Genomic DNA, 72,089 nt, shown 5'->3' with positions numbered 1-72,089 from the left:
CACTTGGGACGAGTTTAGCAAGAGCCCAACATTCAAGATGAGGCTTGAAGGATGAAGATCCAATTTTGATTCATTTGATCAGCTATGGAAGATGGCAACAACAAGACTTAAAGGCTTTGGGCTCTTGAAGGGTTACAACTTATTTAATTCATTTAAAAAACTTATTTTATTAGTTTAGAATAAATGAGTTTATTATGGGAAGCACTTAAGGGGGCCTATGCAAGGGTATGTTGGGAAAGTTATTATTTTATTGAACTAGGGTTAGGGTTACTGTAGCCGAGTTACTGTAGCACCGTACTGTAGCGCGGCACTGTTCACTCAGGGGTATTTTTGGAAGATGGGGTTTTATTTTATCTAGGGTTTTAATTAGGTTTTGCTTTAAATACTCTATGTAGCCTCATTCTAATCAGATTATGAAGTTTATGAAATTTGATGAATTTATTCATTGTGAGTTGAGTTTTACTCCTCTTGTTCTTAATTGAACTTTTGAACTTATCAAAGGTAAATCACAACCTTTGTGGCGTTCCTCCTTTGTAATCTGGGTTCTTGAGACGGGTTCTTCAACGGGTCTAGATTTTAATATAATCTAGGTTCTTGAAACGAGTTCTCATCGGGTCTAGATTCTCCATCCATAGACTTGATTTTGACTTTCTTGGGAAGTTTTCAAATTGACTGTGGGTTCAAGGGATTTCATTCCCGTGGGTTCATATCAGTAACCTTGTGTTGCATGTCCCAACATTTAACAGTCCGTCTGATCCCAAGCGGAATCTAGGGGCATGTCACAAGGTGGTATCAGAGCCATACGACTCTGGGTTAAACCCACATGTCCCTAGGAATTGTACCAGATTATAGGATTGAAAATTTAGTCTTTCTTTAGGCTTGAATTTCCTAAGTGTAAGTGTCAGTGTAACACCCCACTTCCCATAGTAAAGAAAGACGTCATTTTTCTTTTAGAAAATCACGGGAGCTAAAGTGCTACTACTCAACTTGACTTAAAATATATATATATATATATATTTATTATAAAAGAAGTGCCAAGCAAAAAGATTCATTCTAATAAATAGAGTTGTTTTGTATTAAAATACTGAAATCATAAATGAGAGTGTGAGCATAAGCATTTATTAAAATTTCTCAAATCTTGTGCCGTAAAAATTTTAACTTAAAATCTATGTACATGATCTAGGCCACTATCACGCCTCCCTGAACCAAGTCTCGTTCTGCAGCTCTTACCTTTATAAATATTTTGATATGGAGTGGTTTAAAAATATAAAAATAAATTAAAATGAGTCGATAACTCAATAAGACACATATCATAACGTAAACATACTTAACATAAATTTTTTCATAAAATATTTCATATTGAGAACTTAAAATCATGATTGTTCATACGTATACTATGACAACATGACTTGTTTTGAATTATCTTACTTATTTGACTTATCATACTTATCTTACTGGTCCACACACTTAATCATGTGTATAAGGTTGTGCATCAACTCCACATCATGCGGCCGCAATGGGAGCCGTTAATAGTATTCTAGCATAGTATGGTGGACCACGCTTAGATCCTTGGATTGCACATCCACCCTTAAATCTCATTGGTATCATGTATCGAAATGGTCATTTGATTAACTATTTTGAGCTTATCTTAAACTGGATCTTATCAAAACTTACATGTCTTATGCAACGTAAAATGCATGAGATGCATAATATATACATAACTATAATATGCGGAATGAAACATGATGAATGACGTACTTGCAAATATCATGATATACATGGTACATAAACACTGGCTTCCAAGGAACTGGTTTTAATAATAATATATATAACTAGCTAACGTGTACTAATTCTAATTTATGATCAAGCTACTTACCTCACAGCGTTAATCTAATATTTTCGGTATGAAATCAATCACGTGTACTAGAATGAGAGAAACAACGTGAAGGATGTTGTGAGAGGAATGAGGCAGTCGACTATTGGCGTGGTGAATGTGGGACACGCACGGTACTAGGCTGGATATCTTGGGTTTAGCCACTACACTTACGGAGGTTTATGATTTTTTCCAAATAACACAGAAGGGAGATATGTATAGAGAGATTTGGGAGAAGGTGCCAATGAGTTCAAGTTGGACTCGGTCGCGATCATTTAATAAGAGAGTTTGAATTTAAAAACATGATCTAATAATTCATTCAATGTAGGATTGGCAATGACTGAGACTGCGTAGGGGACTTCAATTAGTGATGATTTTAAATTGAAATAAATCTCCACTAGCCAATCTTTAAATTCTAAAAGGAGTCTAATTCGCTCAATAAATAATAAATGAGATTTAACCTAGTTATTAAGCCTAATTAAAACTTCTAATCAACCTTAATAATTTATTATTTGTGGGCTTATCCAATATGGTCCATTAAATATAATCTAGACCCAATAAAAATTATCAATATTTCGACCTTAGAATTATTGGGTCGGGTTGTTACAATAAGAGTTAGTACATGTATTTGAAACGCATACACGTGTTTTAGGAAGTAACACATGACGCGTGAGTACCTAGGAACCCTGGTAGAGATGACAACTAGGGAGATCAGAATCCTCCAATGGATGGAGGGCAAGGATTAGTTGAAGTTGTACGTCTGCTAACTGACGTGATTAAACATCAGCAACAATAGAAATTGCACACACCTAGACTCGAAGTCAGGGGTTGTTTCTATAAGAAGTTTTTGATCCACTGTTACTCGAACTTTTCCTTTAATGATGAGCCTCAAAAGGCAGAGAAGTGAATTATTGATCTCAAAAGGACATACGAGATATGCGGATGTACTGAAGATAAGAAGGCTTTATATGCTAGATACTTATTCAAATGAGAAACTGGAATTTGGCGGGATACTCGAAGGTAGCTTCTAATTAGGGAACTAGGAAACATCGTTGCATTGACATGGGGAAGGTTTAAAAGAAGAGTTTAACAACAGATTCTTTTTAGATTCTGTCAAACAATAGAAGGCGCAGGAGTTCACGTCTTTGACTTAGGGTAGTCTGACTGTGGAGTAGTATGTTGTCAAGTTTATGACTTTGGGGAGGTTCGCACCTCACCTAATTTCTATGGAGAAGATGCAAATATAGAAATTCCAGGGAAGACTTCAGCCAAGTGGCATGTCTTAGGATTGAGAACTACTAGGAGTTGGTAAACATCGTTGCCACAACAGAGGCAGAGCATAAGGGTTTAACCATCCAAATCATTTTGGAATGAAAGAGGACTTCACCATATGCTACTAAAGAAAGTTCAGAAAATAGGAAAGTGTTTTCTGGATCTAACAAGGGAAAATGCATCGTGATTGGGGAACAAGTACCGATCACATTTCTGCTTTGTGGAGAGTGTGGTAAACACCATGGAGGCAAGTGCATAATCTCATTGGGAACTGGTTTAAAGTGTGGCCGACTGGGTCATATGATCAAAGACTACCCTAGTGTTACTTTAAGAAAGGAAAGAAAAGGGGTTTGCCCCAACGGAGACTACAAGCCAAAGCCAAGGCACCTCGTACCCGTTAGAGTATATGCTGTCACTCAGGGAGATGCAGATGTTGACACCCTAGGAAATGAAGGAGTTGGTATCATCACTGGTATTTTTCTAAGACCTATGTATTGTTAAGCTTAGTTAAGGTTGATTGGATTGCAATTGATAGTATTATTACATTATTATTATTTTGAGACAATGCCAAGCCATCGTGGTTTGTAGCTTGTACAATGTTGGTTTCAAGCGAGTCACTATATTTAGATATTGTGCTTTCGTACAAGTATTCAGTTTACAAGCTGAATTGTTACTCGGGAGGTAAGACTGACAATTCTCATTAAGAGTATTATTGTTCATACTAGTGTAGATATAGAATACCATTTAGTAGTACGAGGAAGGATATTGAGGGTCGATGAATTAGTATTTCGCGTAATGGAGTTTGTTTTTATTCCGAAGATGCAATAGAGTTTGTGTTTGGAAAAGTAAGGTGATTGGGAGAAGGATCGACCTTAGTAGGATTCATTTAAGACAACAGATTTACCTGGCCGCCAGTAAATGGTCTCTAGCGAAGCACTGTATAGGTGGAAACATAGGTCGCCATTATATTGGAGACAATTATGGGGAGAATAAATTTTTTTTCTTGAGGATTTATGTGAATAGTAGGAACATATCCTTTTGTTTAGAGTCAAAATTAGAAATAAATTTTGATAAATAGAAGAGCTATGCCAACCATAAGAGAGAAAACCTTGAGTTTAGATTAGTGACAAAATGACTATCAAGGTACCACCTACGAAGAGGAATGATTCGTTTTGGTTATAAAAGAGTAAGCTAGTCATTGGCTGATATAATTCCATGAGGAAATAGAGAAAATGGATTTAGTCTATCTTGGTATGACTCAATCTATCTTGTAGAAGCATCCCATAGCTACTTGTTGAATTTAGAAAGAGAGAAAATTAAGGAATGGAAGAATCTCGGTGATAGAAATATATGTGGTGAATAACTTTTTGAGTAGTAAGGAAAGTAGTGACTCCACTTAGGCAAGGATTCACTGTCCTAGACGGTTAGCCTAGAACTTGTCTAGGGCATCCTTTTGAGTCTTTAGACTTGAAATCTCAACTTCAGAAATTTTGAGTACTTCGGAGAGATTATTCTTTTCGTGTTCTATTGCTGTGAGTTTATTGCACAGTTTCTTGTTGAGCTTTATTAGTTTGACAACTTCTTCAAAAAAATCGTTATAGGCATCTTGTATGCTTAGCTCATGATCAACATCTACAACTACTACCTCTGAGTCATCATCATTAAATCCACTTTCAAATTTAGCTAGTACAATCTCTAGGAATTCTTCAACAATAGTGGTGAATCCTAGAACAAACTTTCATCATCAAACGATGAAACAAAATTTTTATATTCTAAACTGTCATTAAGTGTGACATTCAATACTTTTCTCTTGTTTTTCTTAATGTTTGGACATTCTACTCTAATGTGACCATAGTCGGAGCACACATGACACTTTACTATATCCTTCTTATCTGATTTTTCTTTATTCTTCTTTTCAGCTTCGCCTTTCAACTTTGATTGCATCTAAGTTCTTGCTTTCCTCGATTGATGTGACTTTAGGGCAATATCTTCAGATAAAGACCTTAAGATCTTTTTCATGACCCTTGAATCTTCCATCTTCTCTCCAAGATTAAACTAGTAATTCACAATATCATTAAGTTTAGCATAAAAGTCATTAAAAGTTTCATCTTCCAACATTTTGATCTTTTCAAATTTTGAGGTTAGCATTTGAAGTTTTGAATTTTTGACAATTTTTATGCCTTCATGCATAACCTCCAAAATATCTCAAACTTCTTTGGCGATTCACACATGGAGATGCTTTTGAATGTTTCGGGAGAGAGTCATGAAAATGGTATTAAGCCATTTTCTATTCCAATTGTAATTGTTGATCTCATCTCTAAACCAAGTGTCCAGGCTTGTCTCAGGCTTAGTCCACCAATTTCCCACTTAATACTACACATGTGGCGCCCCCGACTCCCATGTAAGGAAAACACGGGAATCGAGAAGCCGGGATGATGACAACACGGTCACACATCCCAATGAAAGTGCCAAGTGTGTGTACATGCAACAGTGTACAATAACAACGCAGCGGATTAGTCAACTAAGTACCAGAATTCAAATACACTCTAAATATCAGTGAAGTTTAAAAGTAGTTATACAGTCATCCAAAATAAAGTTTAACACATGTCCCAAATTACAAACGAGTAAAATAAAATAACAAAGCTAGTGATCCCATATCACTCCTCGGGCAGAGCCGTCTCCTCAGGCTCGCCCTCCTCCTCCTCATCTGCAACAAAATCTGCGTTACCACAGAATGGTACCGCAGGTAAGTATAACCCAAATAATTCTCAGGAATAAAATGCATTTAATGCAACCAACATGCATGCATATGATAAAAATATGCATTTATCTCAAAACATCATTTTCCCCGAAAATGACAATTTTCCAACACACGCCAAAATCCCATTGGCCCAAATAACCGTAAAATATTTTCCCAGAAAATGATTTACACAAAATCCAACTCACACTATTTTCCCAGAAAATAGCCAATTAATCCGTTATTAACCTATGCACCATGGCCTCCCCTAGGGACCATCTGCACGTCCTGGCTTCGTAGCGATGCTCGGTTCCGTGCCCAGCGCGTACGTAGCCAAGCACCCACTACGCAACGAGCGATGCCCAGTTCCGTGCCCAGCGCGTACGTAGCTAAGCATCCTCTAGTCCCTGCCAACAGAAGGACCACGGAGTCGGCACGAATCTCTCGTCCGATCCCATTGTCGCCCAGCGACAATTCAGGGGACATTACTCAGTTTATTCCGCTCCTGAGTAACCAGAGGAGCTCCACCGAGATAATGCCCCATCTCGGCTTGGGGTCGTGATACACACGCACCCAAAAATATTCTCACATAAAATCATAACTTTCCAAATCACACATGAGCATGAATGCAATACATGAAAACCCAGTTTTCTTTACAAACATAATCATGCATGAAATAATGATATGCACATGTACAACACAAATCCACATTCCTCAATAACCATTAACCAATCCAATCAACCAACCCAAACAACTTCAATCATAAATCCATCCGACCCTCGAACTCCTCGGACTCAGTCCGGCATGTCAAACAAATACAGTGAAATGCGTTAGTGCAAAAATACATTAAATTCACAAGAATGCTTTGGAAAATACTTACAGCGCTATATAACAATTTCCGAATGATCACGAAGCTGCCAGAAGTGGAAAAACAGCTACAGGACAGTATAAAATACATTGTGGTCGTGGGTCACAGATACCCACTTTTCAACGGAGACAAACGAAGACCCAAAAATGGTAGGGTAGGGCCTAGAGAGATCGGTGAAGCCAATGGTGGTGGCGGTTTGCCATGGGTGGCGGCGCAAGGGGTGGTTTTAGGCCAAAAATGCCGAAATCGGAGATGGGCTTGGTTGTGCTTCACCGGTGACGGATCGGAGCCGGGGTTGGGTCCATTGGGTTGCCAAGAGGTCGGGGATGAAGTGGTAGGAAGATGGTGGCCAGAGGTGGTGCGACGGAGGCGCTGGAGCGAAAGTAACGCCGCGGCTTGAAGGGCTGCGTGGAGGAGAACGGTGGCGTTGATGGAGGTGAGGTTGGTAGGGTGAAGTCGCCGGCGGCAAGGGAACCGAATGGAGTAGGCAGTGTCGACCACGGCAGCTCGACGGCGGCGGGCTGGGGGAGTGGACGGACGCACGGGGAGGGAGAGAGGGAGGGGGCTCGCGCGGGGAAGGAGACCGAAGGAGAAATAAGGGGAAAAAGAAAAGAAAGGGAAAATAAAAATAGAGGGAAAAGAAATGAGGTCCAATCCTCATAACTTGGGTCACGAAAATGATCCAACGGAAACGATTTTAAAACCACAAGTTAAATAAAATAATTTAAACGTAATGGTAAAGTGAAATTAAGATAATTAAATCCCACAGTAATTAATTAAATATGAAAAACAATTTAAATGAATAACAATAAATAAATATCAAGAAATCACATAAAAATAATTTTCACCAAATTAAAATCATAAAAATAACCTAATTAAAAATCCAATAATTTTAAAACACGAGAATAATTTTTTTTTTGAATAAATAAAAATAATCCTTCAGTAAAAGTACACTAAAATACGGGGTGTTACATCCTCCCGCCCTTAAATAAAATTTCGTCCTCGAAATTGGCAAGGTCAACATTAAGACTAAGACAAGAATAAGATTCAACTAAGAGCAGACTATGAACATACCACCAAAATAGTCCGGCAAGGCCACTCTATAAGCAACAAACCCAACCTTCTCTACGATCTGAAAATGGCCAACATATCTTGGACTAAGCTTTCCTTTCTTACCAAAGCGCTTAACGCCTTTCATAAGAGAGACTTTAAGATAAACCCAATCACTTACTTCAAAGGATAAGTCTCTTCTGCTTATCTGCGTAACTCTTCTAGCGACTTTGCTCTTCCGCCATTTTAGTCCTTATAAACTGAACTTGATCCTTCATTTCTTGAATTATCTCAGGTCCAAACAATTTACTCTCGCCGACTTCATCTCAACACAAGGGCGATCTACACTTCCTTCCATACAAAGCTTCATACGGGGCCATCTGAATGGAGGAATGAAAACTGTTATTATAAGAGAACTCGATAAGCGGCAAATGATTCTCCCAACTTCCTTGAAATTCCATGACAAGACCGCAACATATCCTCCAAAGTCTAAATAGTACGCTCTGTTTGACCGTCCGTCTGGAGGTGATACGCAGAATTAAACTTCAACTTAGTGCCTAAAGCTGCTTGCAAACTCTTCCAAAAAATGGGACATGAACTGCGGGTCCCGATCCGACATAATGCTCTTGGGTACTCCATACAAACGCACTATCTCCTTGACATATAACCGAGTCAACTTACCCAACGAGTCAGCATTATTAATAGGCAAGAAATGGGCACTCTTACTCAACCGAACAATCACCCAAATTGAGTTCTTTCCACTAAGAGTCCTCGGCAAACCCACAACAAAATCCATAGAAATATCATCCCACTTCCACTCAGGAATAGGGAGAGGTTGAAGTCTACCTTGATGCTCAGCCTTAACTTGACAGAACGTGGCACATTCCTCAATAAACATGGCGATATCCAACATACTCGTATTAGTCTCCCAGTGGCACATCACAACCAGTATTCCCAGGGTGACTATACTATCCAAAATCTCATTTCCTCGAGAACCTTAATACCACATCCAAAAAATTTTAATGATCAATAGCCCTTACAATACTATGTGCCAACCTCAATCAACACCTATGCTACAACTTCTAAACCTCCATTGAATTCTACTTTTGGTAACCTAATAGCCACTTCCAAAATTAACCATCAATAACAAATTGCACAACCAATTGATTAATCTTCAATTACAAGTATCTTCTCAAAATTCAAGTCACCACTAATTCTCCAAAATCAGCACAATCTGAACTCCTGACTACAACCAAAAATACCACGCTTCTGCTGCACACTCTGATATTCGCCACATGCATAAAGCTTATGTCCTCATACAACTAACACCATCGACTACAAGGTGGCTCCATTCTTATTAACCAAAAACTCTTATCACATTTTGGTAGAAAAATACTCCATTTCCAAAAACCACGAGTTATAACTCAAATTCCTCAATTGACTCCCGCAGCCTTAATCAAAATCAAATTCCATAAAATACATCCATTATCATTGACAGAAACCCAATCTCAAACAACCTCAGCATCCCAAATTGAAAATAGCAACCTCAACCCAAAATACATTCATCTCACCTATGATAAGGAGCATACCTTAAAAGGCTTGATTCCAACTTGGCGAATCAATAAGAGCGCTTAGAGACTTCTACCTGACAACCTAAACCCAAAAGCTCAGCACCTACATTCTGAACAACATCTAATCTAACGGTGACTAAACTCACTACGAACCACCTAAGACTACACCAAAACATTATCAAAACCTTCTTGGTAACTCGCCCACCTATTTCTACTCCAATAAGCTAGCATTAACACAACTAGTTCCTCCAATAGTACATCACTATTAAACCTCAAAGTAAGCCATACTGTTCAAATCTTCAATCCACCAAAAGTCATTGCAAAGCACCCAAGGATCCTAATGTTTTATTAACTCACATACTTGATCATATTATCCACTATTAATGCCTAAGCTTCAACTTCGAAAATCTTATCATACACCATACATGATGTCCCAACAATCTCTCTTCCAGTTAAATAACAATGTCCTTAATTCAACCAACTGGATGCTCAATCTCCAAAAGAAAGTATAGCCTCAAAAATTTAAATTCCTAAGTAACCTCAAGTGACAATTAATTCCTGAAGATAATCACAATAACTATTCCCAACCATGATTCATCGAGTAACCCACTTCAACTGCACACTTCGATCAACTCACCAAAAACTCCAAGCCAAGGTCTCTTGAATTACTACTAGTGTCGACTCCTCTTCAACACCTACCAAAGTCACTTCTTCCAAACCAAAATGAGACTAGGACCTATACTCTCCGAAATGCATAAACACTCACCACTACTACGCATCAATCTCATGCACTCTTAGCCAAAACCAATTGTGCAAGTGATCATCATTACCATTTCCATCACTAGACCTATATCCTCGAAATCAACAAGAATTATTTCCTACATCCGCACCATCTATTATCCTCAAAATTGATATGGATTAAATCCTTAACCTGTCACTGTAACATTGAGCTACAAACAATCATTAACCGAACTAGATCAACATCTTCAATCCCCAGAAAATACATGAACTAGATTATTACCTTCAATCTCCAAAGAAATTCTTTCTTAAAAAAAAATTCTCATATCAGTAACTCAACTCTCATCAATCCTATTTTAATTCAGCCCTTCAACTCTGCAATTCTAAAACCTTAAACAAGATAAAAATCATTCCCCGAAATCCTTAAGATCGATGACCTCAAATCTAAAACATTCACCCTATAAAACTTGTAAATTCTAAAACTCCAAATGTTATCAAATTGCTTACAAGGTCAACAAGATCAAAAACTTCTAATCTAAGTAATCCCCCAATTGCTTGTTGAACCTACCAGCTTAAATCTCGTAACTTATTTTCTAAAAACTATGGGGCCTCAAACCTTAGATGAACTTCTCATAAATCTAACCTTGAAATTCGTTGAACTTACAACCTCCTACCCCAAAGACTCATTACCTAAATTCTACGGAACCTAAAACCTCAATTATCCTAGGCAATTCAAAACTATTCCCCTCCTTAGCAGCAACTTGAGTTCTTACTCCAAAGAGTTCACCCAGATCCTGATGTTCAAGCCTCGATATTAAAAAAAACCAATCATCAAAAGTTCAGGCCTACTACACCAAATGTTCAAGCCTAACAATGGCCTTCTCAGTCGTACCATCTTCCTGTCATAGCACAACCCATAACCCGCCTTTCAATTCTGAACAAAACAAAACAAAATAAAACAAAATAAAATGAAATTCCATAAATAAATAACATACAACAAAATGAATAAAACCAATGAAGTAGCTCACAATAAAATAATTAAAACAATAAAATAACTTACCATAAAATAAAGCAATAAAATACATAACAAACAATTAGTATACAATAAACTAATTAAAACCAATAAAAACCACATACTTTAAATTAAATAATTTCAAATCACAACTTTTAAAGCTTTCTGGTACTGCACCTATGGGACATGTGGTTTTACCCAGAGCCGAACTGCTCTGATACCACCTGTGGCGCCCCCGACCCCCATGTAAGGAAAATACGAGAATCGAGACGTCAGGATGATGACAACACGGTCACACATCCCAACGAAAGTGCCAAGTGTGTGTACATGCAACAGTGTACAATAACAACGCAGCGGATTAGTCAACTAAGTACCAGAATTTAAATACACTCTAAACATCAGTGAAGTTTAAAAGTAGTTATACAATCATCCAAAATAAATTTTAACACATGTCCCAAATTACAAACGAGTAAAATAAAATAACAAAGCTAGTGATCCCAGATCACTCCTCGGGCAGAGCCGTCTCCTCAGGCTCGCCCTCCTCCTCCTCATCTGCAACAAAATCTGCGTTACCACAGAATGGTACCGCAGGTAAGTATAACCCAAATAATTCTCAGGAATAAAATGCATTTAATGCAACCAACATACATGCATATGATAAAAATATGCATTTATCTCAAAACATCATTTTTCCCGAAAATGACAATTTTCCAACACACGCCAAAATCCCATTGGCCCAAATAACCGTAAAACATTTTCCCAGAAAATGATTTACAGAAAATCCAACTCACACTATTTTCCCAGAAAATAGCCAATTAATCCGTTACTAACCTATGCACCACGGCCTCCCCTAGGGACCATCCGCACGTCCTGGCTTCGTAGCGATGCTCGGTTCCGCGCCCAGTGCGTACGTAGCCAAGCACCCACTACGCAACGAGCGATGCCCAGTTCCGCGCCCAGCGCGTACGTAGCCAAGCATCCTCTAGTCCTCGCCAGCAGAAGGACCACGGAGTTGGCACGAATCTCTCGTCCGATCCCATTGTCGCCCAGCGACAATCCAGTGGACGTTACTCAGTTTATTCTGCTCCCGAGTAACCAGAGGAGCTCCACCGAGATAATGCCCCATCTCGGTTTGGGGTCATGATACACACGCACCCAAAAATATTCTCACATAAAATCATAACTTTCCAAATCACACATGAGCATAAATGCAATACATGAAAACCCAGTTTTCTTTACAAACATGATCATGCATGAAATAATGATATGCACATGTACCAACACAAATCCACATTCCTCAATAACCATTAACCAATCCAATCAACCAACCCAAACAACTCCAATCATAAATCCATCCGACCCCCGAACTCCTCGGACTCAGTCCGGGATGTCAAACAAATACAGTGAAATGCGTTAGTGCAAAAATACATTAAATTCACAAGAATTCTTTGGAAAATACTTACAGCTCTATATAACAATTTCCGAAAGATCACGAAACTGCCAGAAGTGGAAAAACAGCTGCAGGACAGTGTAAAATACACTGTGGTCGTGGGTCACAGATACCCACTTTTCAACGGAGACAAACGAAGACCCAAAAATGGTAGGGTAGGGCCTAGAGAGGTCGGTGAAGCCAATGGTGGTGGCGGTTTGCCGTGGGTGGCGGCGCAAGGGGTGGTTTTAGGCCAAAAATGCCGAAATCGGAGATGGGCTTGGTTGTACTTCACCGGTGACGGATCGGAGCTGGGGTTGGGTCCATTGGGTTGCCAAGAGGTCGGGGATGAAGTGGTAGGAAGATGGTGGCCAGAGGTGGTGCGACGGCGGCGCTGGAGCGAAAGTAACGCAGCGGCTTGAAGGGCTGTGTGGAGGAGAACGGTGGCGCGGATGGAGGTGAGGTTGGTAGGGTGAAGTCGCCGGCAGCAGGGGAACCGAATGGAGTGGGCAGTGTCGACCACGGCGGCTCGACGGCCGCGGGCTGGGGGAGTGGACGGATGCACGGGGAGAGAGAGAGGGAGGGGGCTCGCGCGGGGAAGAAGGGGACCGAAGGAGAAATAAGGGGAAAAAGAAAAGAAAGGGAAAAGAAAAGGAGGAAAAGAAAAATAGAGGGAAAAGAAATGAGGTCCAATCCTCATAACTTGGGTCACGAAAATGATCCAACGGAAACGATTTTAAAACCACAAGTTAAATAAAATAATTTAAACGTAATGGTAAAGTGAAATTAAGATAATTAAATCCCACATTAATTAATTAAATATGAAAAGTAATTTAAATGAATAACAATAAATAAATATCAAGAAATCACATAAAAATAATTTTCACCAAATTAAAATCATAAAAATAACCCAATTAAAAATCCAATAATTTTAAAACACGAGAATAATTTTTTTTGAATAAATAAAAATAATCCTTCAGTAAAAGTACACTAAAATACGGGGTGTTACAACACACGTTCATCTTGAGATTTGAGAAAGGCCCTCATTTGAACTTTCCATTAAGCGTAGTTGTCTCTATCAAAATGTGGAGGAGCTGATAATGATGATGACATGATCTATAGGGATACGAATCACACTCAAGTGAGTAAATCGTGCTCTGATGCCAATTGAAATTTCCCAAATATCCCTATATAGTAAAACTTCTGAAGGTCTACCAGTTCTATCAATCAATTTATTAATCAATATTCATGCAATTATTCAATAAGAATTGGTAACGAAGGAAAACCCTTTAAAGAACTCTTTAGAGGTAAAACCCTACAAGACATCCTACCCAGAAATGGCAATCCACTATTTGAAAATCTTTTACAATCAAGTGTTTCAATTATAAAACATTTGTCAATTGAGAGTCTTACTTGACAAGACAAACCACCCGTTTGTCTCTACCACAGTAGCAGTCAAAATCTCTAGCAATTTTCAAATATTGACTTCTCTACTGAAACTCCAATGACTGAAACAATCACACTATCTAAACCTTGGACCACGATTACACTTTTTGAGAGAAATAATATGAAAATTTCTCAATGGATTTTTCTCACCAAAATAAGCACTAGAAGTGCTCTCAAAATCTCTAGAATTGAATCTCCATTGTTCCTAATTAGTATGATAGTTTAAAGATATTTCTGGAAGTAGTTTCCAAATCCTAGTGAAATTCTGCTAACAGTTTGCTAACAGTAGGAAACTATCTCCACAACCTTGTAGCATTTTCAAATTCAGACTCTTCAATGGATAAGATAAGAATATTGAGACTTGGAATTACATGTTTTGACTTATCTAAAATAGTTAATTACAAACTCGAAATATTTTACATTCAATAACTCACATAATTTAAACTCAAGATGATATCTATCATTTTCGTCACCCAATGCTAGCCAAACTCTTAAAATTCACATTTTCAATTAGTATGTTATCTTTGGGTGAAGTGAAGGTACTTGGAAAACAGAGAATTGGATAGATGGTGTTTGCTAAATTTGGGTAATAGGTGAATGAGTACTGCTATTCCAAAACCTCTACACACACTGCTTACATGACATAATTTGAGATTCAAATGATAATATTTGATTTGTAAAATTTAAATTTTAAAATTTATCTTTTAAATCAAATTATACCATACAAACAGTGTGTGGTGTAGAGACTTGAGAATAGAATATCTCTAGGTGAATTGGCCTTTAAATGTAATCCAAGTGATTGGAGATTCTGATGGGAGTTTAGGCATGATCTGTTTTATTTCTTAAAAACAGTGTTCAACTCTGTTAATTCAGGATCATGGTAATTATGTTTAGGTGATGATCAATATTCACTTGGTACTATTGTGAGGAAATTCAGAGATGCTAAAAAGTTCAGGTAAGCGTGCTCCTATGCTAGACTTTGCCTAAAAACTAACTGAAGTTGATTTTGTGAAAAACTTGCATATTTTGTCATGAAAATAACCTCGGTCATTTTGTGTCATGACTTATGTAGACATGTGCAAAGTTTTGGTACTCTGTTCTCGATTGCATAATAAGTGAATATGAAGTCTGAAATCTTTATAAGATTTTATGATATTTATTTGCTTAGTACTCTATTATGATATGATATTGCATTTAAAAAGTCTCTGGCATTATATTCGATTTATGCTTCTATTCTATTCTTACCACGGATGTAAAACGGTGACCTCTATTATTATGTTGATACTAGCATTTCTGTTTTTGAGTGCACTTACTTTCGAGATAAAATGGTTTTTGTGTGGATCTTTTTTGTGTGCATACTCGAAACACAGAGTTTACAAGAGGGATATTTCACTTCTGTTGCTACTTGATTGGCCGTCAGGATTTGCACAACCTTGCTATGATGGTAAACATGACCTCTTTTATGTTATATTGTTTCAGTTATGCTTATGGCACATGTCTTTTGTCTATATTATTGTTGTAATGAAATGTTTGTGAAAATATCACTTCTATTTTTTTGAGACTGTTTATGTATTTTGCAAGGAACTCATGTTTACCTACTAATTAAGTTTGCTGCTTATTGAGTTGGTATTCCTGGTGGCATAAGTGGATTAGTATGAGTTAAGAAGAATTTTGTCAATGTTTAATTTATTTTCCCTCCAGAATTTTTGAGACATTTGATTTTAAAAGATTTTTATATATAAGCTCTTAATTAGTATGGGTTTCATGTCAAAGGAGTCAAGCTTGGGTGCGAATTACGAGGCGTAACATAGTTGGCGTAGAAGGACTTCTATTAAGATGTTCGGTCCACAGGTAGGGGTGTAAAAAAATTGAAAAACTGGTTGGACTCGATCGGATCGGACTGAACCGAACTGATGGTATCGCCCTAAATCAGTTTGTAAACAGTCTGGTGCGATACCGGTTCTTAAGAACCAAAATCGGTCCTAAACCAATACGGTACCAATTTTCATATTTTATAAATCGGTTTAAACCAAATCGGACCGGTATATTTATTTATAGTTTTTATATTATATATAATAAAAAAATATTATATTATATATATTATATGCTAAATTGTTAATTAATATAATATGAAATTCTAATCTTATTATTCAAGTCTAGTAATCTTTTAACATAAAATTAATATAACATGTGATATAACAAAAAATTAATCTTATAATTTTTAATATATAATCTGATATAACATATAAATTTTAATTTATAATATAAAGTTAATATAATATAAAATTTTAATCTTAAATATAAACATTAATATTAAATTATTAATATAAATTTACTTTCGATAATATATATATCAATGATAGATATATTTTTGACATAATAAATTATAATATATATTTGTTCTTTTTGTAAAAATATTTGTACACATTTGATTATATATACTCATATAAAAAGTCTAGAACTTATATAGATTATAGTTAAATTCAATACTATACTAGTATGTGTTAATTATTATAATTTAATATATTTATAGTATAATATAAATAGACTACTATTTTAGTATATGTAAATATTATATTATTATTAATATAGATAATTTGTAAAACCAAAAAAATTGAAAGTTCTAGTTTCGTTATTGAATAGGTCTGGTATCGATTATTAAATTTTCAAAATTGGTGTATATCGGTTCGATTCTAAGAGCTTGTTTGTGAAAAGTTTTCATTTCAAAATTCTCATTTCATCTCATTCTGTCTCTTTTCCACATCACTTAAATGCAAATATTTTCAAACTAATCATTGCAACTTTTCCAAACTCTCAAATCAAAAATAAAAATAATTTAATTTTTTCAAATCTCTAAATAAAAACAATATTAAAAAAATTATATTTTAACAATATTTTAACTTTATAATATTTTTTATTCAATTTCTTCTCTCTTCTTTTCCAAAATTCCGTAAAACATTAGACCCATTTTGGATACAAAAATAGTTTCATCTTATCTCATTTTTTAATTACAACTTTTTTAAATTTTCACACAAAATATAATAACAATTCAACTTTTTTAATTCCTAAAATAATAATAATATTAAAAAATAATATTCTAACAATACTTCATTTAATTTTTAATTTTTATTTAAAATTATCTCATCTCATCTCATTATTTTACTATTATTTATAAATTATTTTATTATTATTTACAAAATTCTCTCACTCTCTAAACTTGTTTTAAAGGATAATCAAACTAAGCCGGACCGATACTCCGAATCTCATGTTCTCGACCGCATTTCCTAGACAATAGCGACGACAGTTTGTGGCGTAGTTCCGATGGAGGAAATCCTAAGCCTGGAAGGAGAAACCAATTCAATACCACCAAATTCTGAACAACATCAGGAAACAATTGTTAACGGAAACCCACCCATGCCGGGGACGGCCCAAAACCCTACCTCTCCTGGTTCAGATGAGCCTGACTCCGAGTGCGATTCGGGGTCCGATTCTGACTCCGAAGACGAAGCCGAACAGAACCTTCAGCTTCAAACTTTGGAGGCGGAGCTTTCCTCCAACCCTTGCAACTACGAAGCTCATGTACAGGTATAAATGATCTGTTTTGTTGCTTAGAAAACGCACCGAAAGAAAGCGATTATGTATATTATCTAATTTTGGTTCTTCTCAGTACATAAGGCTTCTGCGGAAAATGGGTGCCATTGAGAAGCTGAGACTAGCAAGGGAAGCTATGAGCGAGCTCTTTCCATTGACACCTACTATGTGGCAGGATTGGGCTAGAGATGAAGCATCTATTGGCACTGGGTATCATTTCTATACGTTTTATTTTGGGAATTACTGTTGCTTTTAGTCCATCTTCAAGTGTACCATGGCTTGGAAGAAGAAGTGAGGAAAAGAACCATATATGCAGTATCAAATGCTGGCTTTTGAAGTATTCCGCGTGTCTTTGGGCGAACAAGTATTAACAATGTCATTGAGCGTTAGTTTAGAGGAAATCATGAAATTAGATTAGTTTGGTTTCCTTCTTATTTACAATTTCACACGATTTTTCTTTTTAGTATAACTCTTGGTTGAATTTGTTGCAATTCTTTATACTGACTTTGCAGGCCGGAGGCTGTTCATGCAATTGAGAAGCTTTACCAGCGAGGGGTGCTCGATTATCTGGTTTGTTTTGGATTTTATTAACACAGTTTTTTCTACGCTTATTTTGTTCCGCGTCATTACCCGTACATACTATTTACAGGTCTTGCGACACAGTGAGCCCAGTTTCTCATTGGCTTCCTTTTACTATTTCCCTGTTTACATTTTTTTCTTTGATATTATAAAAAACTTATCACGGCCCATGCATGTGGGCTTCACCTATTGTTATTATTAATAAATTCTTTATTTACTCCAAAAAAGAAAAACTTACCAAAAATTTTGTTATGCATCATTCATAGGTTAAAAGCATAGTGGCCTCATGATAATGCACTTGTTATATCCTATTATGTTCATATCCCCATAGGTGCAAACTGCTCTCAGTGAGAGAAAAGTTGACTGTAACATCATATGCCATAAGTTTTCTTAGTTAAATTAAGCTGTATTACATAGGAACATGTAGCACATTTGTAATGTTGCTCTGATGGCTTGAAATTGTTTCCTGGGATGTTAGTTGTCTTTTGAAAACTCTGATACTCTTATTTCTGAACTGTATAAAAACTTGTTCACTTCCCATGATGGGAAAAGAATCAAAGATGGGGAAAAGAAAACTCAATTATCTGAAACGACAAGAGCATGATATTGGATAGCAATTTATGTTTGTAGTCTGATGCATTTACCTTTCTTTTGTCTGTATGGTCATGAGCCAATGTACAACTAAAATTTTCCATGCTAGTATCAGGGCTTTGGCACTTCTCCATTTTAATTGAATAAATTTGAAAATAACCCCTAGGTGTTGAGTCAATTAGCAAGGGCTTTGGTCTTGGCAGTATGCTGCCTCCACTAAGGTTTGAAACTTTGGGTGCAAACAATTTCTAAGACAATGTTCCATTGGTGAAAAATCGATGATTGACCTGATCCGTGTGGTGAGGACGCATTTACACGGGTCCGGGGTTTAACCGCATAAAATACATAATGTGTTTGCATGGTCTTCGAGATTCCTTGTCATAAAAAAAAAAAATTTAATAAGTTTGAAAATGATCATTTTTTGTTGAAAAAATTACTTTAAGATTTTACATGTGAAAATTTAGATCAATGATTCTGTTGTGGCAGTTTCCCTAGATTTTGATAGTGGAAACCCGGAAGAATTATTGACCCAATGTTTTGCATCCATGTGGATGGAGGTATTGCTTGAAGATTGAGACAAATGCCTATAATGTTTTCTTATGCAGTCTGTCTCTCTATGGTGTGAGTACTTGAGTTTTGTTCTCAAATCTGAGGAAATGGTGCGTGACTGCTCGTCTACTGATATTTCAAAGGCAAGAAATCTGTTTGAGTGTGCTCTCACAGCAGCTGGTTTGCATGTTGCTGAAGGCATTAAAATATGGGAGGCATATAGGGAATTTGAGCAAACTATTTTTCAAACTATTGATCCGTCTGAAATTCAGGTCAGAACTTGTTAAGTAACCTGTTTTATGTTGTTGGTTTATATTCTTATTGAGCAGAACAATCTAATGAGCATTTTAAATATGTTGTTCAATATCTGAGTGGCAATGCCCCAAACCTTCATTTTAAATATGTTGTTCAATATCCGAGTGGCAATGTTCCAGCCCTTCATCTTCAGTTCTTTTACACTTTTTGGAGTTTTTATGTTACGTGTTATCCTTGCTTATAGAAGTGGGAGAACCGAAAATGTATTACAACCTGGTGGTATTTTCTCGTGACACAACCATTACACGTCTGAAGAAATATTATCCTTGGAAGCAAAAATTTAAAAATTAAAAAACTGAAGCTTATATATATTTTTTTTACTTATAAAAAAAATGTTTTCTGAGAGATGGTTGGCTAGTTGAAAAAGGATGTATCCATCTAAAGGTGGGAAGGGTTACTTTGATCAAAATTACTTTTTCCGACTTACCTACCTACTTTGATCAAAACAAACAACCAAATCAGCATAACATACATATATTTTTTTTTTTGACGTTGGGGAACCTCTCCAAGGCAGGGCTCTTCGGACCCACCCATGCAGTGTAAACCCTGGTCTCGTGCACCGCACCCTCGGAAGTTTTCCTACACGGAACTGGTTAAATCGTTGGCTTACCATACATAATTGATTGGCATTAAATCTTACTTATCACTCACGTGTAACACCCCGTTTCCCTAGGGTTATGAATAAAGTCATTTTTAGAAATATCGAGGAACCAGTGTGCTACTAACCTTGACTAAAAAATTTCTCTTCTTAACGAAGCGCCATATACAAAAGATTCCATAAAATAAGCAAAGTCATTCTTGATTAAAATACTTACAATTTAAAGAGAGTTTGCAGAAGACTTATTAAAATCCATCAAGTTTCATGTGCTTAACAAAATAACTTATTAAAACTGAAAATGATAAAACTGAGCATGTCATAAACTGTCTAGGTCTCTATCTCGTCTCCCCGGGTTAAGTCCTATTCTGCAACTTCCTCCTTGTATAGATCTAAAGATCCTCACATGGGGAGGTTAAAACATAAAAACATACAAGAATGAGTTTAATACTCAATAAGTAACACATCATACAGTAAACATAATACTAACATAGGGTTTCTTGGAAAACGTGCATACTCATAGTTACAAACGTAATTAATATGAACGTGAATCTAAACTTTGCATGAAATGCCTTAACTTGTCTTTCACTTGTTATAGGCCGGTACTCACTGTTGATCCTGGTGAGTTAGGGTTAGCGAATCTTAATAGATTTTGATTCTGCCTGTGGTCGTGGGTTGTTGAATCCATATATAAGGAAGACACATTGGGTGCACTACCAGTGTGTACATCCTGACAATGCAATATGCCCCTTAAACATATGGTGCTGTCTTCATATCATAACATAAGTTGTTACATATCTTAACAACCATACCTCATCATAATCATACATGTATATTTTCTTGTCATATCTTGTCTTATCATATCATAGTCATAGATTTAAAATGAAATCGTGATCTTTCATAAAATATCGTGATACATGTTTCTTCACATAAAATCATGAATTTTCATAAATATTTTGATGCATGTGTCATGTAACTAACTTGAAATTTATACATAAATCATGACATATCATGGCTGTTAATGTCATGTTTCGTATGCTTGGGCAAGGTTCTGGCAACCTGGGTCAAGGTCTTCCTTCCTGCAGACACGGAGATGAAGATGGCTCAGTGGCGGTCTGGGGAACCTCTGATGCCAAAGTTAGTCTTCTTGTGTTAGGGAGTTGTGGGAGAATAATAGAGTTTAGAGAGCCTTATTTGTACCTTGAGCGTGGCTTTTATACTTCGGGGGAACATTCTTGTACCTAGTGTCAGGGGTCTGTGTCACATTCATAGTTGCCCCAGTTTTGGCCTTTAATGTGGCGCGGTGCTTGTGGTGGCGCCATGAATGCGATGTAGCTTCCCAGGTGGTGTTTCGACGGTTGGTGATCGGTGTAGTCACTTCTCACTCCCATCGTCAGGGAATCGAGGGCTGCCTAGGTTTCCCGTTCACTTGCCAGGGTCCTTTAATGCTGATTATGGCAGGCTAGTGTCAAGGAGTCACGTTCCGCCTGTCCCCTTGCACCCATTTCCTATGCGATGTATTCCTTTTCTGCTAGCATGATTTATGGGTTGGGCCCTTTTACCGAATGCCTTGCTGTTGTGAAGAGAGGACCTAGCCCCTCCTGGGGCTTTAGCATTTGACCCAGGTCCAACCCAATGAGTCGGAGAGGAACATTCATTCCAATGGCAATCAAAACTCATTTCCTTCATGACTTGGTTACGTAAAAATAAGCTTTCAATGGTAAGGGTCTGCAGACATAATACTTTTATAAAAAACACGCCATTTACCATACACACGTGTAAGAGTATGATCATGATACTTACTTCGTAGCGCTAATCCAATATTTCCGGGGTGAAGCTGATTACCGTATAAAATAGGCACGTAAACTACGTCAATTTCTAATCAAACACATACTTTGTAATTAAAACCTGAAATAGTCAAATACCTATATTTTCTAAAAATCGTAAAATTCCCTTAACCCTAAAATATCATCACTCCCTAAATACTTTGATTTTCACATAATTTCTCCAGATAATTACACGATAAATCCTAAAAGCATATTAACTCCATAAATTGGTCTTATGATATTGTCCATGCATAACACATGTTCTTGACCTCAAAATATCCACATATTAAGTCCATGATATCCACCCGTGGCCTAATGCTCTCATAAACACAACCTGTGCCTCATAGTTTAGATCCATAATACCCAACCTATAACATGAATTTCACCGATCCGTGGCCCATAAACATGTGAAGACCATAAAACCAAAACAAGCACAGCCGTGATGCAATCCAAGGATGAACATGCGACCTCTATAAACTGTGTGGGCAGTCCGTGATCTTCTAATATTATGCTAAACCCGTAACCGACAGAGATAGAGAGAGAACTAATGTGAGAGAAAAAGTGAGAGGTGCTGTGAGAGAGACATAAGAGAGTGCGTGATATGAGGGAGAATTTAGAGATAGAGAGGGGACTTGAGAGAGAGAGAAAGAGAGAGAGAGAGAGAGACTAACTGAGAGAGAAAATATCAATTGTTACGTAGGGCAACAATGAGATGGGGGGGAGGGTAGTTCACGGCTGGCGTCTGAAGGTAGGGAATGCCCAGGTGGCATTGTCTGTGCATGTAGGTGGCAGAGTTGGCTTCTTTGGCAGTCTTGGTTTGAGACCACACATCTTGGGCGGTGCTTTGTTTTTGTTGCTTGGAATAGGGGCTTTCCGGTGGTGGTGATATGGGCCCGGGGAGGTTGTTGGCGTGGAGGACGAGGGCTAGTTCCTGGCATGGTTGTCTACTTGCAGGTGTTCTGAGCTTCAGTGGCTGAGCAGTGGTTGCAGCGGCCACCTGATTTTTCTGTTCGACGAAGGGGCTTGGAGTTGAGATCGTGGGGACAAGGGCTTTGCATAGTTGCTCTCGGTTTGGTTGCTGGTGACGCAACCGATGCTGGGTTATTGATGTTTGAAAGGATGGCGTTCAACACGGTATTGGCTGGGCAGTGTAGCGATTTATGCCTTGAAAGAAGAAAAATCAAAGGGGGAGGAAGAACTTACAGGCAATGTGAGAAAGGTGATGTGTGGCTTGCTCCTGGTTTCATAAGTCTGGCTTGGATTTTCATGAAGGAGAAGCAAGGATTTTATATGTTGTTGGTTTAAGAAATTTTAAGGTGAAGAGGACTGTAGAATAGTGGCCATATTGAGAGAGAGCTCTATTGCAGGTTGCTTGTTAGGCAATTCACTAATGGCTTGCGCCTATTTAATACTATTCCAGTCACATCAGCCACATGTCGTGAGGCTCCTTAAAAATTATAGGCCAAGCCATCAGGTTATCTAACAAATCATCACTATTGACGTGATGAATAAACTAGAGAAATTCCACTTGTCCAAAATATCCAATAGATCTCAATTGGCCTTCCCAAAAATATTAGCCTATTAATACCATCCAAAACTCATCCCCTAAATCTTAAAGGGCTTCAAAAAGACTTAATTTAGACCCAATAAAATTATCCATACTATCCCTAATAATATTGGATCGGGTCGTTACATCATGTGACTTCTTTCTTATCTTACCATGATGTATATGAACATGTTGACTTCAATGTTCATGGCATGTCATATTTATACGCTTGGCATGGCGCTAGACATGCCATGTTAACATAAGCATTGTTGTCGTCATGACATCCATTTGTGACAATCAATGAGCATAATATACATAAGAGTGAATTTCGTGACATGGCATCTATTCAAAACAAACAATCAGATCAGTGTACCGCATCCACAAGTACATTCTCGTAATTTTACTTATAAAAAAAAAGAGTAGATTCTCTTAATTTATCAAGGGCTCCTAAAAAGGGGCTATCATTGAACATGGCTATACATAGCATAGGTAAACAACACTTCTTCATGCAAAACAGAATAATTACAGCACACATAAAGGTTACGATCATGCCACTTACCTTATCTCCTTAACTTTGAGAACCAACTAATCACGTCAATCAAGCACATATTAAGTCACACATATTCCATCTCAAATCTCTTCTAAAATCCTTACTAATTGACTAAAGTATGAGCCTATACTCCATAAAGTAGCTTGCTGTCTACCTAGTGGCAGTGAGCAAAAATTGACCATGGGTCATGCTCTACTCTTAAGTTTAACTACGTGATGTGTATATATGTATTCGTGGACATGCCTTTATGATTTTTGGTAAGTTAGGATGCTTGTAAATCACAAAACAGTGGCTGTTTGGTCCACTTGGGGTTGCTGCAGCAACACGTTTTTTATGCATTTCAAGGAATATATGAGCTTTTCGTAAAAACAGATGTTAACATGCTCAAATGTGACTTTTATAGTTATTTGGGGTTGTTAACAGTAACCCCTTTTTAAAACTTTAGAGAATTTTGATAAATCTTTCAAATAACTGTGTATCATGTCTTGGATATGCACATGATTTAGAACATTTTCCTTCCTAGTCTCTAGCTGCTGTGTGTGTATCATACAACAGTGAACTAATCAAACATGATAGGTCAATATGCAAGAAATCATGGCTTATTGAATGATTGATCATGTTTATGTTCTATATGCTGAAATTTCTCATTCAATAAAAATCTGGTTTTTGAGTTACACTATGTTTAAAACATTTTACATCCAGTGAGTGGGTGTCATGCATGTGCTTTTAAGCCTTGTTTGTTTTCATAGATGAGATAAAATGAACTGAGATGAAAGTTGAAAGTTAAATAAAATATTGTTAGAATATATTCTTTTAATATTATTTTTGTTTTGAGATTTGAAAAAGTTGAATTGCTTATTTTATTTTGTGTGGGAATTTGGGAAAGTTGTAATAATTAGATGAGATAAGATGAGATGAATTGAGAATAGTTGTGAAAAAAAACGAGGCCTAAGTCTAAATCGTGGGTTAATCTAAATGCTCAAATGACAATAGCGTCTTCTCTTGATTAGATAAATCTACTTATCAGTGGCATTGACTGGGAAATCTACTGTATTGCAAAAAATAACATTTTTTTTGCGCTGAAATCTATACATAACAGGTTTTCTTATGTGTAGGCAAAAGAAAAGCAGATTCAGCGCATACGAACTATATTCCACCGTCAGTTATCTGTTCCTCTTGTTAACATGAGGTCAACGCTTCAGGCGTATAGTGCTTGGGAGATGGAACAAAGAAATGATCTTGCTGTTGAATCTAGTGACTTGGATGGGGTGCCTTCTCACATTGCCTCCGCTTACCAGAGAGCCTTAGAAGGGTATAATGCCCGTGTTCATCTTGAAGAACAGATTTTGAGGCAGGATATGTCTGAGTCAGAAAAACTTCAACAATACATGGTATATGGCATTCAAAATCAGCATTTTACTTGATGTGATGAAGTAATATATAGTTTTGAAATTATATGTTACTTTTTTACCTATCAAAAAAGGTTTACCTATCAAAAAAGGTAAATATACAGTTTTGATATCTTATTTTAACTTGCTGTCATTCAGAGTATTCTTTTTAGATATCTTATTTTAACTTGCTGTCATTTTTAGCCTTCTTTTGTTTGTGCTACAGCGGTATCATTTTTTTAGGTGGTCCTAAACAGATGATTTTGCAGATCTACTTGGAATTTGAACGGTCTTCTGGAGACCCAGCCCGAGTACAAGTTCTGTATGAACGCGCTATTGCTGACTTCCCTATATCAAGTGACCTCTGGCTTGATTATACTCGCTATTTGGACAAAACCTTTAAGGTTTTCCCTCTTAATTTCTTACTCTCAGGTTTTCCCCAAGATACTTGCAATCCAAGCCCTTATGTATTTCTTTTTCTTCAGGGAGCCAATATTGTTAGAGAGGTTTATTGCAGGGCCACAAAGAATTGTCCCTGGGTTGGGGAACTTTGGGTTCGATATTTGCTCTGCTTGGAACGTGGCAATGCTTCTGAGAAAGAATTAGCCTCTGTATGTATCAATTGGTACCTTTTATAGGTGTGGTTGTTCTTTGATTGGAATTCTTTTTAACTTTTTGACCTATTATGATTAGCAAGTGTTGTAAACAAACCTTATTTATTAATGTGGTTAATAAGGAAAATCATCTCTGGTGATTAAGAGACAAATGCAACTCTTTATGTTTAAAGTTGCATTTGTCATTCCAAGCCTCAATTACAGATTTTCCTTATTTTCCATTTTTTTAAAAGCTACAAACCAAAGAAATACATATAATCCTGATACAACAACTTTCTTGTAGTTAATGGATTTAATCTGTAGGGCATCCTAGCCCAAAAAACAAAAGTAGGGCTAGAGTGAATTCTAATTTCTATAGTTTTTCGTTTTTATTTTCATTTTCCTTTTTGGACCTTTGGGGGGAAAGTGACATGCCTTTTATATGTACCTAAGATTTGAAATGCATTAGTTCTTAAATGCAATTCAATCGTACATTTGAAATCCTTGAAATTTTTATGAACTGTCAGGTTTTGCCTCAAAGCTTTAAATAGAAGAAGACTTAGTTAATTAAAGAAAACTCATTTTGGCCTGTGAGATTACTTAAGCATAATTCTTTTGAGGTTCTTCTCTTTTCCCTGGGATTGATAATATAGTATAAATGCTCTAGTTGTAGCACCTCCTTCCCATAGCGCTAGGGATGCCATGGCATACCATTACATGGTGCTTGCTAGCTGTTAAGAGATCCATAGCATTACTAACTCAAGACCTGACGTAAAATATCCTTATACAATACCATGGAATGTATCAAAATTAAATAAACTCAAAGTAAAAAAATATCCTCAATGTCACCATGCCAACATGAGCCAAAACCTAACAACTATGTGTTGAACACTTTTTATAAGTTCGACTAGGTTGTGGTCTTCACTTCTGGGTCTGGCTTGGCAACTCATCCTCATCATCATTACTTGGGACATTTAAAACATAAATACAAAAGTAAATCAAATACTCAGTAAATCATGCATTATACAGTAAAATATTTTGAATATGGTTTTTCCTTGTGAAAACATTATTAAATACATTAAGGCTTCGTTTGTTTTCACAATTCCTCTCAACTCATCTCATTTCATCTTATCTAATCATTATAATTTTTTCAAATTTCCACATAAAATAAAATAAACAATTCAACTTTTTCAAATTTCAAAACAAAAATAATATTAAAAAAATATATTCTAACAATATTTTATTCAACTTTTAACTTTAATCTTAACTCATCTCATTTTATCTGCGAAAACAAACGAGACCTAAGTATAGCATACATATCATAAAGCATCTATTTTTAAACTTTTTACATGTGTAGTGGTCCACACACCCTAACCCATGTGTGCATAGTTGTGCATTACTCCCACAGCCTTGAATGCAAACATCTTGATGGACCACAGATTCTCACCTTCCTTTAGTGTTGCTTGCACATCTACCCATAGAATCGGTACTAAGCATTATCATATGGCCAAATTAAAACATTAAACACTATTTCACTCATAATATATTTTCTCATAATTTTCATAACATGAGAATAATAATACCTTTCACATCAAAAGCATTCACCACATAAACATGTTCATCACTTTCAAGTGGCACATGCATATCATTAAATCCTTTGGATGCTAGGTTTTCATGACATCGTATAGAAGGTGCCTAAAAATGGGTTTACATTATAGGTAAATATCTTTTGATGACTATGTGAAAGGTCAATATAGCATATAAGTTGAAGAACTCTTTCCAAAATGAAATATTTTCCAATAATTGTTAAAGGCATAACATCATTACTTACCTTATTTCCTTAGCTTGCAAAATATTAAGACTTCTTTCGCAACTCAAGGAAAAAGTTCATATCCATTACCAATATTCCTTTTTACTCATGCTAATGTTTTGAGTCCTTTTATCATGATTTTGTAAAAAGATACAGATCTGATTTCCCGTTGCTTGACTTTCAGTGTTAAAGAAGATAATCTTTTTGTTGATAACTACTCTCATAATACCTAGTAGATTGACTTGCTACCTATGTAGTAAACACTTGACTTGTTGCTGTGCATCTTAATGTGCTAAACATAACTTCACTTTCTTATCTCTTCTATGATTGATAAGTCTTTTAAAAAAGTCACCAAATATCACTGACTTGAGTCATTAGAACTGCTGCCTTTTTCTTCACATTTAGCCTTATGAATAATGGAGGGTGCACGGGCAGAAATTTCCAGCAACCATGCACTTGTGTTTTTGGTGACTCTTATGGCCCTCTAATACATGTTTTGTATGTAACTTTTCTAGGGTCTAATGTCATTATAGGCCCCCATGTTTAGGTCTGCAATTAGTCTCTACCAGTAAGGTTTTTATGTCTAATGTTACTGAGTGATTGCGTGTGCGTGTGCGTGTGGGCTGTGTAACTGGCCTAGTGTTGATGGAGCTTTTTACTAGCTGTAACTCCAGGGTATACCTCAAGACTTGGGCAATTTTGAGTCATTGTAAGCATCATTCATTGGGCTTAAAAATTTGGTCTTAACTCTTAAAACTGCCCCTAAAGAGAGTCCAAACAATGAATTTCCCACCTGAAAGGATTTTTTACCCTTCACATTTATGCAGACTTAGCTTTCCTTGTCATGCAATGTTATTGTATGTCTATTGCTTTTGCTTTTGCTTTCCCTTTGCCTTTTGGTTATTTTGATAAGCTGAATATTCTCAATAAGTATATGAAGATATCTCTTCCTATTCTTTCTTCTTTTCCTATGCCTATTTCTCCACGGGTCATTAACCTTAGTATTGTTATTGTCTCTCTTCTTATGACACAGAGAGATTGTGAGCGGTCAATGGATGAGCTTAGAATTTTCTTTCTTAACACTTTACTCTATTGGTCGATTGTACTGGACTTCAATGGTCTGAATATCGATGAATTCCTTGCATCCCTAGTCAATCAGGCCTAGGTGTTGCTCTTGTTTATGTCCCATGTACTTGGGCTATGCTTAGGTCTCATCAATAAAATTATTATTTACCGGTAAAAAAACAAAGAGAGGCCTTAAAAAAAATTTAAGCTTAACATTAGATTTTAAATATCATAGTACCCTCAATTCCATTATGCTGTGATGTAGGGTTTCCACATCCTGTTCTCAAGTTATTCAGGTGATCTTACTTATCGGGGAATAAACAATCTCAGGCAATTTTCTCATTGATTTCAGGTATTTGGGAAGTCACTGCAATGCACCTTTTCTACCGTTGACGAGGTGTGGGTAACATCTAATTATTTATTATAGGTTAACCTTCACATTTTCTTGTAATTTGTTGTTCATGGATAACTACATGCACATTTACATATTCATACATGCTTGCATACATCTGTGTGTGCTGACTATTCTATTTACTGGACCTTTTATTCAGTACCTGGATCTGTTCCTCACTCGAGTAGATGGCCTGAGACGAAGACTTTTATTTACTGCTGAAGTAGAGGATGTATTAAATTATTCATTAATAAGGGAAACCTTTCAGGTATTATTATATTTTTTGCTCTTCAATTTTTTTCACACCTGAATTGGTAAAATTTGAATATTGGGAGTTCTAGTTGCCTTGATGACTGTGTTGGTATCTTTTGGTCTGCTGAGGGTGGGCATGATGCAGTAGGATGGTGTTAGAGTTCTAATCTTTGTTATTTGATGGTCACTACCGAGAAAAAGGACTTAAAATATGATGTGAAGTGCTTTTATCAATGTTGTAATCTGTTTGTACTCAATCACTTAAGTAATCATCTGATTATTCATACTAGACAATAATTTCATGAGAAAATGCTATTTACAAGCGTTTTATAAGTACCATAAATTTTATCATTAGAAAATGCAAAGGGCATAGACCGAGTATACAAGACTTGTACAAGAAAAACTCCTAAATGGAAATAGAAAAAGACAAAAGAAAACCATGAAAGGTTAGCTCGTTAAAATCTATAGTGGTTGCCCAAAGGAACAAAGTCCTTTCATCACGGTCTGATGTGGCATCAAATATTGGAAGGGTAATGATTTCAAGGTTTCAATCATTTGTTTAGGTGTACCTCTTTTGTATACTGCTTTGTACTTGGGCAACGCCCCGGTTTACTGTTTTCTTAAAATTAAATTTACTTATAATAAAAAAAGTTTCCAATCATTTGATGTCATTTTTCTAAAAGGCTTACAAATATAATTTTTGTAAATAGATATTTGAGAGTAATTAATTGAAGAAGTTGTTGCTGAAGTTGACTTGACCAATTAATTGTTGTTATTTTCTTTACTCAAACAGGAAGAATATGTTTTCATTAGACACAACCCTGGGTAATTAAGCATAAAGTCATGAATTATGGAAATCAACCGGCTATATCCAAGACATACATCTGTATGAATTGAATATTCCAGTTAGAGTGTGCCTTTGGTGTAAACCTTTTTCAGTTTCGATCATGTCACATTTATTTGGACCACCTTGAGGGGGAGATAAACTGAACTAAAAGGAGCATTATCCACTCGACTCTTGAAAGTGTTAGATTTTTGACTAATCTTCTTACTTATAAAAAAAAATAGTAGATCTTCTTGGTTTGGCTGTTGGTCCTCATTGTAGTTTGTATAACTAAGTGACCAAAGTTTTATGGTTTTGGCCTTCATTAAACTTTAAGAGAGTGTGTGCATGTGTAGATATATAGATAACCAGATATTTTGAAGTGTGAGATTTTCAATTATGGTTATCGATTTGTTTAAAAGTAATAAGGTTGATTTTTTCATCGAAATTTCCTTTAAGTTCTTTTGGTTTATTACTTCCAGAATGCGTCGGATTACTTGTTAGAGCACTTGAAGAACATGGATGGTTTGGTGCATTTGCATGGTTATTGGGCCCGTTTAGAGCTAAGTCTGGGTACAGATTTAGTTGCAGCTCGTGGAGTGTGGGAGAGTTTGCTCAGGATCTGGTTTAACTATTTCTTTTTCTGCCATATTGTTTCTGTCAGCTTTTTTTTCCTGTTTTTCTTAACATTTCTATCAACCTGCTGCTTGTTTTCACAGTGGTTCAATGTTGGAAGCCTGGCAGGGTTATATAGCAATGGAAATTGAATTGGGCCATATTAATGAGGCTAGGTCCCTCTATAAGAGATGCTACAGTAAAAGATTCCCTGGGACTGGTTCAGAGGTATCATTTTTTTTAGAAACCTTTTGCATAACTTTTTTGCTTAGTTTGTTTGCCAACTCCTCTATTTAAATATGGATTTTGATCTTCATGAATATCAGTAGCAGATTTTTACATAAATACACAAATCTAATAGTGAGCAGTATTACCATAAAAAAAAATAGTGAGCAGTATTCAAAGAATAATGCTTTGTTGTTGGTCAACTCTCGTAATATATTTTGGATTAGATGATATCTCCCCTTCCTAAAAAACAGAATCGTTCAGGACATCTGCCGTTCGTGGTTACGCTTTGAAAGGCAATTCGGTACACTGGAAGATTTTGACCATGCTGTACAAAAGGTAAATTCCTCTCTGCTGCTGTTTATTGGTACCATTTAATACATGGTGTTGGCCATCATTTTCGGGTTAGGAAGTAATGTTATTAATGTATATCTAAGTTAAAAATGCCTTAAAGAAAAGTAAATTACACTGAAATTTTCATGAGGGCACATTACTTTATTTTGATAGGATAAAGAATCTCTTAATTCTTTATGACTAACAAATTGACAGCTTCCACCTTCATTTGAACGAGTTGAATATTGTGGTATGCCTTCTGAATGGGATTTTCCACTTCAATTGGTTGAAAAAGCAATTATCCTTTCTTGGGTTGAAACTGGAACATCTTAGAACCGTTAACTTGGGTATATTGAAGGTAATTGGATGTGTTAAAGAACTGAAATATATATTTTGATTCTTTCTTCATTGAAGAGAACTGTTTGAAAACTTTCTCTTTCCCTTGGTTGGTTACGAACTCTGCTTTTAAACTAGCATGTTTTACAAAATGGATCCTGTTTTGTGTTTGAGTTCTTTGGATCTGGGCTATATCTGAAGCATTGAACCCGCAGGTCAATCCTTTGTTGTTATCAAATTATAGGTCTCTCTGTGGAGTTCTCTTCTTGCTATACAATTTTCTCTCATTTGCTGTCTTAGGTTACCCCTCGTCTGGAAGAGCTACAGTTATTTAGGTTACAGCAGGAATCCAAATCAATAGTCAAAAGGGAAAATCCTCTTAAGAAGGATGCTCGTGAAAAGAGAAAGCCAGGTTCAGACATAATTAAAGAACAGTCTCCTGCAAAGAGGCAAAAAGATGCAGCTATGTATGGGAAGGATAAAGCCCAAGACTCAAACTTAGTTGGGCCAAATAAAGTGAAAGAAATCAATGCCAAGGTTGAGAAAGAAAATAGCAGAATTGAACAGATGAAAGATGCTATGACTGGAAAAACTAAAGTATACAAGGATCAGTGCACTGCATTCATATCAAACATTAACCTTAAGGCAAGTACAAATTCTCCCCCCTCCTTTTCTTCTCGATCTTGGACCAGTGCACTGCTATTGATGGTTCAACTTTTGCAGGCAAACTGTGAAGATCTGCGTAACTTCTTCAGTGATGTTGGTGGAGTACATGATATCCGTATACTGCATGACAAGTTCACTGGAAAATCAAGGGTATGTCTCTCATTGTTTTACCTTTTTGTGTCTTGCATTTTTCTTGTGTGGCTTTATGTGCTTTGAATCTGCAAATGCACCTTTCAATCTAGTGCTTTTGGTTACAGAGGTATCACGAGCGAGTTTACTTTAATCATGGTTTGGCATAAAAAATTAGTATTAACCTATTATCTCTTTGCATTGCTTGTGGCTGAGTTTATTCCATCAAGCAAGCATGAGGTTCTTTGTGTATGCTAATATTTTTTCATATGCTGAAGTGATCATTAATGGTAAGTTGGAAGGTAGGTAGATGCTTTAGAATATAAAGGTTTTGGGATAACAATTTGCTCCTTTTTAAATAAGTAATCGAATACTTAATTAAGAAAATGGCAAGGGTATAGCCCAAGTACATAGAATATATTCTTTTTAGTTTTTATGAGGAAACCTGGGGACCATGCAAACACTTATTTTTTTGGTAAGTAAACAAATTTTATTGATCAAAGAATAGGCATAGCCATATACAATAAACAAGAGCATGCCCTTCACTGTGTAGGCGTATTATAGACAAGAAAATCATGAAGGTCCATGCCATTGAAGTCAATAGCAATGGCCCAAGTACAGAGTGTTCTAAAGAATAAATCTTTCAACTCCTCCTGCGATCTCTCCTTATCCTCAAATATCCTTTCATTACGCTCCTGCCATAAACACCACATAATGCATATAGGGATCATCTTCCAGACAGCTTTAATATGTTGCATGCCTCTTAAATTTATCCAGCTGGCCAACATTTCCACCACCGTCTCGGCACAACCCAAGACAAGTCTAATCTTGTGAACACCTTAATCCATAATGCCCGAGCTGTCTCACAATGTAGTAGAAGATGGTTTATAGACTCTCCCTCTTCTCTACACATGCAATACCAATCTACAATAATTACCTTTCGTTTCCTCAAGTTGTCGGTTGTGAGAATCTTCCCCAACGAGGCTGTCCACACAAAAAAAGCTGCTTTGGGAAGCGCCTTATGTCTCCAAAGCCTTGTCCATGGAAATTGAGTTTTGGGTTCTTGTGTGAGAGCCTTATAAAAGGAGTGAACTGAGAATACCCCTTTACCATCGGGTATCCACCACATTAAATCTTCTTGCCAAATGCTTGGTTTTATGGAGTACAAAAGGCTGTAAAAATCTTCAAAGCTGCTCATTTCCCAGTCTTGTGCTGCCCTACTAAAGGTGATGTTCCAACGGATCTGCCCCCCTATTATCTCCATGACTTCTGCCACTGAGACATCTTTAGCACTAGCAATATTGAACAGTGAAGGGAATATCTCTTGTAGGGTGCTGTTGTCACACCATCTCTCTAGAATTTAATCCTTGAGTCTTCACCCAAATGTAATCTAGTATGTCTAGTCAAGACCACCCATCATATTCTAATGTGTTTCCACAAACCCACTCCATACGTCCCCCTTACTTTTTTAGTGCACCATCCCCCCCATAAGCTTCCATATTTGCTCTCAATCACCAATTTCCACTGGGCTTCTGGTTCCTTATGATATCTCCACAGCCACTTGCCAAGTAGCACCCGATTAAAGATCCTCAAACTTCTAATGCCCAAACCACCATTAGAAATGGGGCGGCATACCTTCTCCCACTTGACTAGGTGAAACTTAAACTCCTCTCCCATTCCACTCCACAAGAAATCACGTTGGAGTTTCTCAATTCAAACCGCCACACTTGCAGGTATAGGGAACAATGATAAGAAATAAGTTGGTAGGTTAGATAAAGTGCTTTTAATCAACGTAATTCTACCACCTTTTGACAAATACATCATTTTCCATCCCACCAATCTACGCTCTACTTTCTCCACCACTGTATCCCATAAAGAAGACGCTCTCGAAGGATCCTCCAACGGAAGGCTTAGGTAAGTCATAGGAAGAGAGGCTATCTTACACCCCCAACGTGTTGGCCAACTATCGTAGATTAGGAACACCTCCCAATAGGCACCATCTCTGATTTGTCGAAATTTATCTTCAACCCGGAGACAACTTCAAAACAAAGAAGCAGGGCCTTCAATGCACGAATCTGATTTTGATCAGCCTCACAAAAGATAAGTGTATCATCTGCAAACAACAAGTGAGATATGTTAATGATTCCCACGAAACCATTGTTAACCAAAGCCTAGGTCATCCTACTAAGTGCCTCCATTACAATAACAAACAACAATGGCGACAACGGATCTCCTTGTCTTAGACCTCGTGTGCTATGAAAAAAATCAAATGGGCTGCCATTTATCAGCATGGAGAATTTCACCGTTATGCACCAATGAATCCATGACCACCACTTCTCCCCAAAACAACACCTCTCAAGAAGGTAGAGAAGGAAATCCCAATTAATGTGATCATACGCCTTCTCCATGTCTAGCTTGCACATGATCCATGTTGTGCCAGCCTTCAATCTACTATCCAGACAATCATTTGTGATAAGGACTGCATCAAGAATCTGTCTCCCTTTTACAAAAGCATTTTGGGGTTTTGTGATGGTCTTCCCCACAACCTCACTTAGACGGTTTGCCAACACTTTGGAAATAATCTTATATACCCCATTTACTAAACTTATGGGCCGAAACACCTTAACCTCCATAGCCCCCACCTTATTTGGTATCAAAGCAAGAAAAGTGGTATTAAGGCTTTTATCAAATTTTCCAACCGAGAATAGCTCCTGAAACACCCGCATAAGATCTTCTTTTATCACTTCCCAACAAGTTTGAAAGAAGCCCATAGAGAAACCATCTGACCCCGGTGCCTTATCTTTACCCATTTTCCTCACTACATCGAAAACCTCCGCCTCCTCAAAAGCCATCTCCATCCGGGATACATCATTCGGCTCAATGGCTTCAAAAGCAAGACCATCAAGGGTAGGTCGCCATCCCTCCCGCTCGGTTAAAAGTTGTTCAAAGAAATCTACTACATGATCGTGGATAACTTGCTCTTCCTTACACTCCACACCATTGTTTTCAGCATCTCAATATTATTGTTTCTCCGATGGGAGTTCGCAATTCTATGGAAAAACTTTGTACTTCGATCACCTTCCCTCAACCACAAGGCTCTCAATGTTTGACGCCATGACGTCTCTTCTAATAATATAATTCTTTCCAAGTCCGCAGCCAACATAGTCATTTGTGCTAACTCATCCTGTCAAAGAGATCGAGTCTCTTGTAATCTCTCAAACTCTTGGATCTCCATCAACTTGCTTTTCTTGCGCTTCCCTATATCTCCAAAAGTCTGCATATTCCAAAGCTTTAGATCATTTTTTAGCGCTTTCAATTTACCCACTAGGATGAAGCTGGGGGTACCCTGAAACTAGTACGAGGACCACCATTGTCTCACCTTCTCTACAAAGCCTTCTGATTTCAGTTACATGTTTTCAAATTTGAAATACCGTTGCCTTCTTCGGAGATCACCACAATCAAGCATAATAGGCCAATGATCCGAGCAACAGACGATGCATTCGCTTTTGCCATACATCTGAAAAGTGACTTTCTCATTCTGGTGATATTAAGAAACAATCCAAACGAGACCAAGGCTGATTGTTGGACCACGTGGCTGAACCCCTTGCTAGAGGCAAATCCACCGAGTTCAAATCAAAGATACATTTCGAGAATTCTGACATTGCTGGCCTCATTCTTCTATTTCCCGAACACTCGCTTGGATATCTTGTAACATTAAAGTCTCCCCCAATATACCAAGGGAGAGGTAAATCTAGCAAGTTCAAATCAAAAATACATTCCGAGAATTCTGACATTGCTGTTCTCATTCTTCTATTCCCCGAACACTCGCTTGGATATCTTGTAACATTAAAGTCTCCCCCAATATACCATGGGAGGTTCCACCAGCTATATACTCTAGCTTATTCTTCCCACAATAATCTTCTGTTGTTGTCTAAGTTTGGACCATAGACACCTACAAAAGCCCACAAGAAATTATCTGATACACTCTTGAACAAGCATGCCACCAAGTACAACCCTATAAACTCCTCTATTTTCTCCACCACCTGTCTATCCCATATCAACAAGACACCTCCTGAGGCCTAGAGGTCATATACACCTAATCTACGTGAACACAACTCCATAAACTTCGCACAATTTTCCCATCAATCATTTTCATCTTGGTCTCTTGTAAACAAACAATGTCAACCTTCCACTCCCGAAGCAAGTTTCTTACTTGAAGATGCTTATTAGCCTCATCGAGTCTACGAACATTCTACGAAAATTATTTTGGGTTTCATTGAGAGAAAGCCAACCCCTTCCCTTTTGACCTACCCCTGCTGGAGCTACCCTCAGAGTTCATAGACCAAGTCAATCTTTTCAACTCACGCTGCTTTTTTGATCCACCTTTTATGTACCTTTGGTGTCCCACTTCAATGGCTGTAAGCAATGCTATAAATTGCTCCTCATAGCCTTCACACTCCAACCCCACACATTTTTGTAACTCTTTTACCTTATGAAATACCCAATCTGATACACATTTTTGTAACTGCAGTCCATCGGCAGACCTTGAGTCTCCTCCACCAACGAAAAATCCTCAAGCCCAAGCTATCCACTTAGAGCCTGAGAGAGACTCCTAGTCTCCTCCACCAACGAAATATCATCAAACATAGTGGCTTGCTCCCTATCGGGTTGTGATAAACCATCCGAGCCCAACCCGTCCTCTTCATCGATCTCAGAATCATCACATAATTGTGTGGGTAAGTTCACAGTGTGCATCTCGGCATTATCTGTGCATAACAGCGATTTCTAACCCCTCAACAGAGTCAGGGAAGCCATAATGGGCTCGCCGGTCACTTTTTGCATCTCCACTGTGCATATCGGCGTCTTCTGTGTCACCGCCGGCATCTTCTGGCCACCGCCATCATCCCCTTCCTCGAAGACCTCCACCGTGCATATAGGGGAAACCAACCTAGGTTCGCCGATCGTTTTCAACGCCGGCTGGCCTTCATCGGAGGCCACCACCGGCATCCTTTGTGTCACCGCTGGCTGCACCTCCATTGGCGACATGCATCGCAACGTGGTGGGAGACCTCCCGTCGCTGGAACCAACCCTAGGGCCAGCCTTCCTTAAGTACTGGGCTTTGGGCTGAGGCCCAACCCTTGCACCCAATGGATTTCCCATGGGCTGCTTCTGATTGAAGCATGGGCCTCAGAAGGCCCTTCAGATGCAGACAGCCCCTTTCCCCAATGTTTTCCCTCGTTATTTTCCTTTTTAGGCCCAACACTCCTCAGCACCTCATCCATTTTCATCTGCAGCTGCCTCATTTGTCCCTGCATGTCCAACAGAACACGCCTCACGTCCCCATCATCTCTGCTGACAAACTCCCAGCCATAGCCCCCATTGCTTACTCCAAGAGGGGCTCTATGCAGCTTTCTGTCATCAAACTTTGCACCACCTTCTCCACCACCTTGTTCATGAAGCGGCGCCACCTGCACAAGGGCTTCCTTGTATGACCGAGCTCCTCCATGCAACCCCTCTCTGTTTCTCCCTTCCAGTGGGTACTCCAACAGAGCCTCCCTTACTCTCCTCCATCCCTTCCTCCCTTCACCTTCAGGTACCAACAGGAAACTTCTTCCTCCCTCACAATACTCGACCACCATTATATATCACCCTCGACTATTTGAACACTTCTGTGCTATAAAACTGCAGTATCCTTCCATAGTAGCAGTATAAAAATCCTTCTTTTCCCCACTCAAGCATTCCTCCACAGCTCCTCCAAGCCATTGCACTATTTTTACCCATGAATAAAGTGCTCTCCTTTCCATCCTCTCTCTGTGATTCTGATCAGAAATCCTTCTTTCACAAGTATGAAAAGTTTAGACTCAATCACAATCTCTCTTTTGAATCCCATCATACTAACACTGAATATTACTCCATTAACCAATCACCAACCAGACAATAGAAAAAAACTACATATTTTTTCCATGTGTACGGAGAGAAAAGTGTTTTTACATATCTTTCACAAAAGCCAAAAAAAAAAAAAAAAAATTCAAACACTTATACCCGATTAAACCCTGGACCCATTAATGCGTCCACATCACATGGATCGAGTAAATCATTGGCGTTTGATCCACTGTATTTGGTCCATTTTCATTGAATGGGCTTATTAAAACTATCTTTTCAATTGAATTTGTGGTGATAGAATCAAACTAATGGACTGTACAAGCCAGCTTGAGTTGGCCAGTTTTTCTTTTTCTTTTTTTTTTTTTGTTGGGGGGGGGGACCCCCTAAGCCATGTAACCAGGAGCATAGTTTTGGGTGCATACCCCCTCTTAATAACCCCTCCAAGGGCTTTGCCCCTGGTGCAGAATACAAGACTTAATATGCTGTTTAAAATCGGATTAAGACCTCTTTAATGGTGGTGCACATTTAGCATTCTTTTTTTTTTTAAAAAAAGACTTGTATCCACAACATTGCATGGTGATCTTCAAATTTTAATGTGGTGTTTAAATTTACGTAAATTGATTTGTAAAGGGACTAGCCTACGTGGATTTCTCCGATGATGCACACCTTGCTGTTGCTGTAGCAAAGAACAAACAGATGTTACTTGGAAAGAGGCTTAGCATTGCTCGGTCAAATCCAAGGAAAAGCAGAAAAGATTTATCTGGCCATGATAGTCAAATGGAGCATGGTAGGCTAATGGATTTTATTTTTCTTGACTTTGTGCATGCACGTTAGGGAAAACATGCTTGCGTGTGTGGACTTGTGTGGTGTGCTTGCAATACTTTGTGTGAAATCTATGGTTGTCCAAGTGGTTGCTCGGCAACACAGATAAAAAATGTCAGGTGCCTTGCAGTGCTCACATACCTTTGTGCCAATTTCAATAGTTGCCCAGTTTTTTATACTTCATAACAAAGGTTGTGTATTGCTTGCATTAGTTGCTTTAATATGGACATGTCCAACTATCCAATATCAGACGGACCAGTGGGGCAAGATATTTATGTTAAGATGGTAAAAGTAGTAGCATATCAAATTATTTGTAGTTGAAAAATTATGAAAGATGTAGAAAATTTTTGCGGGGTTGAGAACGGGATGAATAGAGTTTGTAGTGTATCTAGGAAGGAGGGTCGTTAAAATTCTTTAACTCCATATAATGAATATATTTTAACATTTGGACTAGACATATGATGTTGACATATCGTGTTTAAGTTATATGTTTTGTGAACTTCATTTTGTTTGAACTTTTTGATGTCGAACTTGGCCTCCAATTCTTATAATTTTTGTTAGACCTCCATAAACTTACATAACTATAATTTATGGCTTATGTACGTACCCTCCCCAAAAAATTAGGTAAATATTTTTGCATCTCTCTACTTGTCAAACAAAACTTGCAGCTCTACACTACAGTTCAGACTTTTATATATTTCTTAGAAATGTTGTGATGATCTGATTGTTGGGTCTCCCTTTGATTAAAGGTTCCTTTCCTCATTGGTGTCCTGTATTTAGTTTGGCCTTACGTATTCACTTCTATCCTATAATCTATTATTCGCTATGCTCTTTTTTTTTTTTTTTTTTCTTTCCGTCTCCCCTGACTTCTTTAAGCTAAAAATGGGCAGTCGATGCTGCTAATCAAATCGATGCGACTGGGGGATCTGCTCTGAATGCATCTGCTGAAACCTCCAAGGAAGCTAGTCGGGCACCACAATCTGCTAGTCGTAGACGTGGAAATGTCAATATCGACATTACGGGGAAGAACACATTTGCAGTACCCAGAAATGTTAAACCACTTGGTTGGTCTGCAAACAAACCAGAAACTGAGGGAGATGAAAAGCCCAAGTCTAATGACGAGTTCAGGAAAATGTTCATTAGAAAGTAGGGTTTGTTCCAGGCGTCACAAATTGAACTTAGTGAATGACAATTCTCTTTACGTGATGAAACAGAGCATAACTGTATTTGCAGCTACACAAGCTTTTGTTCTATGGACAATGGAATTAGCAAGTGCATGAAATTGTTGTCCATGTCTTGGACTTGGAGAGGGTACAATAGCAAAATTGTGAAAGAAACCTCCAACTAGAGAGAAGCAACATCATCAACTATTTCACGAAATTTTTATTAAATTAAACTTAGGCCCCGTTTGGATAACGAGTGTTTCATCTCATTTTTATAACTTTCTTAAAGTTTTATACAAAATATAATAAATAATTTCATTTTTTCAAATTTTAAAATAATCATGATATTAAAAAATAATATTTTATTTAACTTTTAATTTTCATCTCAATTTAGTATCTAAACCGCAACGTTATATGAATAGTTGGTCGTTCTTTTCACGAATAAAACAAAGGTTGTGAGAATTGAAAATTAAGTTGCTCAAAACATTACAATATTTTAAGGGCCTTATTTATTGTATAATGTGTTAAAAATATGATTTTATTAAATTTCATGGAGTAATTGTTTATATCTAATAAATTTTAGGTAGTCGAGCTTATCATGTAGATTTACGATTATTCTTTTAAGAAAAATGGTGGATGAGACCCAAATAAGCCGAATGGGAAGCAGTGACCCATAAGCGAAGGGAAATAAAGAAGAAACGAAAACCAGAAGCCAACAAGTGATACACTGATACTAACGGAGCCGAATCTTATCTACTGGGTAAGCGGGGTAAGAGCTGAGCTTTCTCCATCGCAGGGGTCCATTTGTAGCGTGAAATAGATCAGTAATCACAAAATCATTTTATACAATTATATTTTAAAATGATAGTTTTTGTAAAATGCTTATTTATAGTGCAGAGAGACCCGGTAACCATATGGGAGTGGCTCTGTCCCAAGTTTATTAATAAACCCTCACTTATGTCGGAAGAATATCGTAGTTACAAGCCAAGTATTAGGGAGTTTACAGATAAGAAGATAAAAAACCTACCAAATACAAACCTACCAAAACCGAAACCGAAACAAAGAGATGAACAATCTAAACAAGCCTATTAAAAGACCACAAAAAAACTAACAGGCCTAAACCAAGACATGTAAAAATCTAAACGAGCCTAGAACAAGCTAAACATGCCTAAAAGCAAACCAAAAAAAGCAGAGCTAATGATAGAAATAAGGAAGGCCTAAGAAATCCAACCGCACAATACCTCTTAAAAATCGGAGAAGATCTTGATTACCATTATATGTGACATTCATCCCCATTTCCCTTTCTCTAGCAAGAAAATCCGCCGCACTCTTACCTTTCCGAAATTGATGAACCACCACAAAATTAATTCCCTCAAGCTCTTTTCGCAAATCCATGCACTACCTTTAGACCACATGACTTTGAGAAATCCAAATCCATGGACAATTTGATTAAAGTTGAGGAGGATCCTATTTATGGTATGGCCTACAGAAAATCTATTAGAATTAAGGTTGAGATCGATGTCACAATACCCCTTCAACAAGGATTCCAGAATCCTTAAAAAGAACTCATTTGAAGTCCATTAATTGTAATTTGTCAACTCAGGGGTTACCACTCTAAATTAAGCACTATGGAGTATAAATGAGAGTTCTACTAGGATATTCCCCCACCTAGCATTGGAGTCGTGACAAAAATATTTTCTTTTAAAACACAACCCGAAAATATATGACATGTAACTTGTGATGAAACCATGCAACTTTTCACGTGATCATGTCATGTGTTAGTACTCAATATACTGAGAATGCACCATGTGAACGACTTGAAATAATTAGAACACTTGAATACATATACATGGATATAATACATGATGAATCAATATGGCATTTAACAATACATCAAGGCTCTAAGCATGTCACTTAAACCAAAATCCCAGCAATCATCATTTGAGCATATCATGAAGAATCAATTGTTCAAGGGTAGAAACCGATCATATCATGTGACATTTGAGAGTAAGCAAATTATTAAACAGGACAAACAACATAGATGCAAAGTTTACACAAAGGGATAAATATATTATTCAAGAGTAAGTTAGAGGCTAACTTACAAAGCTCCGAACATAAAGAATATCAACGATCAAGCAAGCTGAAAGTGTATGTGCTAAGTATTAGAATTTGACAATCAAAATACTAGAATCCAAACGTGTGATCATGTACTAAGGGTTTAAACATCTAGCCCTAATCGGTTTTTCAAGGGCCATTAATCTATTTATGATTTCTCTCTTGTTCATGGACTTTTTCTTTTGATTCACACTCACATACACACAACAAGAAATCCTAGGGGCCAAATGTCACTAAGTCCCTCCTTCCCTTAGTTTAAACCCTAGTGGCCAAGTGTGACAAGTCTTTCCTTTGCATGACAAAACCCTAATGACCGTGGGTGCTTAAAGTATAACAACAAAAAACTTGTGTGTGTGAGAGACCCAAATGGCCGAAGATATCTTAGTCCTTCAAATCCTTTCCATTCATTTTGCCATCAAAAGATTCGGGTTCTAGAAAAGGAAAACAAATCCTAGGCAAGAGCAAACTCAATAGAATTTAAGTATGGTAACCCTCTCTTGGTCGAACACAAGCCTCATTCCCCTTGAAACTTTCAAAACTTCCTCTCCTCTTGCGCTTTCATGATGTGAACTAAAGAATGAAATAAGTGGAACTTCCTTACCTTGCCAATCTCCACAAAAGTTCCTTGAAGCTTTTCTTCCATTGGATGCACGAAAATGGTGTTTGGGTGGAGAGAAAATGGTATTTGTCTTCTTAGGATTGGCGAGAAAGATTGGAGAGGATGAGAGAAAGCTGAAAACTCAAATGACTCTTAATCTCCCCCTCTTCCTTGTGTATGGGCACCGACCATTAATGGCCCCATTTATATGCTCTCTTGTTCCCTCTTCTTCTCTCTCCTATCATTACATTTGCTGAAAAAATGAAAAGCCACGAGAAAATCTCCTTGTATGGGCACCAAGTGGCCCTTTCTTGCCTTGGCCTAAACCCTTCTTCCTTCCTCCTTCAACAATTTCCTCTGTTGGAAACTTAAGGGACTCTTTTGCATGAAGAAAAAGTAGCACCCCTTACTTATGGCCGAAACCCTAAATCCTTTCTTGTAACGACCCAAACCAATATTTTTAAGGTTGGAATGTAGATAATCTTATTGGGTCTAAATTGGGTTTAATGGGCTAATGTTATTAGATGTTGATGGGCTATTATTTATTTAGGTTTGTGTCATGTTGAACCTAAATTAGACAATATATTATTTATTTATTTAAATTTTAAAGTATTATCTAAACTATTTTATTTTAACATAAATTACTATTATGAATTTTATGAAATTCTATTAGTAACAATTTTAATTGAGGTTATTATTATTATTATTATTACTGTTATTATCATTATTATTATTGTTGTTGTTGCTGTTATGATTATTTTATCTATTATCCATTAATAGAATGAATGTAGTGGAATAAACCCCTGTCACGTTCTTCCTCTTCATGAATCATGGATATGCACATTATTAGTTTGTAACCGACAACATTGAATGTGTAAAAGCCCTTTTTATATTTCTTCACAACAAACCACCTCCTCTGGAATCAAAGCAAACCTCCACGTTAGGGGTGTCAAATCGTGTTAACGGGTCGTGTTCGTGTCGTGTCAAGGTATGTACATTACACTTAACGGGTCAACACGAACACGACCCGTTAAGGATTTCGTGTCAAAATTCTAAACCCGAACACGACACGATAAGATAACTGGTTGACACAACACGGCCCGTTATGACCCGTTAATGAATAAGAAATAAATTGACACGACATAACACGACACGACCCGTTCCGTTTCAACCCGTTTACGTTAATGGGTTGGACATACACGATACGACACGACACGACCCGTTTGACTTAATTGATTTTATATAAATATTTAAATATAAATAATATCTATAAAAAATAAAAAACTAACTACAAGTCTAAAATTACAATCCAAACAAATATGATCCACACAATTTATAATAATATTCATTATTAAAATTACATCCCAAATGTAATAGACAAAACATACAATGTATATATATTAATATTACAATCTCAAATATAATAAAAAATTAAAAACACAGATCTAAACAAATTTAGAACTTGAAGAAGGAAGTGGAGCGTCCTCCCTACCCTTTAGGTCTAAGGGTATAAAGGTAAATTTAATTTTCTTAACGGGTCATAACGGGTTGACCCGTTAGTGACCCGTTAAGCAATCGTGTCTTAACGGGTCAACCCGTTTTGACCCGAACCCGTTAAGGCTAAACCCTAACCCGCTTTTATCGTGTCGTGTTGAAGTCGATCTGCATCGCACCCACCAGTAGCACCATCGACCTCGTTAGGCCAAAACAAAAACCACCATCGCACGGAGTAAGCAAAAGAGCACGTCTCTGTTTTACACTTACGAAACAAAGCACGCCTGATTATGCCCAAACTATTAGCGGTGGTATATTATTAGTTCAGGGTGTCGATCTATTGAGAGTCGGCGGAAGAAACACTATAAGATGCAAGTTTAAGGGAAAATATTAAATGACAATATGACAAGAAAATGAAAATTCTACCTAAGGAACGCAATTAGAATGAGATTAGGGCACGAATAAAAAAACAACTAAAGTTTCGGGCTTCCATCAATCGAATCCAATACTCTGACTTTTTCAATCAAAATTATATACACAATTAAGAATTATAGCACCAAATTTCTAATTGGAAGATATGACATTATATTCATCTAATTTCTCAAATTTAGTTCTACAATCTATTCTACCTTTACAAATCACAGTTTTCATATATAAAAATGAATATTAGATCTAAAGATGACACTATATTCACAAACAATAGTGTAGCAAAAGATCTCATCGATGACATGAAAAATAATTGTTTAAGTCACAATCATATATTCAAATCATATAGCTCAGCGAAATCAAACCATATCAAGATTGAATATAATTGTCTCCAACTTTTAAAAATCCAAAACAATTAGAGAATTCAATCCTAGAATCTTAAACTATAAAACTTAATCTATGAATTGAAATAAAGTCAAAGTATTTTCACAAATCAATTTCTACCCTAGGCTTTACCCAAGATTTAGTTCTCCATCCTTGTTAGTTACGGCATCACTTTCTAGCCCACTTGACTGGTGGTGACAACGTCAGAGTTCTTATCATTATGTGGCAGTTCGCATTTTGCGTTCACCGCATCCATATTATGGCACCCACTAGCGTTAGGTTCTACCTCGCTCCGGTGTCGTTTAGAAAGAACTCATTCGAGATCCGTCGACTGTGCTTTGCCACCCTAGAGGTTACCACTTCCAATGTTATGCACTCCAGAATGGATAAAGAAGTTCCACTAGGACTTTTCCCCTTTCTAGCATTTGGGATCATGACAAAACATGTAACAAACTTTTCTTGTCAAAACAATACACAACCCGAAATGCATGTGACATGTACTTGGAACTCTTTACTTTCATGAGCAACTTGAACATGTAGATGTCGTGTATTATGTAATCATGACATGTTATCAAACAACACACCAAAGCATTTATCATTACGGCTTGAAAATATTAGAACATGCAATTCATGTATCATGAAACATGGGCAATAGCAATCGATGCTCAACATGGCAAGAGACAATTTCTTCATCATGCAAGTATACATGGCTGAAACATTACAAGCATGTAAGCATGTCAAACATCACTTAAAACCGAATACAAAACATGCCATATTATAGATTCCATTTATGCAATCGATATAACAAACATTTCAAGGATCACATGATGTCAACAATAATGCAAAGTTCACACCTCATATACAAACATTTTCTGAAGGTAGGTTAAGAGTCAACTTACAAATATCCAAAGAAAAATACAAGTATCACGATCAAGCAAGCTGAAAATATAGTTTAAACCATTAGACTTTGTGACAACACAAAACCGTAATTCGAGTATGTGAGTGTGTGTGGCGTGTTTAGGGTTTACTCCCTCATGGTTGTGAAACCTATTCCACGGCTAGAATGGCTCTTCATGTACTCGGCCTAGGGGAGGTTGCCCTACTCCAATGTTGTTCGTGTTTGCTAACAAGGCTTGGTCATGACGTGTGAGGGATAGCATAGCCGTGTGTGATCTTTGTTTGCTCTTATGGCTAAAATCCTATAGAGAATGGAACCCTAGCTTGGACTCAAATGGTGGCTATGGGTCTTTCTTCCTCTCAAAGGTTTCTTGCTCACGTGTACATGCTAGTGGTGATTCGGTCTTCCTCTTGAGGAAAAACCTAGCTCCTTCATAGTTTTAAAAATAATCAAACGAAATCCTCCAATCTCCTTCAAGCCTCGAATGGAGTGTGTCTTCATTCACTCAAACCGAACCCTTTCTTCGCCAAGAGAATCCCCTTGAACGTATGTGTGTCAATGAAAGGAACGTGTAGAGATGTAGTGGTTGTTATCAAGCAAGTCTCCTATCATTGTGAGCTCCTTGCTCCTCTTTTCCACCCTATGGTTGGATGGGTGGAGATGGTAGAGTATAGATAGCGTTTGGTTGGTGAGAAAATGGAAGAGAAGTGCTTGTTCTATGGTGGACGAGCTAGAGAGAAAAGGGAAGTGAGAAGTTCATGCAAAATACCAAAATGACCATTGGGTGTCTTCTTTGGGGGTGTAGGCGCCAGCCCCTTAAAAGAAAGCCCTCATATACTTCGTGTTTCCCCACTCTCTCTCTCTCTCTCTCTCTCTCCCTCCCTCCCTCCTATCATCCTTTTATGACATTAGAAACCCAAAAGCCTCTGTGCATTGCCGCCATGCTCATGCCCTAAACCATATCCTAGGATTGGTTGCCATGTGGCAAGTGGTGTGCATGTGTGTTTGTGCCCCTTTGTTGTCTCTTTATCTTCCTCTCTTCCCACAAGATTTCTTCTAGAATCTCGGTGAGTGTGTGCGTGTGGCACCCCCAACCCCCACGTATGGAAACTTGAGAATCGAGACGCCCAGATGATGACAACACGGTCACACATCCCAACGATAAGTGCCAAGTGTGTGTACATCAGTGTACAACAAAATCAAAGCAGCGGATAATTTAAATAAGTCGACTAAGTACCATAATTGTTTAATACAAATTCACTTAAAACAAAGTGTTTTAAAGAGTAATACAGTTATCCCATAAAAATATAATAGTTCCAAAAATACATAATTCAACAAGCAGGAAACAAATCCCAAACACAAGCAAGTGATCCCAAATCACTCTTCCAACGGAGCCAAATCCTCAGGCTCATCATCAGCATCTGCAACAAAATCTACGATACCATAAAACGGTACCGTAGGGTAAGGAATATCACATGAGATGTGAATCTCAGTAACAATCCAAACAATCCACGAGATAAAAATATATTGATGCAACTAACAATTATGCATGCATATGATGGAATATGCATTAGACCCCAAAACATCATTTTCCCTGAAAATGAATATTTTCCAACGCACGCCAAAATCCCATTTTGGTCCAAAAATATATCCATAAAAACATTTCCCACCATTTTCCCTGAAAATGGCCCAAAACAATAATCCACCATTTTCCTAGAAAATGGTTCACATAAAATCATTTTATCCAACATACACCATTTTACCAGAAAATAGCCCAATAATCCATTTTAACCGTATGCACCATGATCTCCTCTAGGGACCATCCGCATACCCTGGCTCCCTTCGTCATACAACGGGTAACGACCGTGCGAGTGACTTCGTAATGAGTGATGCTCAGTTCCGTGCCAGTGCGTTCGTGGCCAAGCATCCTCTAATCCTCGCCAGAAAGAGGGGCCACAGTGTCGACACAAGATTTACCATCTCATCTAATCCCATTGTCGCCTAGCGATAACTTAGGGAACGTCACTCAGTATATTCTGCTTCTAAATGACTAGAGGAGCTCCACTGAGATAATGCCCCATCTCGGCTTGGGGTCGTGATACACACACACCGAATAACCATTTCTTACATGAAAACTTAGTTTTCAAATTTACAAACATGAACATGCATGCAATTATGCAATGTACAAAACACGACACAAATATCCGACAACCAACAAATCTCATCATAATCTACTCACACAACAACTCCATCCACCAACAAGTCTCAGCATAATCCACTTACAAGGATCACGGACGTGTTAGAAGTGGCGACACAACAATGCAATAGTGCAAAATGGACAAGGGCCTGAGTCTCAAAAATCTAACTTTTGAACGGGGACAAACGAATACTTGGGATGACTAGGGAAGGGGTTAGGGGTATTGGTGAAACTACTGGTGGTGGTGGTTGGCCATGGGTGGCGATGTAGGCGGCAGTTGAAGGCCAAAACACCCAAATCGAAAATGGGGATGGAGGGGCTTCACCAATGGCGGATCGGGGCTGAGGTTGGGTGGTTTAGATAGCTAAAGGGCCGATGATGGTGTGGTGAAAAGATGGTTGCCAATGGTGGCGCGATGGCGGTGCTGGAATGAAAGATGGACGTGGCTTGAAGCTGTGCGTGGAGGCTAACGGCAGCGCAGAAGGAGCTGAAAATGGAGGGGGATGGTCGTTGGTCAGAGGGGAAGAGAATGGGAGGGGCGGTGACAGCAACGGGCAGCGCATGACGGCTCTTTGGCGGAAGGGGAGAGGGGAGGAGTTGTCCCGCGCGTGGGAGGAAAAAGCAGAGGGAAAGAAGGAGAAAGAAGGAAAAAATAGAAGAGGAGAAAGAAAAAGGGAAAAAGAAAAAGTGAGAGAAAGAAATGAGATTCAATCCTTACAACTTGGGTCACAAAATTGATTCAACGAAAATAATTTCAAAACAGTAAGTTGGATAAAATAATTTAATTGCGGTGACTAGTAAACTAAAATAATAATAAAAATCCAACAATGCAATAATTTTAAAGCCCACAAACAAAGTAATTTAAATTAAAAAGTAATTTAAATGCAAATCAATAATTAATATTAAGAAAGCATATCAAAATAAATTTCACAACTTAAAGATCATAATAATAAACCAACGAGAAATCCGGTAAGTTTAAAACAAGAGAACTAATATTTAAATTAATTAAAATACTCATTTAATTAAAATACACTAAAATACGGAGTATTACAGTTCGCCCCTTTCCTATGCAAACCCTTCATCTTCCTCATCATCACTTTCTTCTAGAAAGCCCCAACACTTAGCATGCATGACACTTGGCTAAGTGTTGGTTGGTCTCCCCTAGGTAAGCATGAAGCCACTCGGCCGAAATCCTAAGGCCTCTTGGAAACTTGTGTGTATGGTTCTTGACATTTCCCACGTGCCTCTTCCTCTTCTCTCACTTTTGAGTCTAGGTTCATTGCACCTAAAGAATGAACTTGCATGTGTGCCAAGTGGCATGTGAGTGAGTGAGTGGGGCGTGTGCCGACCCTTCCATACTCCTCTCTCCCTTTGGCTTTTTCTAGAAGTCCTTATGCATGGTTGCCAAGTGACAATGAGGTGCTTGCCAAGAATGTTTTTTCCCTAGGTTTCAAATGATGGGATTCTTAGGGAAAGAGCAAAACAACCCTTCCTATTCCAAATTGGCGCCACATTGCCCTAAACCCTAGTTAGGATTTTTTTTCTAATTCCCTAATTGCCCCTCCTTGGCCAATTACCACCTAACCCTTCGGGCCTCTATTGGGCTTGGACGTCTGGGCTATTAGGCCCAAGTGATCCCTTCAAGACTCTAGCTAGTCAAATATTAGGCCAAAAATTCTAATCAAACTAAAATTAAAATAAAATAACAAGTGAAGGTTTTGGAAAAATAAAAAATAAAAAATTGACAAGCATAAAGCAAATGTCGTCGCCACTCAGGCGAGCACCGAAAGGAAGGAACAGTTCTCGTGTAACAGCCCGCTAGAAATTCATTAGTGAAATTTCTATTGACTTTAGGAATCTTTTGAAAAACCCATAAGTTTTTACGAATCGACCAATCGCTTAGGTTTTAGTCTGTCATCATAATCAGTGTTATCACTCACTGTGGTGCTAGATTTATGAGTTTAATTATTTGAGATAGTTAGAAGTGTCAGAATGTGTTATGATTTACGCCATTAGACTCAGTGAATTATTTAGGATTTTATGGCACAATAGCCTATTTTCATAATTTCGGACGAAACGTCTGTTGGAAATTATGAAATTTATTTTTAGGGGTACTTCGGGGTTGAATTTCGGTAAACGAATTTTCACTACAGGTTAATATGAATATTTAGAATTTTTCAGTACTAAGTTTATTATGTTTTTTTTTTGAGTGAATAGTAACCTCGATAAGCGCACCCAGTGCAGTATTTTTAAAATCACAGTGTGAAATGTCCAAATTAGGTTGGAGGAGTTTTATTTGGACACTTGGCAAGATCTTAGCTACACATAGTGAATAGTATTAAACACTTGGCACCATGAGGAACCACTAGATAGATTTGTGAAGGAAGTCAAGGTGTGAGATCATGCCACCTAAGCAAAGCTCTGTTTCATCTGATCATCTAAATTGTGCCAGACCAAAGAGGGTTTCAACCCTAGCAAAACCCTGAATGGTTGGAATCCAATTGAAACCCCAAAAGCTTGGTTGAAACCAAAATCCTAAACGGTTTTCCCAAATCCTAAAGTTGGCCTCCAAACCCTTTTTAATCTGATTTCTAGCATTGTATTTAATCACTTAATTAAATCACTTTCACATGCTATTAATTAATCAAATCCTTATTATGACATCATATTCAACCTTTTAAACCTTGGGAATTTGATTGGGCCAAGAAAAATTAGTTTTGGACTTGACAGCATCTCAAACCCTAACCAAACCCCCTTTAAACCCCAAATTGAAGCCCACTTGCTTGGGGCCCACCAAGGCCCACGAAATTGGCTACCTTGGCAAAGCTTCTTGGAGAAGTTTTCTCCTCCATATGGCAGACCATCCACTGCCATTGGCTGCACCCAATAGTGTCTTGATGTGAAGGAGAAATCCACTCCATCAACCTCCATCTTTCACAGCTGCTGCAGGCAGTCTTTGTCCCTCATTATTCTCCACTTTATGTCACATAGCCACCTCTAATCAAGGGTTATTCCAGCCCACAACTTCCCCCTCTAGGAGTCTATAATCGTGCAAGGCACTTTTCATTCTATTTTATCATTTATTTTCCTCCGTTCTTAGAAAGAAACCCAAAGGAGCTCTCTCGGGCAGATTTCTGGGACATTTTGCGTGGCCATTTTAGACCCTTTGTAAGTATTTTCCCAAGATAATTCCTTCACATAAGTTGTTCTTCCTTGAGTCTACTTTTCGTGGATATCTTATTAGTCTCATTCCATGCTCATTTGATCGGTCAAAAGTATTTTCAACCATGGAAAGGTCATTTTGGGCTGAAACTAGAGAGTATGTTATGTTTTGGAAGTTTTGACCAAGTTAATGGACATATCTTGGTCCGAAAATTTTATGGAGTGTTTTTAACATGTGTTTATGAATGTTCATTGAGGTTTTGTTGCATGAATAAAGCTTTTGATGATAGATTTTCTTATAGTTAGAAACTTGAAAACTGGAAGTGGAAAAACAGTTTCTGTTTTGTGAAAGTTTGAATATTTCGTGGTTTAATCTTATTCCAAAGGTTTTGATATTTTTATATGATGATCCTAAGCCTCTTATATACATGTTAGGATGTTATTTCGAAAATATTTAGTATTAGTTTTAAAGATATGATTTTCTATGCAAGAGGATTTCGGTTAGGCCTAAAATTTGATGTTTTTGAGTTAGATCCATGTTTTATTAAATTTTAGCCATGTGATTTTAAGTTTGATGGTTGGATCTTCTTTAGGACACATTTTTAAACCATGTGATGTGTTAGTTTTAAGATCACATGTCTTTAAATCATGGATCCAAAGATTGATCAAAGTTAGTTGGGATAAACAGTTTCTGTTTTGGACTAAGTTTAAAACCAAAAACTCGAAGTGTTGTTTTGTGATTTTTGGTGAGTTTTGTTTGATGATTTAAAGCATGGTTGATTTTAGGATGATGTTATGAATATGTTAGAAGTAAGATTTGATTTTTTTGGAATTCTTGGAGATGTTTTTATTAAGGTCAAAACTTGTGATTTAAGGGTTTACTTTTTGTTAAAAAGTTTGGGTCTTTTTACAAAAAGTGTGGTGTTGATGATTAGCTTTTCTTAATGGATATTTTAATTGTATTTTTAAACTTAGGATAGAAAGATTCTTGTTACAAAATTTTGGTTCAATCATAGATTTTGAAGATGGAAGAAATTGCAACCAAAATCAAGAGAAATGGCCTATGTATGTTTCGGCCATTGTGAGTTTTCCATAGTTGTGATTGGTTTTAAATTTTTCTGAGTTGTTATTTGAGTCTAGGACAAAATCTACATGAGGAATGTAAATTTTGGAGTTAGGATGTGAAATCTTTAAGTTATGAGTAAAATGGTCATTTTTTCACATGTAGAGAGTAAAGTATGGTAATTTTACTCTAAGTTGTCCCTCTTTACTTTTTTAATTGTTAGTAATTAATTTCTAACTTTTAGAATACCCTCTTATAGTTCCTCGTGTTTTGCGCTTTACACTCATAGGACGCGACGATCGAGTAAGTTAGCTTTTAACTTACTATCAGTTTAATGTGTATGAGTGATAAGTAAGGGAACTAAATTGTATGTATGCATGTTATCATATGTGCCATGCCAAGTCATTTACATATTTATCTGTTACACAGAATTTATTCTGTCATGAATTATTTATCTGTTACACAAGATATTCTGTCACGTATTCCTATACATTGCAAGTATGTCATGTTAAGTTAAGTATGTCATCATTTACATGTATTTCATGTCACATAATATTCACTGTCACATGTTACACCATATTAAGAAATGTTGTCTGTTATATGGTATGCCATGTTACGAAATGTTGTATGTTACATGTATGCCATGTTATGAAATGTACTCTGTTACATTTATATCTTGAAGTATGTCATGTCTGTCATCTTACGTTCATGTCACGTTATGCTACGTCAGGATTTTTGTCTTGTATGTCACGTTCATATTACGTCACATTAATTAAGTTATTCATGTCAATCACGACCCTAAGCGCTAGGATGCGGTAATATCCTAATGGAACTCCTTTGTTCACGCTGGAGTGTCTAAATAGGTGTGAAATTTTCTGGGTTGACGAAATACAGTCAACAGGTTGCGAATGGGACCTAATTAGCTTGTCATAGGAGCGCTCCAGGTACTAACGCTGATGGTGCCACACATTATGTTACGTGTGTCCACAGTAAGTATGGCACAAACAAATAAGTCATGAGGCCACAACAACTGTGGAGCATACACTACGTGAGACACAGCAATTGTGACACGTAGAATACGTGGGGTCACAACAACTGTGGAGTACGTATTAACGCACTCATAGCTGGTATAGAAACCTGTGATGTGATGCGGTAATCGGCAGGGACACACGGCTCAAGGGGACCTGTGTAGCACCCATATGGTCACTTTAATGATTAAGTCTATTGAATAAGATTTCAAGTTCATGTATTTCACGTTCAAGTCATGTTTCAAGTTCACGTTATGTTATGCTCAAGTTTACATTCACGCAATTATGATAATCCCATGATACAAGAATATGTTTTAAGTTCATGTTATGTTATGTTCACGTTTACGTTATGTTCCAAGTTCACATTTATGTTATGTCATGCTCAAGTTCATGTTCAAATTATGCATGTTCACGTTCATGTTATGTTTCAAGTCCATGTTATGTTTCAAGTTCACGTTCATGCTATGTTTCAAGTCCATGCTATGTTTCAAGTCCATGTTATGTTTCAAGTCACGTTCATGCTAAGCTTCAATTTCAGTTTAAGTTATGCCAGTTATGTTATGTTGTATGTCAAGTTATGCTATGATTACTTAAGATTTGATTATGCATTCATGCTTTTACTGCCATGCATGCATTATTAACCTGTGTGGAAGTTTTCTATTAACTTGCTGAGATTTGTAATCAAATCTCACTGTGGTAGTCCCAACTACCATTCTCCCGAATGGTAGATTTTGTTAAAGGATCTGAAGGAGAATCAGGAATCGATCAAATGGAAACGATCGACTAAGCGACGGTACGACGTAGATGGTAATACAGTAGTTACCTCAGATTACTACTTGTATTTGTGGAGTTCAATCTCCAGCATTCTTTTGATCACAACCATATGGACTATTATTGTGATCTTAGTTGGTTAGTATGTCATTAAGTATGAAGTATGTTTTAAGTATTTGGGATATTTCAGTTTGGTGAGTATTGCTAAAGAAAAAAATTTATTATCCGCTGCGAATATTGTGAAATGTTAGATGCATGTTAGGAACATTGCATCTTATATGTCATGAATGGGGGCAAGTAACCTTGTATTGCATGTCTCGACGCTTCAAATGTCTGTCCGATCCTAAGCAAAATTTGGGGGCGTTACATCTCGCACCCGAACAAAAACCCGAGGAATAGCAACTCTTGCCCCGAGATGAGCAATGCGGGGAGCAACAAAGCTTGCCCCAAAGTGAGCAATGCAAAACTAAACAGTCCTCGCACCTTACGATTACCAATGGTCGACCCCCTCAGTTGTGCATAATGGCTTCAAATCTACCTTGCATCTTTTACAATCTGAGAATAACAAAAGTGTCCTAACTCAAAATTTAATGGTGGTAAATTACATCCATGATTAAAAATAACATACATCCATGGGTAAACATTGATCATTACAAACCCCAATGAAAGAAATCATATCATGTCTATCACGAATAGTTTGTACATCTTCATGCAACTTAAAAAAATTGCATCGACCTTGCCTTTGTGGTATCAAATGGAAATCTAGGGACCTCAACTAATTAAATGGCTTTTCTTAATATAACAAATAAAGATCATGAGAAAACCTTCACACCAGATTCAGTGTGAAGGCAAAGTTAACAAATAGACCACAATTCATTGAGTAATGACTAATGAGTCCTTCTTCACTGTTCTTATTTCGGTCCTTCCTTCATGTTTCCGTCTAAGCTTTGTTATCTATCCTAATGTCATTTTCGGGCAAATCTTCATTTTTCCGCCCAAACTTCATTTTTTGGCCTACCTTTTTTTTGTCCCATCCTACCTTTATTTTCCAGTCTACCTCAAATAACAACTACCACGTACTATATTTTTTGTCACAAATAGCACACCCCCAATTTCGTCTTCTAGGATTGCCATCTATCGATGATGTCTTCAACGGTGACTGTTGACTACAATGACACCGTAACACAACCATGTTGCTCCACCGGCTTCATCAAACGTGTAGAAACCATTTCAGTATGTTAATGTGAAAAAAGATAATTGTAAATAAAAGCTTGCACAAAATCTTCCACTTAGCTTAATGTTTCAAGCACGGGAATATGAGCTTAGGAACCTACTTCCGTCTCGAACGGTCTTGCTACAAGAATTGCACAACGAGTGAAGAAGAAGAAGAAGAAGAAATTTTCCGATGGCGTGCGGGTGAGTTGAAATGCGCGATCAGGCCAACAAAATTTTCGCAGTAGTACACAACCACACTTTCGTGGGGAGAGATGGCAGTGGGAAAATCCGAAAAAAAATTGTAGTGGTAAAGACCTTCGTGAACTAGTTATGTTGTAAAAGTCATGTGGCAAGTAGTGATATATCGGTGAGTGATGGTCGATGGCAATATGGCAACGGAGAGGGGAGCCCAAATAAAATAAATGGACACCTCAAATTTGGTCTTAATTTTTAAAATCTAAATATTTTTTATTTTTTTACCTAAATCAAAGTATAGCAACGACTGCTTTGATTGAAGTGACACAGCTCGTGGAAGACCCCTAGTATTATTTTTGTTTATTTTTTAGTGACAATAATAGAATTTAAGCTGCTACAGCTATCGAGGATCTCACGACAATTTTTTTTTTGTTATTTTTTAATTTTTTTAACATTTTTTTAAATCCCTTAAAATTTTAAAAAAATAAAAATCACAGATTAATTAAAAAAATACTTCTTTAACTATTAAATAAAAAAATGAGCATCCTAGGTAAAGCATTATTCTAATAATATATGCCCAAAGCTAGATACATTTTTCTTAGGAAAAGGATACTCCAAGGGACACTTTGTACTGACAATGTGTATCAATTTTTTTTTCCTTAAAGTATTTGTGTGTATTTTTTTTTTATACTTCTTTCATAAATACTAACATAAATGATTAAAAAACAAAAAAATAAATAAAAATCAAGAGAGTCGACACCGAATTCGGTACCGATTGCCCGTCGCTCAATCACCACCCTTTTTTTTTTTGGATAATGCTAGGAGAACCGAAAAAGATACCTTTTACATTGTATTGATAAATGTAAATATATTTGTGTTTTCAAATGATTTTTAAATACTTTTAGACATTTAAAAAAAATCTGCAAACTAACTAAAACTCAAAAGAAAAAAGTGTGGTACAATTCTCGATCCCTAAACATTTAGCTCTGATTTAGATTAAAACGAGTTTTGTTATGTACAAGCAAGTTTGCATAGAGACAGGGGTGGAAGAAAAAACCTCTCTCTAGAAAAACCCTCCCCCTTCTCTCTAAAGTTCCCAAAACTCCAGATCCATTGAAAGAGGGTGGGAGCTCCCTCCTTCCTTTTCTTCTTTGTCCATTTATTTCTGTGTATTATTTTTTATTTTATTTTTGTATTTTTTAGGCCAAATAAGGGAGGATTGCCGTTCGAGTCTTTCCAGCCATCATATTTCTACACGCGCCCCGCCAGCATGACGCCCAGCCGCCGATCTTCAAGACCTCCAAATCCGGCGTCCATCGGAGTGGAGCGTAGCCCGCACGCGAGGGACGAAGTTCCGGATATCGTTGGCTCATGGCCTTCACGCGCCACCGAGGGGCCCTCTCCCGACGCCACACTCGGTTTCTGTGGAATCTCTGACTCCGGGACTTCCAAGTCTAACAGTCGACTTTCCTACCAAAGTGGACAGTTTTTGCACGAGCTAATGCCGACCCATTGTGCACTGTTCATCTGTTTTTATTTTTTCTGTTTCTTTCTTGATTCTGTTTCAGTGTTTTGTAGTTGTTTTGTTTCTATTTTTTATGTTGTTTTTTGTTGACCTGAGTGAGGTTTGGGTCTTTGGATCGGACGTAATCCAGGACAAGAGTCTTTCGAGAGTGGTGGGCGATGCTACGGCCGGTGATTGTACGGTCGGGCTGTTGTGGTCCGTACGTAAGCTTGGTGCTCGTTCCATTAGGGCTCAAGATGATGATACTTGCAATGAGCGTGACATCTGGGGTCTCACCAGTGCTTGTGGTCTTGCAGTTGTTTGTTAGTTTTGTTTTTAATAAAATAGGAATAGGCTATTGGATTTGATGTCCATAGCAGTGTCCCGTACTCTTCTTTCCTGGGAGGATAGAGAGGGCCTTTAAGTTCTGTTTTACAGAGCACTTTCTCTGAATTTGATTAGAAGTTAAGACAATGTCTGCCACAAATGAATTTGTGTGGGGGGAAGCCCCAGAACTGATGTGTAAGTTGGCTTGTATACTGAATTTTCTATGTATTGGAGTTTTTTGTATTGATAAGTCACATTTGTAACTTCGGTTCATTAGTAAAATGAGTATGTTTCATTCAAAAAAAAAAAAAAAAGTTTGCGTACCAATTTGCGTATTAATATTATTCCCTTCATATTCTAAATTCAAATTAGCATTGTTTTTAATAAAATCTACTTTTTGATCAATCATATTGAATGAGTGCACGTATTAATGCGCATAATTGCTTACAATTAGATTTTTCCATCTCATCTTATTATTATAATTTTTTTAAAATTTTATATAAAATATAATAAATAATTTAAATTTTTTAAATTTTAAATAATAATAATATTAAAAATAATATTTTATTCAACTCACTTTACCTCTCACATTTTCAAGACCTTCTCTCTCTACCTATCTTTTATCTCTCTCTATTCATTTCTATTTTCTCTCTCCAGAAGGGGCAAAACCCTAAAGAGCCGTTCAAACCCACCCAAGGAAGTTTTCTCTCTCTCTCCGAGTTTTGAATATATGCGTCCTTGTACTATTAAAACTGTCATTTGCACCTTATTGTGACTAAGAATATAAATGATGCTCCTTATTGAACAGATCTAAACATTTTCAGTCTCAAACTTGATTTTCTATGTTTTTTTAGAAATTCCATAAATGGAGATTAGAGATTTACTTTATGTATCTCTTGATGACGTTTGGATGCTGAGAAAATGTTAGAAATATAGAGAATTTGAACAGTGAAGCACATGCCACCTGAGTCGGATTTTAGGATTTGTTTCGGTGGATTTGAGATCTTCATTTCTTAGGACCATGAACAAAGCAGAATCAATAGATGCTTACATATTTTCCGGATTATTTTATTTCATCTTCTCTGCCGCCAAACAAGGGTCGATCTTCCTAATTAAGGAGGAATATACATTTGATGTTTCCAAATTGTTTTCGTAACGGTGTTTTCGATGACCCCTGTAATCTTTGTTCAAATGATTCTAATGTGTGAAAAAGAAACGTATCGTAGTTTGAATCTTCGTTGCTGTTTTGGCTTTTTATATAGTTGTCATGGATGATGACGCATTGAACATGCGCAATTGGGCTTACTATGAACCGTCCTTCAAAGGGCATCTTGGTCTGCAGCTCATGTCAAGCATGGCAGACTGTGACACAACATTTTCTTCGCAGTCGTGACCCCAATAGCATTAGCAACAGTTGGGCAAACCAGAGGGAGAAGTTTCTCAATATGTTGCCTGCTAATCCTAATTATGCCATTCTCCCAGAAACTTCTGGAGCTCAAGCCTTACGGACTTCACAACCACCCACTCCGTCAAGAAAAGGCATAGTGGGTATGCCCCAGAAATCCCAAAAGCAAAAATGCTTAGGAAACCGAGGGATAAGAATAATTCTTCAGTTCAGCTTGTGAAGCCAGCAAAAAAGAGTATGGATGTTGTCATAAATGGGATTGATATGGACATCTCTGGTATTCCTATTTCTGTGAAATCTTCGTAATAGCATATAGAATTATTAATTATATATACATTCAATCTGTGGAAAGTCAATGGAACTGTTTTCTGTAATGTGGACCCTATTTTTTTAACAAATTTAATTGTGTTTTTTATATATTGTGTTTGGTTTCATTGCTATTTGATAATGTTATTGAGCTTAATCTATTAATTTTATCTATGAAAGTTAATTTTATTGTTTCAGAAATAGGAATTACATGGTCTTTAGATTATATATTTTTCTGATTAGAAGAAGTTACAGCTTGTTCTCTTTATTTTTTTATTTGGCATCGGGTGTCCAAGAACGACATGCCGACTAATCCTGGGTAACAGATTATTAAGTTTTTATATCTAATTGCATCTGTTCCTAAATTGATTTTCAATTGTTTTTGAGGTCTATCTGCAGTTACTTGGGTTTCAAGCTCTATTAGGTTTTGGGTAACAGATTATCATGGCGTCGTTGAAGGAGCTTCTTCCGCCAGTGAAGTCAACCACGGCTTCATCTTATGATCATTCAAATGATCCGTGGTTCAAGCAGAGATTCACTTCCTCGGAGGCTGAAAAGTCCTCTGTTATCAAGCAAAATCCTGTGCCTCCTTACTTGAAGCGTGTGGGTTTTGTTCCTCGAAGAGTTGAGGATTTTGTAGATGGGGGTGCATTTCCAGAGATTCACTTAGCTCAGTACCCCCTTGACATGGGTAGGGACAGATCATCAAAACCTGGATCAAAGATTCTTCCGGTTACTGTTGATGCCCATGGCAATGTCGCCTATGATGCAATTGTCAGGCAGAATGAGAATGCAAAGAAGACTGTTTACTCCCAGCATAAAGATCTTATCCCTAAGGTTCAGAAAAATGACGGTGAAGAGCAAGAAGTTGATGAGGAGGTTGAGAAAGAAATTGAGGAGACAACTCTAGAGACAAAAGCTGCGCTTGAAAAGATTGTGAATGTGAGATTGAGTGCGGCCCAGCCAAAAAATGTACCAAAACAGTCTTCTGAAACAAAGTTTATCAAGTATAAGCCATCACAGCAATCAGCAGCCTTCAACTCTGGGGCTAAGGAGAGGATAATAAGTATGATGTCGATGCCTGTGGATCCGCTTGAGCCTCCTAAGTTCAAGCATAAGCGTGTCCCAAAGGCTTCTGGGTGACCACCTGTGCCAGTGATGCATTCTCCTCCTCGCCCTGTGACTGTAAAGGATCAACAAGATTGGAAGATTCCACCTTGTATTTCAAATTGGAAGAACCCGAAAGGTTATACAATTCCTCTTGATAAGCGTCTTGCAGTTGATGGTAGAGGCCTTCAAGATGTTCAGATCAATGATAATTTTGCAAAGCTTTCAGAGGCGCTTTATGTTGCAGAGCAGCAGGCTCGAGAAGCTGTAGCCATGAGATCAAAGGTTCAGAAGGAGATGATGATGAAGGAGAAGGAGAGAAAAGAACAAGAGCTGAGAGCACTGGCTCAAAAAGCACGTTCTGAGAGAATCGGTGTGGCACCCCCAGCAGCCATTCTAATCCCTTCTGAGAAGAGTGCCATGGATGGTTCTGATTGGAGAATTGATTATCAGCACACAAAGGACAAAGAGAGGGATTTCCCAAAGGAGACTAAGGATGAAAGGGAAGAACGGCTGCGTCGTGAGAAAATTCGTGAGGAGCGACGCCGAGAGAGGGAGAGGGAAAGAAGACTGGAAGCCAAGGATGCTGCTATGGGAAAGAAGAGCAAGATTACCAGAGATAGAGATCGTGATATCAGTGAGAAGGTTGCTCTTGGTATGGCTTCCACTGGAGCAGGAAGAGGAGGAGAAGTTATGTATGACCAGAGGCTGTTCAACTAGGAGAGAGGAATGGACTCTGGATTTGCCGCTGATGATCAGTACAATGTGTATGATAAGGGTTTGTTTACTGCTCGGCCAACACTGTCAACCCTATACAGGCCAAAGAAAGATGCCGATGCTGAGATGTATGGAGGTGCTGATGAGCAGTTGGAGAATATCATGAAGACCGATCACTTCAAACCTGACAAGGGCTTTACAGGAGTGGCTGAAAAGGCCGGTACAAGAGACGGGCCACTTGAGTTTGAGAAGGTGGCTGAAGAGGCTGATCCGTTTGGACTGGATCAGTTCTTGACAGAGGTGAAGAAGGGTAAGAAAGCTCTCGACAAAGTTGGCACTGGAGGAACAATGAAAGCTGGTGCTGGTTCCTCAATGCGAGATGGATATGAAGGAGGTTCCAGTAGAACTCGAATTGGGTTTGAAAGAGGTCGTTAATGAGTTCTTTTTGCCTCTCGTTGTTTTCTCTTTTTCTTGTTTGGACTCCTATGAGTCCTTACTGTTACCCTTCCTTCACAATCACCTTATAGTCGCCAAAACAAATACTAGAGACTTGAAGAGGTCTGCGTGAAGAACATGTATTTCTGCATGCTAAATGTGCTGTACCAATTTCCTTTCTTAAGTTGCATTTTTATTTTTTAGTTCCTTGCTAAATGCGCTGGACTCCTGTGTCCCGAGCCGAGAGCTGAAACCTGCCATGGAGTTGAAACCTGCCATGGAATCCTTAGAAATAATGTCAGAGACATATTTGTACTGGGAAGAAATTGACTCCCAGAAAAAGGAATAACCTCAATACCCAAAAGAAATATTAAGGCCCAAATCTTTCATGTGATTGACTGTTTGACGGAGTTGAACTTCATTGTTAGTTGTCCATACTTCTATTGCAGCCTCACTATCCCAGTCCTCTGAGTTTCTCTCTGGGTAACTTGCGGCTCAGCCTAGTCCTCCTCAAGTTTGCGTTAGGACTATGTGCAGCTTAGCTCAATCTTTCCCCACTTTTGCCTTGGGATGATCTTGGCTTGAGTAGCCCAGTCCCTCATCGAGTTTGCCTCAGGACAACTTGCTATCTAGTCTGATCCTCTCTCATGTTTGCCACAGGATGGCCCACAGCTCAGTCCAATCCCCCTTGGAGTTTGCCTCGGGGGACGATGGTGGCCTCAAAAACCCCAATCCTCGCTTTTGTTCGCCTCAAGACGACCTACATCCTAGCCCAGTTGTGGCGCCCCTAGTCCTCGGTATTTCTCCAACGAGGAACTGTGATGCTCGAGATGCAAGCTGATCGGTTGTATCCCTTATGTTCAAGTGAGAGTTAACTAACCTAATAGTAACATAGAAGTATAACAATACTCTTTAAAAATAATAATATCAAAATGTCACTATCACTTCATCCTAAATATAGTTACACACCATCATAAGGTCATCGCTTACATCAAAATACAGCGACACCTAAAGTACTCGTCGCCCAACTACAATTAGCATCTTAATTTACAAAGTACAAAGCTAAATGGAAACAGGCCTCCGTAGCTACTCTTCAGGCTGGGCTGGTCAATCTTCCTCGAGGAAATCTTCATGGGCTATATCTACATCAAGGTCTACGGCTCTAAATAACAAAACTGCAGGTAGAACCACCAAATTGAGATTTTGAAGAAACCTCAATAAGTTAAAATCCATGACAGTAGTAAAAATGAAAGGCAATGACAGTGAATATGCATGTACCAATTCATGTTAATAATATTAGAGCACACATTGTTTAAGCATGGTGAGGAATAACTCTTTGTATGGTTAGCACATGCTTTGCTCGTCCTTTGTATCGGGCTTTTCCTCGCCCTTTTTATGGTTAACACATCCTTTGCTCGCTTGGTATGGAGCGAATCTTCTTTCATCACTCTATGTTGTTCAACATTTGCTAAGCTTTCCACAACGTGCTACTCTATGGCACCTTGTTCCTCATGAAGGTCTTGGCGAGGATCTGTGGTGCCAAGAATGCTGGCCAACAGTCAACACCCAAGAGGGACTTGAAATAGGCTTGTAAGTTCTTAAAGACAAGTACACGTGTAAGATGTTTAACTATGAAATTGCAGGGGAAATTTAAGCAAAATGCTTTGTGATAACAACGTTAACAATTAAGTACTAGAATACTAAACTTTATGAAAAAAGGGCTTCTTAGCCTTCATTAAATCCTCAAAACATTACAACATCCAAAAGTATAGTCGCCATAATTTGGCAGACTGTTTACAGATATTTGCCTGAGTTAATAATGCACATCCTAACAAAAGACACAAGATAGCTATAGCAAGCATTGGCACTATTGAGTGGGATTGATTCTTCTTACTCAGGCGTCACCGGGGTATGAACCTACATCAAAGTCTATGATCTCAAGATCGAAACTGTAGGCAGGTTAGACGGCTATAACAAAACTACTAATGAGAGATAATGCTACTAAAGATACTATGAAAATATTTCATGAAAATACTATACAAACATGTATATGGATGGCGAGGAATCACCCTTATTCTTATAGTTACGTGCATCTTCAAACATAACAAGGAATCACTATCTCGATTAACACATATATACATAGGCATGATGAGAAATCACCCTCTTGGGATGTTGCCCTTTCTTTAGTAATATTATGGCGATGAATAATCTATCTCCATAATAAGTATAAAACCTGTAAAAACCAATATTCAACCTATTTCAGCCCATTCTTCCACCACACAGGTGCTTATCACATAGATATTCGCCACACAGAGCTTGTTGCACCGAGGATGCTTTTACCCGACCAACCCACTTGAGGACACCACTACATGATATGTCAGGGGATCCCACATGCCGACTATCAAGTGTAGCCAAATATGATATCGTTCCACCACAATCCATACAAGGCATTCTCTTCGTGTGAAGTACATGGAAACATTTTGTGAAATGGTTCGGAGAATTCTCGATCCCGTCCCATGAGTATAGATTCACAATATCGACTTCTCACATAGAGATAGACATTCTCACACAAAGATAATGGGTTCCTAAACAGGAATTGTAACGACCCACAAGAAATTCAGTAGATAAATTTCTTTAAACCTTAGAAACGTCGTGAAATCCATAAAAGATTTCACGAACCAAACGACCGATTAGGTTTTAGTCTGTCAGCTTAGTCTGATCCCGACCTGCTATGATGACAAAGTTGCATTTTTATTTATTTAAAGCACTTAGGAGTATATATTGGAGAAGCAAATTGCACCATTAGTCTTGGACGAATATTTAGGATTTTATGGTGCAATAATACGTTTCTCGCTTTCTCAATGAATGGTATTTAGGATTGCCTTTTGATTTAATCGAGGTACATAGGAGTGTATTTTTGCAAAACAAATTACACCACTAAACTTGTATGATTATTTAAGATTTTATGGCGTAATAATAATTTTCGCATTTGTTCGGGAGAATAGTGACACCCGGGATAGTGCCACATGGCACCCGGTTCAAATGATTGTCAAATCGCTATGTGGATTGTCCAGAACAGGCTTGAGAAATATTTATTTGACACTTAGTGAGTAGTGTAGGACAACTGGCACTAGGAGGGACTATGAGATAGAGATGTGAAGGAATTGAAGACAAATCAAGCTATGTGTTCATGCCACTTAAGCCAAACACTACTTCATCCAACCAAACACTATATGGCCAACCAAAAGAGGGTTTCAACCCTAATGAAACTCCAAACTATTGGAATCCACTTGAAACCCCAAAATCCATGGAGGAAACTGAAACCCTAAATGGTTTCCCGAACCCTAAAGTGGTCAAGTCTGCTTAAGTGATTACTCACTTGATTAAATCACTTTCACATGCTATTAACCACTCAAATACATGTTATTTCACCATCATTCACTCTTTTATGCCTTGGTAATTTTGTTAGATCAAGAAAAATTAGATTTAGATTTGATCCAACTAAAACCCTAAACCAAACCCCAAAGATACCCTAAGTTAAGGCCCATTTTGGCCCATCAAAAACTACCTCCAATGCAAAGTTTCTTGAGCAAGCTTCCCCCACCATCAAAGGCACTCCTATGGCTAACATGTCAGCCCAAATAGTGCTTGGATGGGAAGCCAAAAAGAAAGCCTAAACACCCCTTTCTCGGCAGCAGCAACCCAATACCATGGGTTGAGTAGCTCATGGTTTTGCCCACTACTTGGGCTGGAAAAGCCCCATCAAGAGGTCACTCAACCACCTCATGTCATCCCTCTCTCCTTATAAAGCATGCCCTATGCATTTTCCTCACCCTTTAGTTATTTTTCATTCACTAGTTTGGAAAAAACTCGGATGAGAGCTTTAGACAGTTTTCCTGGCAATTCTTGCATTGCATGTTTCAACCCTTTATAAGTCGATTCTCATGACACACTCTTCATAAAATTTGTTCCTCTTTGAGTCTAGTTTACATATATATGTGTTGGGTAATTTTTCAGGGAGTATTGATTGATGAAAGTTCAATTTAAACATGCAACGGTCACACTGGGTGACAATTTGGATCATGGTGTGAAATCTTGATGATCTTAGCAAGTTTTTGTTAAAGTTAGGTGTAGATCTTAATATGATGAAATGATAACATGTTTTATACATTTTGTGAGTTGATCCAAAACATGTTAGCATTTTTATTAAAGAGTTATACACATTTTCTTTGAAGTTGAAACTAGAATACACAAAACAGTTTCTATTTTGAGGTTGTGATGTTTGTTGGTTCTAGAAACCTAGTCCATTCGCTATGAGATTCATATATGCTGTTCTTAAGGCTTTCATTTATGTGTTAAGAGTTTTTTTTTTTTAATATATTTGGTTTAAATCTTTGTTGGAAGCATGTTTTACATGCAAAGGTTTGATTAGAACTCAAACTTGAAGCTTTCGGGTTATTGGTTGTATTTTGATGAGATTCTTGCCATGTGATACTAGGTTTGATGCTAGAAACAAGTTATAACTTGAATGTGAAGTATATGGTTATATTGCTTTAAGTTTTATTGCATAAAAATCATGGATCTTGTAATTTGTTTCAAGATCAAAAGCATGTCATACTCAGTTTTGATGCTTTAGTGCAAACCGATTGTTCTATGTAATTTTTTGTGATTTTTGGTTATTGATTAAGCATGATATCACTTAGGTTTGAGCGTTGAACATGTTAGGAGAGTTATTTATGGACTTTTGGAGTCCTTGGAGTTGTTTGAAAGGTGTTAGACCTAGAACATCCAAAAATGGTTCTATAATGAGTTTAGATTTTTATGATGTGTATGTGTTGATGTATAGGAAGATTTTAGAACCTAGGATATGATTTTTGAATGTTGCAAAAATTGGTTTAAGCATGTTAGACTGTTGGTCAAGATGCAACAAAAGCCTTGTTTTAGGCCTCTATGTGAATCGGCCCAAGCATGGTTTGTATAGTTATGTTTTGATTTAAATTTTCTGATTACATATTTGGATTGGACAAAATTTACATGAGGAATATAAATTTTAGTAGAATTTAGAGTTAGCATGTAAAATCCTTGTTTTAGGGGCAAAATTATAATTTACCACATGTAGAGGGGTAACTTTCAATTTAGCCATAAGTTAATGAGTCTTTATGTTTGTATGAGCTTTATTAAGATATACTAACTCTAGAAAAATATATCATTTCAGTTTACACCTTTTTACATATGTTATGCTACAATCACTGTAAGTTAGCTCGCTCCTAACTTACTATCAATATTACTATGTATGTGTGGTAGTAAGAGAATCTATCATTCACGATTATCTTTTATTTTAGTTAAGATTATATGCCATGCCATACTATTGATTGTTGTACATGTTATCTGTTACATATCACGATATGTCATGTCATTATTTCACATGTTATTATGCTACATGCCATGTCTTGTCACGTGCATTGAGTTCCATAAAATACTTTCAAGTATTTGAGTCTTTTATTTTTATCACAACTCAAAATGCTAGAATGATGAATTATTCTAGTGGAACTCACTTATCCACGCTGGAGTAACTAAAATAGTGTGGAATTCCCTAGTTGATAAGGAAAAGTCAAAAGGTTTCGAATGAAACTTAAGTAACTAGTTACCGGAGCAATGCCAGGCACCAAACGCTGGTAGTGCCAACCCAGTTATGAATTTAGCATTTAGTTGCAACTACGTACTCACAGCTAGCATAGATACCTTTGATGTGATGCAATATCGGTAGGAGCCCATGGCTCTAGGGACCCTTGTAGTTCAACAGTTTTAGTTAACTCTTAATCAAGCAGTATTTTCATGCTCAGTTCATGTCAAGTATTTTTAGTTCATGTCAAGTATCTTTCAGTTCATGTCAAGCATCATGCCAAGTCAAGTCATTTTTCAGTTAAGTACATGACATGCTATTTGTCAAGTCATGCCACACATTATTCATGTCATGTCATCAAGCATGCATGCCTTTTATTACTGTCAATAGCTTGGTAATGTACTTGCTGAGATTGTAATTAAATTTCACTTGGTAGTCCCAACTATCATTCTCCCCAAAATGGTAGACTATGTGATATGAACCCGCGGGAATGGAATCCCTTAAACCCACAATCAATTTGAAAACTCTCCAAGGAAGCCAAAATCAAGTCAATGGATGGAGAACCTAGACCCGATGAGAACTTGTTTCAAGAACCTAAATTATATTAAAATCTAGACCCGTTAAAGAACCTATCTCAAGAACCCAGATTACAAAGGAGGAACGCCACAAAGGTTGTGATTTACCTTTGATAAGTTCAAAAGTTCAATTAAGAACAAGATGAGTAAAACTCAACGGACAATGAATAAATTCATCAAATTTCATAAACTGATTAAAATGAGGCTACAAAGAGTATTTAAACCAAAACCTAAATAAAACCCTAGCCAAAATAATGCCCCATCTTCCAAAAGTACCCCTGAGTGAACAGTGTCGCGGCTACAGTACGACGCTACAGTAACTCAGCTACAGTAACCCTTACCCTAGTTCAATAAAATAATAACTTTCCCAACATGCCCTTGCATAGGCCCCCTTAAGTACTTCCCATAATAAACTCAATTATTCTAAACTAATAAAATAGGTCCTTTAAATGAATAAAATAAGATGAAAGCCTTCAAGCGCCCAAAGTCTTTAATTCATGTTGTTGTCCTCCTCCATAACTAATCAAATTAGTCAAATATTGATCTTCATCCTTCAAGCCCGCGAACTTGTATTTCGCCTATCTGGAACTTGCCAGCATATCTTTAAGACTAGGCCCACTTTGGTTCCCATCATTCCCCCTCTCCTCAAAAGGATTCGACCTCGAATCTCCACCTAGATCAAAGGGAAAAATGTTTGTAACATTATCATTAATTTCATATGCATTATCATTAATTTGTTCAAGAATTTGAAAAAATCTATCCAAGCTACTCCTGTTGTCAAAAGATAAAGGCATTAAATCTAAAAGAGTAAATGGATTAAGTCTATAAACAATTTCTAAGGCAGAATATAAAGTGGTAGTGTGCATGGTCTTGTTATATGCAAACTCTATAAATCCATCCATAACTACAAAAATAGAATTTCTACTCCTTTCTTTCCTAGGCAGCCCCAAAACAAAGTCCATAGATATGTCTACACATGACTCACTAGGAATAGGTAAGGGTGTATACAACCCATGTGACAAAAGTATAAATTCGGCCTTTCTGCATGTAATGCACCTGCCACAAATACAATTGACATCTCTCTTCATCTTAGACCAACATAAATGTTCATTGAAAATGTCTAATATTTTCTTGACACCAGAATGACTACTCCAAATATATGCAAACTCAATGAAGGGCAAATGATAGTCCTGCAAGTGTTCATGCAACAAGTCAATGTATGACAAATAATACTCCCACAAAAGTTCATGCAACATGTTTAAAATCTTCTTTATACCAAAATAACAACTCCAAGTATATGCAAACTCAATGAAAGGCAAATGATTGTCCCACAAATGTTCATGCAACACATTGAAAGTCTTCCTTACAACAAAGTTACCCAACGAAACACCATGTCTATCACACAAGCAACTTACGCATAAAACTAGTAGGCACACAAAATCTATTCCCTCTAAACAAGTACTAATCTAGTTTATAGAACTTACCGAACGATGCTTTCTCACTTGTTCCATACACACTAGCAAAGTCATCATTATTAGCATGCAATTCCTTATTATATTCAAGTCTCAACAATCTTGCATCTAAAATGAAAACAAGGACATACCATCCTGCTAAAGCATCAATCATAAAATTTTCCATACCTTGTGTGTATTTGAATACATGAGGAAAAGTCTCAATACAGTCCTCCCACTTAGCATGCATTCTATTCAACAACTTACCTTGTCTCTTTAAGTGTGTCAATGACTCATGTTCTTCAAATAAAGGTCGGTTAGGAATTGTCGCACCTGGCACAAGATCAATGTAGTACTCTATCTCCCTAATAGGTGGCAATCCACTAAACACACTACTAGGAATCATGATCTCATATACCTGCAACAATGAAACAACAACACTTGCCAAAGAATCATTAAATTCGTTAGCATAAAAGCTTGCCTTAGCATAAAAACTCACTTTTGTCTTTCTATTTCTCTCTACAATTTCTCTTTCTTTTTCCTCTTGTGGCTCCACTCTTTTTTCTTGACTCTCAACCACTTCTGTATTTTCTTTTTCTCTCTCTCTTTCTTTTGATGTTTCAGCCTCATTCTCGTATTTCCTCTCACTCTCTTTGTTCTTTTCACTCTCTATTTTTCTGTCAGTCTCCTCTTTTGTGAACTCTCGGCCTCACAATTGTTTTTCAACTCATTCTCTATTTTTCTTGAGGTTTTAGCCTCACCCAAATCTTTTCCCTTTGGTGGTTCGGTCTTCCCCTTTGTTACAGTTTGATCATTTTTGTCCCACTTTGGTTTCTAAGGAGTACTAGAAACCGAAGTATACCTTGATGTACCTTTCCTTTTAGCTGTCGCTCCACCTTCATAGCCATGTGCACCATATCCTCTACCTCCTTATAATTTTGCAACTCAACTACATTGGCTATCTCTATATTCAACCCATTCAAAAATCTTGTCATCGTGGCCTCCCGATCCTCAACTACATTAGCCCGAATCATAGCCACCTCCATCTCCTTATGGTAATCCTCTACACTCCTAGACTCCTGTGTAAGATTTTGTAGTTTTAGGTAGAGGTCGCTATAATAGTGGCTAGGTACAAATCTGCGCCTCATGATAGCTTTCAACTCTCTCCATGTTTCTACAGTCCTCTCAAGATTCCTTCTCCTATTGGATACTAATTGATCCCACCAAATAATCGCATAATCAGAGAACTCAATTATAGCCAACTTCATCTTCTTCTCCTCAGAGTAATTATGACAATCAAACACCAACTCTATTCTTTTCTCCCACTCTAAATAAACTTCAGGGTCAGTTCTACCTTGGAATGATGGTATTTTCATTTTGATGCTCCCAAGGTTCTTATCTACTCCATCTTGACCCCCTGAGTTAGCCCCAAGTCCTCTTCCACTCCTAACTCCTCTATGTCTACCCAATCCAACTTCAGATGTTAGAACTTCCTCATCCTCACCATACTCATCATTCTCATACCTATTCTCAATACTAGGCTCACGTCGCCTCCTATCTTTCTCTCCTTGCAGATTTATAATAATTGCTTCTTGATTATCCATACTATCCCTCACTTCACCCAACACCAAGTTCAACCGCTCAAACTATTGTTACATGGCTTGCAACACAAATGATGAGTTATCTGCCATCCCTTTGGTGAAGAGTCACTCCTATGAGACATCTTAATGTTCTACACAAAAAGAATGTTAGTGGAAAACCCCACACACTCCCTTACGTGTTTACACTCGAATAATGGCACTCCACTCGTGTTTCACTCTTAATGGTTTTTTCTCGATAATAGTCTCACACTCTCTTGCCATTTACCTCAATAGTTTTCCTGCTCAAGTTCTTTAAGAACTAATTAAAGTAAATCAAGACAATACAACCTTGTATTATTCCAACTAGTAATATAGATCCAAGAAACAATGAATGAATAAAATGACACGAGACTCAATGAATTTATACGAGGGAAAGAGTAAATATAAAACAAGATACCAACTATAAAGATGTATTCAGCTCCTATAATGATAAAAGCTCAATCAACAAATTTCGTTCTTTTTTTTTTTTTTTTTTAACTATGTAGCAACTTTTGAATATGCTACCTTTTCTTTTCCTCTTTTCTCTTCTTTTTTTTTTTTTTTCAAATTTTTTTTTCTTTTCCCTTCTTTTCTTTTCTTTTCTTTTCCTTTCCTGCATTTTCTTTTCAATTCTCTTCTTCTCTCTAATTAAATTACAAATAGCAGCTCTCAATTCTGAAAATAAAGCAATTGAATTTAAGCACACAAAAATTGACAATGAAGTAGAAGAGAATCGACAGAACGACACTCCAAGCAATAAACAAACTTAGAAATGTAAGAAACTCTATGTAACAGCCTGCTAGATATTCATTAGTGGAATTTCTATTGACTTTAGGAATCTC

General features: G+C 37.4%; 2 protein-coding genes and 2 pseudogenes across 2 annotated transcripts; all 4 read left to right on the top strand.

Moving 5' to 3' along the window:
• Window positions 1–17,241: 17,241 nt before the first annotated feature.
• On the top strand, window positions 17,242–40,778 carry LOC108987437 (squamous cell carcinoma antigen recognized by T-cells 3). Its single transcript, XM_018960358.2, has 16 exons — window positions 17,242–17,581; window positions 17,664–17,797; window positions 18,100–18,157; window positions 19,363–19,578; window positions 25,254–25,529; window positions 25,796–25,930; window positions 26,012–26,137; window positions 29,347–29,391; window positions 29,546–29,653; window positions 30,943–31,085; window positions 31,180–31,303; window positions 31,565–31,639; window positions 32,270–32,614; window positions 32,693–32,785; window positions 39,278–39,434; window positions 40,360–40,778. Exons 1-16 carry the CDS (start codon window positions 17,318–17,320, stop codon window positions 40,617–40,619), a joined length of 2,559 nt encoding a protein of 852 aa, XP_018815903.1. The 5' UTR covers window positions 17,242–17,317; the 3' UTR covers window positions 40,620–40,778.
• Window positions 40,779–58,626: 17,848 nt separating this feature from the next.
• LOC118344154 lies at window positions 58,627–59,742 on the top strand (annotated as a pseudogene).
• Window positions 59,743–60,146: 404 nt separating this feature from the next.
• Window positions 60,147–61,559, top strand: LOC108987440 (annotated as a pseudogene).
• Window positions 61,538–62,169, top strand: LOC118344155 (SNW/SKI-interacting protein A-like). Its single transcript, XM_035684049.1, has one exon. It carries the CDS (start codon window positions 61,557–61,559, stop codon window positions 61,977–61,979), a length of 423 nt encoding a protein of 140 aa, XP_035539942.1. The 5' UTR covers window positions 61,538–61,556; the 3' UTR covers window positions 61,980–62,169.
• The last annotated feature ends 9,920 nt before the right edge of the window (window positions 62,170–72,089 follow it).

Source organism: Juglans regia, chromosome 13 (assembly GCF_001411555.2).
Source record: "Juglans regia cultivar Chandler chromosome 13, Walnut 2.0, whole genome shotgun sequence".
In the NCBI taxonomy this organism is placed as follows: Eukaryota; Viridiplantae; Streptophyta; class Magnoliopsida; order Fagales; family Juglandaceae; genus Juglans; species Juglans regia.
This window is presented reverse-complemented; position numbering and strand designations above follow the sequence as displayed.

Bases quoted from the DNA above. Each gene is read 5' to 3' on its own strand.
- LOC108987437 (XM_018960358.2), top strand. From the start codon at position 17,318: ATGGAGGAAATCCTAAGCCTGGAAGGAGAAACCAATTCAATACCACCA. The intron at 25,931-26,011 runs GTTTTCCCTCTT...CTTTTTCTTCAG, and splicing joins ATTTGGACAAAACCTTTAAG to GGAGCCAATATTGTTAGAGA. The intron at 32,615-32,692 runs GCAAGTACAAAT...CAACTTTTGCAG, and splicing joins TATCAAACATTAACCTTAAG to GCAAACTGTGAAGATCTGCG.
- LOC118344155 (XM_035684049.1), top strand. From the start codon at position 61,557: ATGGACTCTGGATTTGCCGCTGATGATCAGTACAATGTGTATGATAAG.